The sequence below is a fragment of the Lepus europaeus genome, chromosome 3 (genome assembly GCF_033115175.1).
Source record: "Lepus europaeus isolate LE1 chromosome 3, mLepTim1.pri, whole genome shotgun sequence".
Lineage (NCBI taxonomy): Eukaryota > Metazoa > Chordata > Mammalia > Lagomorpha > Leporidae > Lepus > Lepus europaeus.
Window position 1 is genome coordinate 3619536 of NC_084829.1, and position 51398 is coordinate 3670933.

The 51398-nt window shown below is 52.4% G+C and overlaps 1 protein-coding gene across 2 annotated transcripts; it reads left to right on the forward strand.

Annotated features, from left to right (window-relative positions):
- Positions 1–1003: 1003 nt before the first annotated feature.
- On the forward strand, positions 1004–46657 carry RIPK1 (receptor interacting serine/threonine kinase 1). Of its 2 annotated transcripts, XM_062183972.1 has the most exons (11): positions 1004–1093; positions 14788–15007; positions 16018–16174; positions 18596–18733; positions 21364–21592; positions 23281–23430; positions 32456–32532; positions 37882–37972; positions 39250–39819; positions 42846–42995; positions 44681–46657. In XM_062183972.1, the coding sequence occupies exons 2-11, from the start codon at positions 14856–14858 to the stop codon at positions 44965–44967; spliced, it is 2001 nt and encodes a 666-aa protein (XP_062039956.1). In that variant the 5' UTR covers positions 1004–1093; positions 14788–14855; the 3' UTR covers positions 44968–46657. The 2 variants fall into 2 exon arrangements, with proteins under 2 accessions (XP_062039956.1, XP_062039965.1); XM_062183981.1 differs by lacking the exons at positions 1004–1093; positions 14788–15007 and adding an exon at positions 15022–15278.
- Positions 46658–51398: the final 4741 nt, after the last annotated feature.

Consider the following 51398-nt stretch of genomic DNA (forward strand, 5'->3'; position numbering starts at 1 on the left):
TGCAGCGCGCGTGCAAACGCCTGTCCCGGGCGTCCTCTGATCCTCCGCTCAGGTTCCTGATGCGCACACGCCGTACACATCTTCCCACAGGCGCAGTCGTGTGCAGGGAACCAACCGTGCACCTCGCTTCAGCGGGCACTGACAGCAGGTGCTTCCCCCTGGCGCGGGCCAGGGCGGAACCAGCACGCTTCCTCCGGGCCGCGCCGCACGCCCACTCCCCACGCAGGCTCCCCGCGGGCCCGGGCTCTCGTGTCCCGCGATCTCGGGCTCCCCGCGGGCCTCGGCGCAGCGCGCACGTCCACTCCCCACGCAGGCTCCCCGCGGGCCCGGGCTCTCGTGTCCCGCGGTCTCGGGCTCCCCGCGGGCCTCGGCGCAGCGCGCACGCCCACTCCCCACGCAGGCTCCCCGCGGTCTCCGGCTCCGCGGGCCCCGGCGCGGCGCGCACGTCCACTCCCCACGCAGGCTCCCCGCGGGCCCGGGCTCTCGTGTCCCGCGATCTCGGGCTCCCCGCGGGCCTCGGCGCAGCGCGCACGTCCACTCCCCACGCAGGCTCCCCGCGGGCCCGGGCTCTCGTGTCCCGCGATCTCGGGCTCCCCGGCTCCGCGGGCCCCGGCGCGGCGCGCACGCCCACTCCCCACGCAGGCTCCCCGCGGCCCCGGGCTCTCGTGTCCCGCGGTGTCCGGCTCCGCGGGCCCCGGCGCGGCGCGCACGCCCACTCCCCACGCAGGCTCCCCGCGGCCCCGGGCTCTCGTGTCCCGCGGTCTCCGGCTCCGCGGGCCCCGGCGCGGCGCGCACGCCCACTCCCCACGCAGGCTCCCCGTGGGCCCGGGCTCTCGTGTCCCGCGGTCTCCGGCTCCGCGGGCCCCGGCGCGGCGCGCACGCCCACTCCCCACGCAGGCTCCCCGCGGCCCCGCGCACGCCCTCCTCCGCCCGACGGGGCAGGGGGCGGGGGCAGCCGCAGTCCACGCCCTCCCGCGGGCTCGGTCACTCGGCGCGCGGACGGCTCGGCCACCGGACCGGCCTCCCGGAGCGCGGCAGCGGAGCGCGGCCGGACGCGGCGGCGGACGGGCCCGCGGCCACGGAGCCGGGAGCGGTGAGCGGGCGCGCGCGGGGCGCGGGGCGCGGGCGGGCCGGGCCGCGGCGGCCACTGCGCACCGGCGGAGCGCTGCCCCGCGTCCCCCGCGTCGGGCTCGGACGCCCTCGCCCCGCTCGGGGCGGCGGCGGCAGGGGCGGCAGGGGCGGCAGGGGCGGCGGCGCCTCGCTAACTCGCCCCCCGCCGCTTCTCCCCTCCCGGGCCTCGGGAGTTCGCCGCGAAAACGAAAGTGAAGAACTCGGGGCCGCGTCTGCCGCGGCGCCGGCGGGGTGCCCGGGAGGGGCGGGGCTTCCGGGCGTGGGCGTGGCCGCAGACCCGGAAGTCCGTGGGACCGCGCTGTCCGCGCTGGGCGTTCCCGCCGGCTCCGGCCTGGGATGGTGGAGACGCTGCTGCGCGTCCTCACAGGGCTGTGGCGCGGTCCCTGGCCTTTCTGTGAGAGCGTCTTTAGGTTTTTTAATGGATTTGTTTGTTTATTTGAAAGCTAGAGTTAGAGGGCGTCATGCAGTGCTCCACTCTCAGGTGGCCACAACCGCCAGGGCTGGGCCAGGCCGAAGCCAGGAGCTCCGTCAGGGTCCGCCCGCGGGAGCAGGGGCCCGGGCGCTGGGCCGTCCTCCGCTGCTTCTCCAGGGGACCTGGGCACTGGGCCGTCCTCCCCTGCTTCTCTAGGGTCCAGGCACTGGGCCGTCCTCCCCTGCTTCCCCGGGGCCTGTGCACTGGGCCGTCCTCTGCTGCTTCTTCCCTAGGGGACCTGGGCACTGGGCCGTCCTCTGCTGCTTCCCTAGGGGACCTGGGCCGTCCTCCACTGCTTCTCTAGGGTCCGGGGCGCTGGGCCGTCCTCCCCTGCTTCCCTAGGGGACCTGGGCCGTCCTCCCCTGCTTCCCTAGGGGACCTGGGCCGTCCTCCCCTGCTTCCCAGGGTCCTGGGCACTGGGCCGTCCTCTGCTGCTTCTCTAGGGTCCGGGCACTGGGCCGTCCTCCCCTGCTTCCCTAGGGTCCGGGCGCTGGGCCGTCCTCCACTGCTTCTCTAGGGTCCGGGCACTGGGCCGTCCTCCCCTGCTTCCCTAGGGGACCTGGGCCGTCCTCTGCTGCTTCCCTAGGGGACCTGGGCCGTCCTCCCCTGCTTCCCAGGGTCCTGGGCACTGGGCCGTCCTCCCCTGCTTCTCTAGGGTCCGGGCACTGGGCCGTCCTCCCCTGCTTCCCTAGGGGACCTGGGCCGTCCTCCCCTGCTTCCCAGGGTCCTGGGCACTGGGCCGTCCTCCCCTGCTTCTCTAGGGGACCTGGGCACTGGGCCGTCCTCCCCTGCTTCCCCAGGGGCCCTGCTGCTGGGCCGTCCTCCCCTGCTTCCCCAGGGGCCCGGCCGCTGGGCCGTCCTCCACTGCTTCCCCAGGGGCCCAGGCGCTGGGCCATCCTCCACTGCTTCTCCAGGGTCCGGGCGCTGGGCCGTCCTCCCCTGCTTCCCCAGGCTCGTTAGCAGGGAGCTGGATGGGAAGTGGAGCAGCTGGAACACAGGCTGGCACCCTCAGGGAGGCTGGTGCTGCAGGGGTCCGCCCCGGGCCTTTTACTTGTGTGCTTGGGGTCCCAGCGGGTTTAAGGATGATCAGCAGCGTGCCCCTGTGATCTCCGAGCGAGCTGGCAGCCGGGCAGGGGGTGGCCCGCAGCCGCAGCCCCGGAAGGGAAGCGTGCCCGCTGCAGCTTCCTGGGTGTCGGTGGTAACTGCTTTCCTGGAAGTGCCGCGGGCTCCTCGGGTTCGGAAGCCCACAAACTGCGCCCCACTCCCAGGGTTTGAGGAAGCCTCCTGAGGATGGGTGGGGGAGGCGCGTGTGGTTCTGGGGCTCCTCGCTCCCCCGGGGCTCTTGTTTATCTCAGACACAGCTGAGGGTGCCGGCTTCAGCTGAGGGTGCAGAACTCCTTTGCTGATTGTTCTGACTCACTCTTGACGCAATCGAGGCGGGTGAACTTGGAGTGGCTTTGTACTCATTTGCATTTTGTGACCACCAGGAACTTGTGGTTAATTATAGATGTGGGGGACCAGTGCTGTGGCTCAGGGGGTTCAAGCCGCCTTCTGCAATGCCGGCATCCCATACCGACACCGGTTCAAGTCCCGACTTCTCCACTTCCAATCCAGCTCCCAGCTAATGGCCTGGGAAAGCAGCAGAGGATGGCCCAGTGCTTAGGTCCCTGCCGCTCACATGGGAGATCCAGGCAGAGCTCGTGGCTCCTGGTTTTGGGGCTGGGCCAGGCCGTTGTTGCCATTTGGGGAGTGAACCAGAGGATGGAAGATTTCTCTCTAACTCTCTAACTCTGCCTTTCAAATAAATTAATTAATTTTAAAAAGTAGAATGCTGCAGCTTTTTTTTTTTTTTTATCTGACAGAGTTATAGACAGAGAGAAAGGTCTTCCTTCCATTGGTTCACCCCCAAAATGACCGCTACGGCCGGAGCTGCGCCAATCCGAAGCCAGGAGCCAGGTGCTTCCTCCTGGTCTCCCATTCGGGTGCAGGGGCCCAAGCACTTGGGCCATCCTCCAGTGCCCTCTCGGGCCACAGCAGAGAGTTGGACTGGAGGAGGAGCAACCGGGACAGAATCTGGTGCCCTGACCGGGGTGCTGGGATTAGCCAAGTGAGCCACAGTGCCGGCCCCGCTGCAGCTTTTCTATACACAGAAAATTTATCATTAATGTTAAACCAGTAATAGTGATTAGCTTTTAATTTTCCTCTATATGTAATATTTTGAGCCTCAGAGATATATGTTCAGGATTGTGAGTATTAAGAAAAATTCCTGAAATATTAATATCAACTTCAAAATTGGACAGGCTACTACTATTTGGTGCTTTTTTGAAAAAAGGATTTTATTTTATTTATTTGAGAGAGTCACAGAGGGAGAAACAGAAAAGTCTTCCATCCTCGGGTTCATCCCCCAAATGGCCACAATGGCCGGAGCTGGGCCATTCTGAAGCCAGGAGCTTCTTCCAGGTCTCCCACATGGGTCCAGGGACTCAAGCACTTGGGCCATCTTCTGCTGCTCTCCCAGGCCACAGCAGAGAGCTGGATCGGAAGAGGAGCAGCCGTTTGTGATGCTGGTGCAGTGAGCTGAGGCCTAGCCTACTGTACCACAGCGCCGGCCCCTGTAGGGTGCTTATTAACCCATAATGTGTTAATACCACCAATGTGATCTGGGAATTTGAAGCAAAATGTATAATTTCTCATGATGGGTTGAATATTACATTGTCAGAAATGATTGGCCATGCTAATCTATAGAATATTGATCTTTTTAAAGATTTATTTATTTGAAAGGTGGAGAGGGTGAGAGATCAGTATCCTGCTGGTTCACTTCCCGGATACCCACCATGGCCTTGGGATGGGCCAGATAAAAGCCAGGAGCCTGGAACAACATCTGGGTCTCCCAGGTGGGTGGCAGGTGCTTAGGCAACTGAGCCATCGCCTGCTGTCTTCCCATTATTATTATTGTCTAGAGGACCTCTAGAATAACTCACGCGAGGTCGTCCCATCTGTACCCAGTGAGGATTCCCCACATTTGTGGCAGTACTCGGGCACCCCAAGCTCTCAGGGAAGCTGCTAGACCCCATGCCACCCACATGTTTGCTGTTAATGTCGAATTGTACACAAAATTCAGGCCCTGGATTCCAACACCTGTAAAAAGGCTTCTGCTAACCAAAGGTCGAGGATATGCTTGTGTCTTTCCAGAGAATGCAGAACAGCCCATTTGGATACCAGCCAGAAACATCAGGGCGCATCAATAATGCGTCTAGAGGCGCATTAGCAGGGAGCTGAATTGGGAGTGGAGCAGCCAGGCCTGGAATCAGCACTTTGATATGGGCTGCCAGTGATAGAGGTGGTGGCGTAACCGCTACACCACAACGTTGGCCCCAGAATATTGATTTTGAACCATATTTTTGTGTATGTTTTCAAAATTTTGGCTATATGTGTTGCAGCTGATTTCTCAACAATGTTGCAGTGGATTCGTTTCTGAGAGGAGAAGTGTGGTGGGGGCAAGAGGCGCGGAGTCACCACACAGACCCCGGGAGTCAGGTGAAAGCGGGCCTGAGGCAAGCAGCCCGCAGACTCGTTTATTTCAGTTGGTACAGCAGCTTATATAGCCAAGACCAGCCAATCCAGTCAAGGGGCGGTCTATGCCCCACCAATCACAGCCTGTTGCCAGGCAGTTTCCAAAGCCATCCAATCACAGCCTGTTGCCAAGCAGGCTCCGTTTGCCATGTGGGTTTCAAAGTCATCCAGTCACAGCCTGTTGCCAGGCAGGCTCTGTTGCCAGGTGGTTTCAGAGCCATTCCTGAGTAACTGACACTCGCTTGCCAGCAGCCATCTTGGCATGGCCTTCTCATTCCACCACATGTATGTACTCCATGTTTCTGACTGTAGCATACTCACTGAATATAGGTGAGCAAAGCAGTAGGATTGGGTCTTTATATTTATTTTTCTAAAGATGAATTATTCTTTGCTTATCTAAGGAAATACTCCATGGTGGGGACTGACACTGGAAGTTGGAGTAAAAGGCAAAAGTTAGTTTCCAGGATTTGCCCCTTTTAAGTGGCTCATTCCATTCCAAATCTGAGTTTCTTCATTCTGTGCATTGAGGTGATGATAGTAGAATTCACATGGCAGAGTTAGGATACGCTGATATAAATGATAATGCTTGATTAAGTTCTGTTGCGGTGTTGCTTCTCGTTGGTCCTTTGCTCTTCTTTGCCAGAGCTCTTGTTTCTCTGGGCAAAGCATCAAGAATCTTGGAGCAGTGCTGTGGTCACGTTAGATTCCTGACCGAAACCAGAGTTCTGTCAGCAAGGAAGAGGGGATCTAGCAGTCAGCGTTTGATTACTACAGTGAAACCCAAGACAGGCTGTGAGGAAGAGTGCAGACCGGTGCCGCCTCACACGGGGCACAGAACAAACGGGAGGCAGGGTACAGATTTGCAGCCAGACCAAATTTATTCAGGGAAAACAAATCTGCAGAGGTGGGTGACCAACTGCTGGCATGCACAGAGTGGACACAGCCATTCCACATTCCGTCTCACAACCTCCTGTCTTTACCCCCCACCCCCCACCCCGCATTCTTCCCCAGGTTTGGAAAGACCTGTGTGGAGGACTTCACCCCTGCCTGCTGCCCCCTACCCCCAGCCACTGGAGTCTGGGCCCTGTGCCACGTGTTCAGTCTGTGTACATGGCGGCAGTGGGTCCCCCACCTCTGGGCCCTGTGCCTGTGTTAAGTCTGTGTGCATGGCGGCAGTGGGTCCCCCACCTCTGGGCCCTGTGCCTGTGTTCTGTGTACATGGCGGCAGTGGATCCCCCACCTCTGGGCCCTGTGCCTGTGTTCAGTCTGTGTACATGGCGGCAGTGGGTCCCCCACCTCTGGGCCCTGTGCCTGCGTTCTGTCTGTGTACATGGCGGCAGTGGGTCCCCACCTCTGGGCCCTGTGCCTGTGTTCTGTGTGCATGGCGGCAGTGGGTCCCCCACCTCTGGGCCCTGTGCCTGTGTTCTGTGTACATGGCGGCAGTGGGTCCCCCACCTCTGGGCCCTGTGCCTGTGTTCAGTCTGTGTGCATGGCAGCAGTGGGTCCCCCACCTCTGGGCCCTGTGCCTGTGTTCTGTGTACATGGCGGCAGTGGGTCCCCCACCTCTGGGCCCTGTGCCTGTGTTCAGTCTGTGTACATGGCGGCAGTGGGTCCCCCACCTCTGGGCCCTGTGCCTGTGTTCTGTCTGTGTACATGGCGGCAGTGGGTCCCCCACCTCTGGGCCCTGTGCCTGTGTTCTGTGTGCATGGCGGCAGTGGGTACCCACCTCTGGGCCCTGTGCCTGTGTTCTGTCTGTGTACATGGCGGCAGTGGGTCCCCCACCTCTGGGCCCTGTGCCTGTGTTCTGTCTGTGTACATGGCGGCAGTGGGTCCCCCACCTCTGGGCCCTGTGCCTGTGTTCTGTGTACATGGCAGCAGTGGGTCCTCCACCTCTGGGCCCTGTGCCTGTGTTCTGTGTGCATGGCGGCAGTGAGTCCCCCACCTCTGGGCCCTGTGCCTGTGTTCTGTCTGTGTACATGGCGGCAGTGGGTCCCCCACCTCTGGGCCCTGTGTTCAGTCTGTGTACATGGCGGCAGTGGGTCCCCCACCTCTGGGCCCTGTGCCTGTTGTGTTCTGTGTGCATGGCGGCAGTGGGTCCCCCACCTCTGGGCCCTGTGCCTGTGTTCTGTGTGCATGGCGGCAGTGGGTCCCCCACCTCTGGGCCCTGTGCCTGCGTTCTGTCTGTGTACATGGCGGCAGTGGGTCCCCCACCTCTGGGCCCTGTGCCTGTGTTCAGTCTGTGTACATGGCGGCAGTGGGTCCCCCACCTCTGGGCCCTGTGCCTGTGTTCTGTGTGCATGGCGGCAGTGGGTCCCCCACCTCTGGGCCCTGTGCCTGTGTTCTGTGTACATGGCGGCAGTGGGTCCCCCACCTCTGGGCCCTGTGCCTGTGTTCAGTCTGTGTGCATGGCGGCAGTGGGTCCCCCACCTCTGGGCCCTGTGCCTGTGTTCTGTGTACATGGCGGCAGTGGGTCCTCCACCTCTGGGCCCTGTGCCTGTGTTCTGTGTGCATGGCGGCAGTGGGTCCCCCACCTCTGGGCCCTGTGCCTGTGTTCTGTGTACATGGCAGCAGTGGGTCCCCCACCTCTGGGCCCTGTGCCTGTGTCCAGTCTGTGTACATGGCGGCAGTGGGTCCCCCACCTCTGGGCCCTGTGCCTGTGTTCTGTCTGTGTCCAGGCTGGCAGTCGCTGACCTCTGCAAGTTTACCTCTCTGAATACAGTCGGCCTGGCTGTGAGTTTGTGTTTTCTCTCCTCGCTGGTCTGCGCCCCGTTTCCTCACACTCGGCGCCCTGCGTGTGGGGGCACCCGCCTGCACTCACACTCGGTGCGCTGCGTGTGGGGGTGCCCGTCTGCGCTCACGCTTGGCGCCCTGCGTGTGGGGGCGCCCGTCTGCACCCTTTTCCTTACACCAGCTGCTTATGAAGGAAAGATGGCTTATTTTGGCTCATGGTTTTGGAGGTTCACTGACCAAGACTGGGCAGGCCCCATTGGTGTGTGTGTGTGTGTGTGTGTGTGATCTTCAGTGATGGCGTTCTTGCTGGCAGACCTGAGTGTGCATAGAACATCACCTGTCTTATGAAGCCATGAGGATTTAATCATTAGGATTGCTCAACCCTAGGAAACCAATCCAGTTGCACCACCTTCAAAACCCCAACTGAATTAAGTTTCTACCCTCTTAATTCTGTGAACAAAAGACTTTGGGGGACCAGAGTTTTATCACACGGGCCTTTGGTGTGATAAGTAGCAGCAGTGAGGTAGGAAGCCAGTGTTTTCTATCACACTTCTGTTATGTATGGTCACCAGAAAAAAGTGTGGGGGGGGATTATTTAAATATTAAAATGAACCCTACCACTGAGGGGCCAATATGAATATTTTGATGTATAGCCTACCTGCTGTACGTCTGTGGATGGCAGGGACTCGGGCACCTTCCCAGGCACGTTAGCAGGGAGCTGGATTGGAAGCAGAGTAGCCAGGACTTGAATAGGTGCTCAGAATGGGAAAGCCACAACGCCACCCCTAGACTTTCTCATCAAGTTCAAAATAACTTTTGTCAGTGAGGACATTTACCATTTAGTCCATCCCTCAAGACCTGAAAGTCCTAGGAGTGTACAGGTCAGTGTGGGCTTTTGTCTATGATTTATTTATTTATTTTAGATTTTATTTATTTGAGAGGTAGAGTTACAGACAGTGAGAGGGAGAGACAGAGAGAAAGGTTTTCACTTCCCAAATGGCCCCAAGAGCTGAAAGCTGGGCTGATCTGAAGCCAGGAGCCAGGAGCTTCTTCCGGGTCTCCCACACGGGTGCAGGGGCCTAAGCACTTGGACCATTGTCTGCTGCTGTCCCAGGCCATTACAGAGAGCTGGATTGGAAGAGCAGACCCCAGACTAGAACCAGCGCCCATAGGGGGTGCCTGTGCCTCAGGCAGAGGCTTAGCCCACTGTGCCACAGTGCGGGGCCCCTTATGTCCATTATTAACAGAAGAAAACTGAGTGCCCTTTCAAGGCAATTTCAAGATTAGGAAGCAAAAAGAAGTCAGTTGAATTAAATCAGTGCCAGGTGGGTGCCTAATGATTTTCCTCGAAGCCTTGGGGAATCGCCCTTGGGTGCGAGAGGAAGGAGCAGGAGCAGGACTCTGGCGAGGCCTCCCCGGGGTTCTTCTGCGGAAGCTCTGGAGATCGCTCAGCCCCTGCCGGTCCCCGGATGCTCGCGTTCTTTGATGGGCAGATGCCTCCAGCAGCCCTGAGCACTGTTGCCGCGCATTTTGCTCTTGCCTGTCCCTTTTACTTCGGCTGGGCCGCTGATTCATCCTGGTAGCCGATGCCTAGCCCATGCTTTAGTCTCAGGATCGTACTGATCAAGCCACTTTCGTGTCCTGTTAGGATTCTTGGAAGGATATTTCAGGCTCTCTCTCTCTCTCTCTCTCTTTTTTTTAATTTAAGATTTATTTATTTATTTGAAAGGCAGAGTTCCACACAGAGAGGGAGAGACAGATCTTCCATCCTCTGGTTCACTCCTCCAAATGGCTGCCATGGCCAGGCCTGGGCCAGACCGAAGCCAGGAGCTTCTTCTAGGTCTCCCCTGTAGGTACAGGGGCCCAGGTACTTGGGCTGTCTCCCACTTTTCCCCAGCTGCACCCACAGGGAGCTGGATCGGAAGTGGAACAGCTGGGACTCGAATGGGTGCCCGTAGGGGATGCCAGCGCCGCAGGCAGCAGCTTAACCCGCTATGCTGCAATGCCGGCCCCGCTTCTGGCTCTGACCCCCCTTGTTTAAAATTTCCATGGAAAGCCCTGCTCTTGTCTGCCGCTGGTCTGGATACAGCAGTTTCGGCTCCCACAGAGCAGGCTTGCTCCATTTTAATTTTCGGTCCTGAGTGTGTAAGTTGGGCCAGTGAGATTGGTATTAGCTGTTGCCCCTGCTGTTCTCACAGGTCATCTTCCATCAGAGTGTGAAGGAGACTGATGTTTTTCCCTGTACGTTCACGTGGATGATCTGCTGTGGCAGGCCTACTGTTCACGCATCGTGTCCCTTCCTAAAGCGTGTCGTCCGTGTTGGGGCGTTGCCCATGAACCTGTGGTGAAGCACCCACCGTTGCACCGTTCTTCCACCCACGCTTCGTCATAAATCTGATGTTTGTTCTTGCTGGCAGAATGCATGTTGCTCTGGTTGAATTTTGCAAACGCCTGTTGATCTTAGCGCCTCAGACTAGGTCCTTCTCACACATGTGATAGCGAGCAGCCAGGGCTTTCTGGTACCAAAAATTTTGAAATCCATGCATGTGTTTTTTTCATAATACATATTTCTGTGAACCCTCTGAAGATCTCTAGTCTCTCTCTCTCTGTGTGTGTGTGTGTGTACACAGATACACTGTTACAGATCTTTTGAAAATTTACTTGCATAGTTATCTAACATTCTAGGGAATGTCTTATAATCCATTTAACATGTGCTTTATTTTTGCACTGTTAGGTAATCCTTTTTAACTTTTTATTAGTTTTTTTGTTTGTTTTTTTACTATTTGTGCAGTAGAAAGAGAGGGAGAGAGAGATGATGCTCTCCCATTCACTGGTTTCCTCCTCAGCTGTCTGGAGAGCCAGGGCTGGGTGAGGCTGAAGCTGAGGGGCAGAACTCAATCCAGGTCTCCCACATGGCGCCAGACCCAACTGCTTGAGCCGTCTCTGCCGCCTCCCGGGATTTGCCTTGGCAGGAAGCTGGTATTGGGGCCCATGGCCGGGACTCAGAGTCAGACACTCCAGTCTGGGGACAGATGCCCACTCCAAAATAGTCCTTTTTTTTTTTTTTTTTTTGACAGGCAGAGTGGACAGTGAGAGAGCGAGACAGAGAGAAAGGTCTTCCTTTGCCGTTGGTTCACCCTCCAGTGGCTGCCGCGGCTGGCGCACTGCGGCCGGCGCACCGCGCTGATCTGAAGCCAGGAGCCAGGTGCTTCTCCTGGTCTCCCATGGGGTGCAGGGCCCAAGCACTTGGGCCATCCTCCACTGCCTTCCCGGGCCACAGCAGAGAGCTGGCCTGGAAGAGGGGCAACCGGGACAGGATCTGTGCCCCAACCGGGACTAGAACCCGGTGTGCCAGCGCCGCAAGGCGGAGGATTAGCCTAGTGAGCTGCTGCGCTGGCCCAAAATAGTCCTTTTTAAAAGTCACCCATCTCATGGTGCGCTGCCGTCTGTGAGCTTCGGGTAGGCACCGAGGACCCTGCCTGCCGTCTGTGACGTCTGTGACGCTGTCTGCCTTCCTGAGCACCACAGAACTCATTCTCAGACACTAGCAGTCTTAACTCTTTCAGGGGAGAAGTCCGGGGGCTGTGCAAACGGGAAGACTTAGGATGGCTTCCCCTAGGAGCGATATCCCGCTGAGACCCAGAGGATGGGCGGCTTCTAGCCAGGCAAGAAGTTGGGAGAAGAATGTGGCTGACCTGACCGAGGCGGCAGAGGGGGGTAGAACACACTAGCCCCGAGGTGGGGGATGGCCACGCGGGTCTGCTTGCCTCTGTGGATGCACAGTAAGTGCCCACCAGGCCCCACACAGATCCGTCTCTCCTGTGCCCGCCATCTCCATCCCCCACCCCACGTCCCTGTCACAAAGACAGTGGAGACCTGCAGGGCACTCGGATCCGGCATGGGTAAATGCGGGCGGCCAGCCTGGTAGAGCCGGCGGCTTCCTTCTCACAGCCTCTGCAGCCCTGGGAGCAGAGTTACCATTTCCCTCTGCAGAGGGGAAAAGGAGGCGTTAGTAACTTCCTCCAGGTCACGGGGCTGAGCTAAAGTTCACACTCAGCAAGCAGATGGTGCCATCTGCGCTCCCGCAGTCTCACCTATGGCAGGCGGCACCCGCTCACCCTCAGCCCCGTCCCCCGCCCCTCCCGGAGATGTGCTTCTGTCTGGGTGCTCCCTCTTGTTGGCCGCTGTCTCGCCTGGTGGGGAACGTGGCCCCCGGAGCCAGTCTGAGAAGCCGACGCCTGGGCCTGGTCTGGGTAGACAGGGCCGCCCGCAGCCTCTGTGTGTTGAGGGCTGCAGGCCACTGGACAAGACGGGGAGGGAGTGGTGGGTGGCCGAGAGCATTCCCAGGGTACTTAGACACTGTACCCTCCAGCAGCTTGTTAGGAAATCCATTCAAGAAGTTGCCGAGTGAGCACTCTTCACGGGGAACTCTGCCCCCTCTCTGTGGTTCTACCCTGCTTGGTGCAGCACCTGGAGTGAGCACTCTTCACGGGGAACTCTGCCCCCTCTCTGTGTGGTTCTACCCTGCTTGGTGCAGCACCTGGAGTGAGCACTCTTCACGGGGAACTCTGCCCCCTCTCTGTGTGGTTCTACCCTGCTTGGTGCAGCACCTGGAGTGAGCACTCTTCACGGGGAACTCCGCGCTCTCTCAGTGTGGTTCGACCCTGTTTGGTGCAGACCTGGCTGTCCCCCAGGCTGGGTGGTATCTTGTTTTTTTGGGGGGATATATTTCAGAGTAAACAGCACATACCAGTGCACATCCCCCTACCTCACCATGCTTAGACCTGACGAGGTTTCAAAATACTTACAGACTTCTCTTCTGATTGTAAGTTTTACGCAGTTCTTAAAGAGGACCCATGTCCCTTGGAGCCCGTGTCACATTGGTTCCCAGAGACCCTACCTGTCATCCTGTGGACACCAAAACACAGGGATTCTCAAGTCTCAAGTCTCTATAAACTTTGCCTTCAACCTAAAACTCCTCCCATATACTTAAAGTGATCTCTGCATGGCTTACAATACCTAGTACAATGTCGATGCTGTGTGCATAGCTGTTGTACTCTGTTAGTTGGGGAATACTGACAAGAAGAGGAGCCTGTGTGTGTCTCGTACAGGTGTATTTTGTTCCAAATACTTCCTTTTTTAAATGATGTATTTATTTGAAAGGCAGAGTGACAGAGAGGAACAAACAGAGAAAGAGATCTTCATCCACTGGTTCACTCCCTAAATGGCTGCAATGGCCAGGGTTAGGAGCCAGGAGCTCCATCCTGGTTTCCCACATGGGTGCAGAGGCCCAAGCACCCAAGCACTCAGCCCATCTTCTGCTGCTTTCCCAGGTGCATTAACAGGAAGCTGAAGTGGAGCAGCCGGGACTCGAACCGGTGCCCATATGGGATGCCAGTGTCAGCCAGCAGCTTTACCTGCTATGCCACAGCACTGGCCCCCTTTCAGATATTCTCAAGCCACGATGGCATGGATGCAGAACCAACGGGAATGGGGACACAGCTGTGCCCTTGCTCACTGTTGGCAGATGTGAATGCCTGTGCACCCCCAACCCGGGTGGGCACAATAGAGCGTTACCATCATCCCGGAAAGCTCCCTCATGCCCCCTCCCGCTCAGTCCTCACCCTGTTCCCGGGCAACCAGTGTTCTCTTTACAGCGGGCCACGTTGGCCTGTTCTAGAGCTTTAAATACGTGGCGCTACACAGCACGTATTGTTTATGGACGGTTTCTTTCACTGAGCATCATGCGACCGCGCGTCATCACGCCGTGTGCCGCATCGCTAGTTCAGTTCCTGTCTATTGCCGAGTAAGGGTTCTGTTGCGTGAACGGAGCGTGGGGCTGTCGTGAATGAAGCTGTGGTGGGCACTGTGTAGTCTTCTTGTGCGTTTCCAGTTTTCTCGGGATTGGAACTGCTGGGTCACGGCCAGCTGGGCGCTCAGTTTTATACGAAGCCGCCAGACCCTTTCCCACCGTGTTGCACTGTTTTACTCTCCTGCCACCAGTGTGTAAGAATTCCAGTGGCTTCCAGTTCTGTCTGCAGGGTCTGCTCATAGTACACTAGGAAATGTTTTTCTTGTGTGTTCTACCCTCTGGGGAAGGAAGGTCATGTTAGATTAAGTTTCATTTTTGGGAATCCCGAGTGGCCAGGTGTTTAGTTTTATAAACCTGAAGTTTCCAGCGGCCTGCAGCCACCTTCTACATGAGAAAGTTCTTGGTTTGGAGAATCCTGGCCATGCCCTTAAGTCGAAAAGCCCAGGCGTGTGTGAAGACAGGCTCTAAGTGGTGAATTCACACAGAGACATTTTGTAAATAGCCCATGCCTCGTCCGAGACAGTTACACTCTGGCCTGTGCTGTCCTGAAGGGTGGCGCTGAGGGTGCCACGTTCCGTGGCAGTCTGTTAGGGTGCTATGTTCCGTGGCAGTCTGTTCCAGCCCTCTTTTCTTGCATGCCCTGACCTTAGCTCTTGTCCCTGGGGACAAGACCTCAACTCTGTCCTGTCCCTGTCTGGGTGGCCAGGTTGGCAGTGCCCTGCAAGGGCACAACATGGGGGCCTCTGCATTTATCCAGTGCCTGCTTCTTTTCCGTCCCTGGAGCTCTGTCCTTTCCACGGAGCGCAGCCACTCCTCAGAACACGTTTGTATTCCGGTCTCCAGTGTATAGGTCCTGTGTGGCGGGGAGGTTTAGAGGGTTCCCTAGTGTCCCCTGTTGGCAGAAATGAAAAGCTGGGGACATAAACATCCCTAGTCTCCCGGATTCTTAGAAATAGAAGCCGCTCCTCTCGGAGGCTAATAACGCAAAGGCCAGCACGCCGGCGGGAGTGTGTCGGACTACTGAGTAACGATGTTTTTGCCCTGAGACCCCTCTCTGTTTTCCTTACAGGACGCAGCCTGGGAACGGGGGGCGTGGTGGATCTGGGGGCGTTCTGAGTCTGCACACTGCAAGCAGACATGTCTTTGGATGACATTAAAATGAAGTCCAGTGACTTCCTGGAGAAGGCGGATCTGGACAGCGGCGGCTTCGGGGAGGTGTCTCTGTGCTTCCACAGACTCCATGGATTAGTGATCCTGAAGAGGGTGTACACAGGGCCCAAGCGTGCCGAGTGAGTTGGGAGCAGGGCTGGGTGGGACCCTGCTGCGCCCATGAGTGGCCAGGTTTCAGGACGAGGCAGACCCTGGTGGGAGTCTCGGGTCATGGACCTGTGACAAGGAAATGAGAACTCTTAGGTTGTTATCGTCATGGGTGAGGACTCGGGCTGCTCAGACAGAAGCTCACAGCCGATAAATAATGGACGATCCAGGAGGTGATGAGAAATGGGAGGAATTCCTGAAGATACTCACTTGCTTCACCTTTTTGGTGCAAACCAACCCTAGGTATGAAAACAGACGGTTCCTTCATGAGAGGTTCCGGTAGCCTTCTCTTTCAAGTAATCAGGGGAGAGTTTTCCCTCGCACTCTCCTTGTTACAATGGGTATGTGAGAGGCCATGTTTCTTTTTATTTTTAAAGATTCATTTATTTATTTGAAAGGCAGAGTTACACAGAGAGAGAGGCAGAGGCAGAAAGAGAGAGAGAGAGGTCTTCCATCTGCTGGTTCATTTCCCAATTGGCTGCAACAGCCAGAGCTGCACCTATCCGAAGCCAGGAGCCAGGAGCTAGGAGCTTCCTCCAGGTCTCTCATGTGGGTGCAGGGCCTCAAGCACTTGGGCTCTTACACTGCTTTCCCAGGCCACAGCAGACAGCTGGATCGGAAGTGGAGCAGCCAGGACTCGAACTGGCGCCCATATGGGATGCCAGTACTGCAAGCGGTGGCTTTACCTGCTAGCCACAGCGCCAAGGCCATGTTTCTTACTGTTCTGTCTTGTGTATTCTTTTCTTCATGCAACATCACTGTCATTTGTGCACCTGTCATTCATTCAGTTACATATCCTGAGCACCCACTGCCAGTCCCTGTTAAGGTGCAATATAAAGGTGCCTCCTAGTGTGTTCTGAGCCAGGGAGCCATCAGTACAGACCCAAGCGTGACAGAAGTGCGGCAGATGGGATGTGTTGGAGGTGCGCGCCGAGCTTCTTGGGCTTTGTCCTCCTGAGCCTGGTGCCTTCCCTGCCTGCAGGTACAACGAGTCTCTGCTCGAGGAGGGGAAGATGATGCACAGACTGAAGCACAGCCGGGTGGTGGAGCTCCTGGGCATCATCATGGAAGAGGGGAACTACTCCCTGGTGATGGAGTACATGGAGAAGGGCAACCTGATGCACGTGCTCAAAGCCGAGGTACAGGCCACCGGTCACCAGCCCCCAGCGCGGTGCTGCCCTGTGGCCGTTTGCTTGCAGCGCACTGCTATAACGTAATCCCTTCGTGAGTTGCTTAATAGTTTGGATTTGTTTAAAAAATATGTATTTATTTTATTTGAAAGAGTGACAGAAGAGAGGGAGAAACAGAGAAAGAGAAAGAGCTCTTGTATCCACTGGCTCACTCCCCTAAATGGCCACAGTGGCCAGGGCCGGGCAGGCTGAAGCCAGGAACCAGGAACTCCATCCTGGTCTCCCACGTGGGTGGCAGGGGCCCAAGCACTTGGGCTGTCTTCTGCTGCCTTCCCAGGCAAATTAGCAGGGAGCTGGGTCAGAAGCCGAGTAGTTGGGACTTGACTGATGCTGTGACACAGGATGCCAGCCTGGGCATTCAGGTTGTAGCTTAACCCACTGCAGCAGAGTGCTGGCCCTGTTTGGATTTTTTGAAGTCAGTCCCTTGTTAGATTTTCTTTGCCTATCCCAGCCCAGGGAGTAGTTTCTCCATCCTCTCAGTCCCTCTGGCAGCCTCTGTGTCACTCACCTGGAAGGTCCTCTGTGCCTTTTTACCACACCTGTCAGCCTGTGTCTGATCCAGTTCCCAGGTGGGCTCTGTCTTAATGAAGCGTATCATCTAATGTGGGTATATGCATGATACATCACAGTTAAAGCTGGCTTGGGTTGTGAAAGCATGCACACCATAAATGAGGGTGACAAATGTCGATTGATTAGGCATGTGTACTATATGTGACTGCAAGAGAAGATGGGAGATTGAAGATTACCTTTTGAAACAATTCAAGAAACTTTTATAGACCATTAGCAGCAATAACACTGTATAAGATTTAAAACAGGAAAATAAAAAGGGTTTACCTAAACCAAATAGTTTTTCAAAAAAAAATTTTTAGAGATTTATTTCTATGTCAGAGTTACACAGAGAGAGAGGAGAGGCACAGAGAGGGGTGGGGGAGAGGTCTTCCATCTGCTGGTTCACTCCCCAATTGGCTGCAGTGGCTGGAGCTGGGCTGATTCAAAGCCAGGAGCTTTTTCTGGGTCTTTCCATGTGGGTACAGGGGCCCAAGCACTTGGGCCATCTTCCACTGCTTTCCAAGTCCATTAGCAGAGAGCTGGATCAGAAGAGGAGCAGCTGGGATATCAGCTCGTACCCATATGGGATGCTGGCTCCACAGGCAGAGGCTTAACCTACTACACCACAGCACTGGCCCCAGCCCCCCAATTTTTTTTAAAGATTTATTTATTTATTTGAAAGGCAGAGTTCCAGAGAGGCAGAGAGAGAGAGAGAGAGAGAGAGAGAGATCTTCCATCCACTGGTTCACTCCCCAAATGGCCACAATGGCCAGAGCTGGATCGATCCAAAGCCAGGAGCCTGGAGCTTCCTCCAGGTCTTCCACATATGGGTGCAGGGGCCCAAGCACTTGGGCCACCTTCCATTGCTTTCCCAGGCACATTAGCAGGGAGCTGGATTGGAAGTGAAGCAGCCGGGACTTGAACTGGCGCCCATATGGGATGCCAGCACTGCAGATGGAGGCTTTACCCGCTACGCCACAGCACAGGCCCTGGCCCCAAATTTTTTATGCACAGAAATAAACATATCTTTTAATTCTATTTTCCATGAACTTTCTTATTTAATTATTTTATTTTATTTTTTATTTTTTTGAAAGGCAGAGAGACAGAGAGAAGGCTCCCATCCACTGGTTCATCCCCCAGTGCTCACACCAGCAAACTGGGCCAGCTTGATGCCTGGCCCAGTCCAGGCCTCCTGTGTGGGTGGCAGGGACCCAACCACTTAAGCCATCAGCTGCTGCCTCCCAGGGTGTGCATTAGCAGGGATCTGGAGCTGGGACTTGAGCCCAGGCATCCCGATAGGGGGTGCAGCCATTCCAAGTCACATTTGACTCTTGTTCCAAACGCCTGCCACTCCGTGAGGTTTGAGGTGTCCTGTAGTCTGCTGTGGGAGCATCCTAGGCTTGCACAGACGAGAAAGGCTTCCAGTGTGGACGACACATCGAGACTTTAATAGTATATTTTTTAAAAAAAGATACATATTTTTTAAAATGTTGAGGGGCAGAAAGAGATGGATGGATAGAGCTCCCTTCCACTAGTTCATACCCCTGTTGTTCACCCAGGACTGAAGTCAGTAGCCGGGACCTCAACCCAGGTGTCCCACATGGGTGACAGAGACCCAGCTGCTTCAGCTGTCAGCTGCTGCCTCGCAGGGTCTGCATTAACAAGAAGCTGGAATTGGGGGTTGGGAATGGAACCCGGGGATTAGGACGCGGGGTGCTAACCCCAGGTGCCCACCTCAGATCCTGCCACTCTTCAACGTAACAGCTGCACTGGCCTGTTGGTGACTTCTCCGCTTCACAGATGTAACGTCCCCCGTTTTAGATCAGTATCCCGCTTTCTGTAAAAGGAAGGATCATCGCAGAGACCATCGAAGGGATGTGCTACCTGCACGGAGAAGGTGTGATACACAAGGACCTGAAGCCCGAGAACATCCTCGTCGATAACGACTTCCACATTAAGGTAGCCGGAACCTGCAGGCTTCTAGAAGGTCCCGGAATCTGAGCCTTAGTCCCTACCATGAATCCGTTCTCGTACATGGCAGATAAAGGAAGACCTAGCCTGCGTGCACGTGTGGTGGTGGTGGTGGCGCTGCCGAAAGGCTCCGCTACGAGTTGAAAGGAAAGACAGGGTTGATGGGCTTGGGTGGTAACTGTGAGAGTGGAACCGGTGTCTTCGGAGAGAAGTGGAATTGGTTGGGATGGGGAGGAACCACTTTGCTGGCGTTTGCTCTCCTGCTCTGTCAGACTCTCGATGGAAACTTGTCAGGCTTGTCTTGCTGACCCTAGAGTGGGCCATTTCCCCCATCGTTCCCCCGGGAAGTCTGTGTGGCTAGGACTCTTCTCTGGAAGCACAGAGGGTGTGGAGGCATGCTTGGAAAATCTTCAGCATTCAGATCTGGCCTAGGGTCAGATCAGTAGCAAGTTGGGCATTTTGGCATCAAGAAACCTCTGCTTTGAAATTTAGCTGATTTATAGTTTTTGTTTGTTTAATGGCATCTGCACTTTGAAAAAAATCAGTATCCTTTTAAAAACTCTTTTCCCATTGTGGTAGAGCAAAAAAGGAGCCTTGCCTTTGGCCATTCAAGGCTTTGGAATCCCAGCGCAGGAATCGAGGGACGTGGCCTAGGGAGGAACTCGGGACCTGTGCCTGCGGGTCTCCCTCTCCATCAGAAGATGCTGCTTCTAACGCTTCGCTGTAGCTTGGACACATTTTTATTCCTGTTTCTTTAATATGATAGCTCTTTATGAGCTTATTTCTCATATTTCTGGGTTCACATCTCTGAATTTTAATTTTTTATAGTTCTTAAATTGATTTCAAAGGCAGACCTTTCCCATCTTTTGGTTCACTCCCAGATGCCCTCAACAGCCGGGGCTGGGCCAGTCCAAAGCCCGGAGCCAGGAGCGCAAGCCAGGTTTCCCGTTGGTGGCAGGGGCCCAGGCACTTGAGCCATTACTTGCTTTCTCCCAGGCACATTAGCAGGAAGCTGGAATGGAAGGCGGAGCTGGGACTCAAACCCAGACACTGGTACAGGATGCTGGCACCCCCAAGTGGCATCTTCATTGCTGTACCACAGCCTTCCCTCAAATATGTGTGACTTTTATTAACTTGTTTTTAAGATTTATTTATTTATCAATTTGAAAGGCAGAGTTCCAGAGAGAGAATGACCCACTCGCCAAATGGCCACAATGGCCAGGGCTGGGCCCTACAGAAGCCAAGAGCCTGGAGCTACATGCAGGTCTCCCCCGTGGGTGGCAGGAGCCCAGGTACTTGGGGCATCTTCCAGTGTTTCCCGTGCATTGGCAGGGAGCTGGATTGGAAGTAGAGCGGCTAGGACTTGAACCAGCACACATAGGGATGCTAGTGGCAGCGGCCGAACCCACAGCACCGGTGCTGGCCCCAGTGTGTGACTTTTAGGCAGTCACGTGGGCTCCCAGAGGCAGAAGTGGAACTGTCCCCTCACTGTGCTGCTCTGTCACGCTGCCCTGCCACCTCCCTCTCTGCTCCGTGTCTGACCTTGTGTTTTTCTCTCTGTCTTTTCATCCGTTTTCTCCTCCTCCCCATCCCATCTTAGGTTCAGGCTACCAGCTCAAAACCAGCAGCGCCACAGTGCGTCCTTGGGATCCTTGGAAACTCGCACCCATGGGCCTCTGGACGCCATGTGGGGAAGTAGAAGGTGTGGCATCCAGTTACCGTCTGCAGAGAACATACCGTCTCCCCTCCCCCAGTGTCAGCCGCAGGGAGTCACGGAGCAGATGCAGAGCCCATACGGAGTTAGAACACGTGTGTCCGGGGCAGCTTCTGCTTTCTCCCTCCCTTTGTTGCGTCAGACCTGACATACCAGACTCTCACATGAGTATTTCTTTATGGAGAGGAAGACACACACACACACACACACAGTGTTTCCATCCACTGCTTCATTCCCCAGATGGCCAAGACAGCCCAGGCTGGGCCAGGCCCAGGCCAAGAGCCAGGAGTTTCACCTGGGTCTCCCATGTGGGTGGCAGGGACCCAGGCACTTGGCTCATCTGCCGCTCCCTCCCCAGGCACATTCACAGGGAGCTGGAGCAGCAGAGACTCAAACCGGTAACCGGTGCTCGTGTGGGATGCCGGCATTGTGGGCGGCAGCTTAACTCACATGTGCATCTCTCTCTTTTTTTTTTTTTTTTTTATCACCCCCTCAAATAGCCGCTACGGCTGGCGCGCTGTGCCGATCTGAAGCCAGGAGCCAGGCGCCTCCTCCCGGTCTCCCATGCGGGTGCAGGGCCCAAGCACTTGGGCCACCCACACTGTCCTCCCAGGCCACAGCAGAGAGCTGGATTGGAAGAGGAGCAACCGGGACAGAATCCGGCCCCCCAACCGGGACTAGAACCTGGGGTGCCGGCGCTGCAGGCGGAAGATTAGCCAAGTGAGCCGTGGCGCCAGCCCCATGAGCATTTCCTGAGGGAGATTTCCCACGTGGCTGAGGGAACATAAAGTTTGTCCTTGAGTCTGTTCAGAAGTAGCTGTCTTAAACCTGCCCAGTGCACCCATCAAATCTGATTGGCATGTGGCCTTCCCAGAATAATCCCTGGGTCTGACCTCACTCGCAGATCGCCGACCTCGGAGTTGCTTCCTTTAAGACGTGGAGCAAACTGACTAAAGAGGAACACAATGAGCAGAGGAAAGTGAACCGCACCTCCAAGAAAAGTGGCGGCACCCTGTACTACATGGCCCCCGAGCACCTGAATGACATCAACGCGAAGCCCACGGAGAAGTCGGACGTGTACAGCTTTGCCATCGTACTCTGGGCAATATTTGCCAATAAGGAGCCATACGAAAGTAAGAAGCTGGTGCAGGGGGGAGTTGCTGTTAGGAATCAAAATTGAAATCCACCAGGAGTTCTGTTGAGTGCCAGCTCGATCCGTGAGACTGTAGGTTCTCTGAGAGTAGGGCCTCACCTGAGCTATTTACGGCTGTTTCCTCAGCGTCTGTACACACGGTGCCTGGAACCTACCAGGTGCCCAGTACATGTTTGTGGATTGGATGAGTCGCTCCGCTGCAGGTTACCATGACAGAGGTCGTAGGACGAACAGGAGCCTCGCACATGCACCGAGCTTGGGAGGTGCCGGATAATTCCAGGGTCTTCCTGGTGGCAAAGCGTGGCTTGTTAGTGCTTATGAGAACTTGGCTTTCACACGGTGAATGCTTCGTGCTTTCACTTGCTCCTGCATTGAAGAATTTCTTTTTTCAGGACCCACTGTGGGTGACATTGGGAACATGAAGACAGGTCATGGTTTGTGCAGGCGGAGAGGGGCACAGGTAGCCGTCCTTGCGTTTGCGAAGTGTGTAAAGTAATGGACGCCTCCCTGCACACCCTTCTCGGGAGGGTCACAAGTCCTGTGGTGTAGGTGTCATCTCTTCCACCAGTTCCTCTGGACTCTCTGGCCCCGGCCTGTTAGAGCCATCGCATGTACCAGAGGAGCCCCGAAGCAGCTCTCCTCCAGACAGATGCGTTAATTTATAATGCTGTCCTTGCAGCCCACGCAGCTGTGTTCCTCTGTAGTAAACACGCCGCCATCTGTCTGCCGCAGCCTTCCCAGACTCAGCCCTGCCGCTTGTCCCCACATCCCCCCAGACCTCAAAGCACGATTACAGATCTCTCGTCCCAGCACTTCTCTCTGACCCCACGGCCTCTGTTTAGCTCAAGCCCTCCTTATTTCTGCTACCGTGTCCTTGTGTAGTCGGCCATCGGCCATTCATGTGGCAGCCAACCACATAGTCCTCCCAGACAGCAGATGCGACCGCTTAACTCCCCTGCTTTAAAAACCTGCTGAGCCTCTGCAGGCCTTCGGGGTTGGGTTCAAGTTCCTCGGTGTGGACCACAAGCCCCTTTAGGATCTGGCCTCTCTCTGCCCTGTCCCGTACCCTCTCGCCCCGTTGTCAGTGTGCACCATCACTCTGGTGGAGGAACTTCTGAGGTTCATCCTGATTTCTAACCTCCCATCCACTCCTATCCTGTTTCCCTGGCCTGGAAGCCTCCTCCCCGAATCTCCCTGCCCCCTTCTCTACCTGGGTAACTCCTGCTTATTTTTCTGGACCCAAGAACGCCTTCTCGACCTTCCATTCTAGTCATGGTCGCATTACCAGACCTGAAAGGCCCCCATCACTCTGTGTTTTAAGTCACTCATTACACAGCTCCGTAGAGGCCAGGCCTGTGCCACATTTGCCTTTGACTTACAGTCTGGGAGAACGTCAGTGGCTTTGCCCGCGTAATCACGTTGTTCTGCCAGCAGGCAGCTTTGCTGTGAATTTTGTCTTCGTTTGTGGGACTAAAACGTTGTTCGATCATCTCCCCGATGAACGGTGTCAGCTCTTTGTCACAGCCATTCCACTCTTTGGAATGAGGCACGCACACCACACGCACCCCTAGGCAGCGAGACGTCAGCAGTGTTGTCCTCCCTGTGTCCCCTTGCCCCTTCCCTGCCTGTGAGAGGGGCACCCCCTGAAAGAGCGTCTCTGCCTTCCAGATGCCATCTGTGAGCAGCAGCTGATTCTGTGCATAAAGTCCGGCAACCGGCCCGACGTGGATGACATCGCCGAGGACTGCCCTGGGGAGGTCGTCAGCCTCATGGAGCTCTGCTGGGAGGCCGACCCGAGAGCGCGGCCCACGTTCCCTGGTGAGCACGGCCTTGGGGCTGTGGGACACGTCCACATCCCTGTGTGATGGTTCCCCAGGAGGACCTGGGAGACTGGGTCTGAGTCTTCAGGAAACCAAGTCCCACCTGGGTCTCTTGTCCAGCTGATTGCCTCACTCTCAAACACTGAGCTCATGGGAAAATAGCGTTTCTCTCAGAAGCATGAGGGCATAGAAGGCCTGTTGTGCTCGTTCTCTCTCTCTCTCTCTCTCTCCTTTTTGTAATTAACTATTTTTTATTGTGTTAACATGTATACATTACAAAATGTACCATCTTAACCATTTTAACTATGTGTGGATACTTCAAAAAGTTCCTGGGAAATGGAATTTAAAATTCAGTTAGGGGTGAGCATTTAGCCTAGTGGTTAAGACACTCGTACTGATAACTTGGGTTCAGTGTCTGCTCCGGCTTCTGACTCCAGCTCCCTGCTCATGCAGACCCTGGGAGGTGGTGGTGCTGGCTCTCGTGATTGGGCCCCTGCCACCCACGTGGGAGACCGGGAGTGGGTTCCTGGCCCAGCCCTAGATTTGCAGGCATTTGGGGAGGGAACCAGCAGATGGAAGCTCCTCTGTCTATTTCTCTCTCCATCTCTGCCTCTCAAATAGACTTTATTTTTAAGATAAGTTTATTTTGGTGCAAAAAGCTTTTTAAAAAATTTATTCATCTACATCTGAGAGGCAGAGTTACAGAGACAGGGAGAGACAAAGACAGAAAAATCTTCCATCTGCGGGTTTACTCCCATATGACCACAATGGTCAGGGCTGAGCCAGGTGGAAGCCAGGGGCCTGGAACTCCATCAGGGTCTCCCACATAGCTGCAGGAACCCAAGCACTTGGGCCATCTTTCACTGCTTTCCCAGGCATGTTAGCAGGGGGCTGGTTTGGCAGTGGAGCAGCCAGGACTTGAACCCGTGCCAATATGGGTTGCTGGCATCACAGGACGCAGCTTAACCTGCTGTGCCACAGCACTGTCCCTCCCCAAATTTTGAAATCTCTGCACACTTTTTTCATAATATGCGGTTTCCATCAGCCTTCTGAAGACTGCTTGTACAGTTCAGTGGTGCTAAGTACAGCGGCACTGTTGGTGAAGTCGTCACCACCGGCCAACTCCATAGCTTTCTCGTCTTCCCAAACCAAAACTCCGTACCCATTAACACTCACTCCCCCAGTCACCTCTGTTTTACTTTCTGTCTAGGAGTTTGATTACGCTACCCATCCAAGTGGGTACTGTCCTCCGTATCTGGCTTACTTCACGTAGCATAACGTGCCCTGTGTCAGAATTTCATTTCTTTCTATTGAGCAGTAGTCCGTGTGGGTGTGTACCGCGTGGTACATCAGTCCTGGGTTGCCTCAGCTGGTCTTCTGCTTCCTGGCTTCTTTGACTTCTTTCCCTTCTCCTTGTTAGCTGGCATATGCAGAGGAGTGGTCTGTCCTGCAGGCTGGCCTAGGTTGCTGTGAGGTAGGGCACAGGAAGGAAGTGGGCCGGGTGAGGAGAAGCGTGTGCTCGGAGGCGCGCGGCAGCCTGTAGAGCGTTCTGCCATCCTGTGTCTGCTGTGAGAGCCCTGTGCCCCAGGCCCATCGCGGGGTCTCAGGGCGCTCTGGCCGAGCTGTCCATTCGGGTGCCAGTCAGCCTTCCTGTTTGCCTGGCTTGGTGTCTTCCCTTCTCAGTCCTCCTTCACTTGCTGAGATTAAAGTTCCTGTTGGGGGTGGGGAGCCTTTGTTGCGTGGACTAAGACGCTGCGTCCCACACAAGAATGCCTGGCTCCCGTCCTAGCTACTCTGCTTCTGGTCCAGCCTCCCTCTGCTGCACGGCCCGGGAAGCAGACGACGGCGCACGTCCTTGGGTCCCTGCCGACCACGTGGACACCTGGACTGAGTCCCAGGCGCTGGCTTCCACCAGGCCTCGCCTGGCTGCTGTAGGTATTTGGAGATCATGACCCAACAGGCCGACGATCTCTGTTCCCTCTGCCTGACAAATAAAGTGAGAGAAAAGTGTTCTTTTGAGATGACTCTGCATTCCTGTGCAGTTACGAGAAATAATACAAACTATTCCTCTAAAGGAAATCTCTTACAAGACCGCAGTCCAGCATCGCGGCAGGATGCTGGCGCTGGTACAGTCAGATGCAGCGCAGCTCCTTCACCAGGATGGCCCCTTGGGTTGCTTTTTGTAGCCATACACATTTCCTCCATGCCCTCACCTCCTTCCCTCCATCAACCACCAGTTTATTCTCCACCTTTATAATTTTTTCATTTCAAGAATGTTACATCAATGGAGCCCCCCTGCCTGTCCCCTTTCGGGGTTGGCTGTTTTCCACTGAGCGTAATTCTCCGGAGGGTCCTCCACGTCGTCACGCGCGTCAAGATTTCACGCCTCTAATTGCTGAGTGGTATTCCGTGGTGTGGCTGTACCTCAGTTTACCTGTACCCCCCCAGAAGACTTGTTTCCAGTTCTTGCTACTGGAGCTAAAACTACTATAAATATACATGTCTGTGTTTTATGTGAAAATGTCTTCAAATCTCCGGAATAAATACCCAGGGGTGAAACAAACAGCTAACTCATGTGGTGGTTACACGTGTCTGGTGGGTGTTTTTGTTTTTTGTTTTTTTTTTTTTAGAAACTGCCAATCCATTATCCAGAGTGGCTGTATCTTTTCTTTTTATAAGACTTATAAGATTTTATTTATTAATTTGAGAGGTACAGTTACAGTGAGAGGGACAGATAGAAAGGTCTTCCATCCACTGGTTCACTCCCCAAATGCCTTCAACAGCCAGAACTGTGCTGATCCGGAGCCAGGAGCCAGGACCCACTTCTGGGTCTCCCACGTGGGTGCAGGGACCCAAGGACTTGGGCCATCTTCTACTGCTTTCCTCGGCAATAGCAGAGAGCTGGATCTGAACAGGAGCATCTGGGACTAGAACTGGCGCCCATATGGGATGCTGGCGCTGCAGGCAGAGGATTAACCTAGTGCACCACAGTGCTGGTCCTCGCCGGTGTCACTTTATATTCCCACCAGCAGTGTGTGAGTGATCCAGTTCCTCTGCACCTTGTCAGCTTTTGGTGTTGTCACTGTTTTTCAGTATGCAACTCTCAGATAGATTAGTGGGGGGTGGGGGGTGGGGGTGGGGTGGTAGAGAAATAGAGTTGGTAAACAATTATAAGTAGTATTGTACGTTTAATTTAGGTGCCCGTGTGTTCATTGCTAGTATTTAGAAATAAAGTTGATTTTGCCACGTTAATCTTGTATCCTGCAACCTTGCTGAACTCTCATTTTAGTTCTAGGAGGGATTTTTTTCTGACATTTTTAAAGGGATTTTCATGTCATCTCCAAATAGGGACAACAGGCTAATGTTGGTGCTTGTGGATGTATCCTGGAGATTGGATACAGAGGAAGTGAAGACTGCAATGACTTTAACTGTGGTGATTGTGTGAATTTTAAAGTTTTTACTTATTTGAAAGGCAGAGTTACAGAGAGAGAGAGAGAGAGAGAGAGATCTTCCCTCACTGGTTTACTCTCCAAATGACCACAGCAGCCAAGGCTGGACAAGACCAAAGTCAAGGTCTAGGAGTTTCTTCTGGGTCTCCCACATGGATGCAAGGGCCCAGGGACTTGGACCATCTTCTACTGCTTTCCCAGGCCATTAGCAGGGAGCTGGATGAGAAAAAGAACAGCTGGGACTCTAACTGTTATCCATACGAGCTGCTGGCGCTGCAGGCAGCAGCTTTACCCACTACGCCATATGCTGCTGGCCCCGACTGTGTGAATTTTTTTTTAAGATTTACTTATGTATTTGAAAGGCAAAATTAGAGAGAGAGAGAGAGAGAGAAGTTGATCTTCCGATTGCTGGTTCATTCCCCAAGTGGCTGCAATAGTGGACCTGGCTGAGGCCAGGACCAGGAGCTTCTTCTGGGTCTCCCACATGGGTGCAGGGGCCCAGGGACTTGGACCATCTTTTGCTGCTTTCCCAGGTGTGTTAGCAAGCAGCAGGATCAGAATTAGAGCAGCCAGGACTTGAATTGTCGTCCATATGGGATGCTGGCTTCGCAGGCAGTGACTTTACCTGCTACGTCACAGTGCCAGCCCTGACTGTGTGATTATCACAACCAGATAATACAAGAAGAAAACTTACATGCCACAATCCTCATGAATGTATAATATAGTTTTTCTTTTTCTTTTTTTTTTAAAGATGTATCTATTTATTTGAAAGGCATAGTTAACAGAGAGGTAGAGGCAGAGAGAGCTTCCGTCTGCTGGTTCAGTCCCCAAATGCCTGCAGCAGCTGGAGTTGGGCCCATCTGATGTCAGGATCCAGGATCTTCTGGGTCTCCCACGTGGGTGCAGGGGCCCAAGCACTTGGGCCATCTTCCACTGCTTTCCCAGGTCATAGCAGAGAGCTGGATCGGAAGTGGAGCAGCCAGGTCTCAAACTGGCACCCATATGGGATGGTGGCGCTGCAGGCGGCAGCTTTATCCACCATGCCACAGCCCCAGCCCCAATAACTCTTAGTAAATATTGGCAAATACTCATTTCTTCCTTTGTGATGTATATTTATTTCTTCCTACATGTCGGGGTCCACCGCATGGCCTGAATTCTGCTTGGCCAGGTTGTGTCAGCAGCGGCAAAGGTCATTTGACATGATGCGGAAGCAGCTGAGGAAATGCTGTGGGCTCCGTGAACTGCAAGTGGGACGCTCACCCCAGTTAGTAACTCAGACCCCCCCACCTGGGACTGTTCTCGAAAGCCCAGCTCCCATGTAAACAACACACTCCCCATTGCTCCTTGTTCCACTGTGCTTAAACTCCCTCATCAGGAAATCCTGTGTTCATGAAACTGGACATTTTTATGATTAATGAATCACGTCACTGTAGATAACAGGTATTTGGAGTAGCCAGACATCTGGGTCTCTGCCTTTGCCTCCGCCTGGCCGTGGACAGTGTCCCCCTGGTTGCCCAGCGTGGGGACTCTTCAGTCTGAGTCTGCTTCCTCCTTCTACGTGACCTCCTCTCTTGGGTTAACCGACACCCCGCCGTGCTGGACGCAGCACCTCTGAACACTTATTCTTCCTTTTGGATACGCATTTCTCTGATACATGCCTTCCGTTGCCTTTCCTTGTTTTATCTGCTGGCGAGAACTTCCAGTGCTGTCTGGAATAAGGGCAGCGAGGGCAGACACTCTCACCTCGTTCTCCACCTTAGAGGGAAGGCGTTCATTATTTTTTTCACCGTTGTGTGTGATGTTAGCTGTAGGTGTCTCTCCCCTACTTTTCTCTCCTAAAAGTAGATTTTTTTTTATCACCACAAGAAATTCATCAAACATGGTCCTGTTTTTCTGCAGTTTGTGTCACTAAGCAGTTTTTGGTATTCCTTAGGATCCTTTGTTTGCATAGTGATAGCCTCTTTCATTCTTGGTATTAGCAATTTGTGTCTTTTTTTTTCTGTATCAGTCCTTATGAACAGGTTTGTCAGTTTTGCTGATCTTTCAAACAACTAGTTTTTTCCATTGATTTTCTCTACTTTTTCTGTCTTCTAATCTTTGATTTCTGCTCTTAGCAGCATTGCCTTCCTTCTGCTTACTTTGTGTTTTGCTGTTCATTTTCTGGATTCTTCAGGAGGGAACTTACATTATTGTTGGAGAACTTTCCTCTCTCTTGCTCTCTTTTTTTGTTGTTTTGTTTTCTTAAATTTTAATTTATTTGAGAGGCAAAGAGAGAGATACAGAGAGAGAGAGACAGAAGCAGAGAAAGATAGCAGCACAGAGAGAGCTCCCTTCCGCTGGTTCACTCCCCAGGTGCCCACATGGCCGGGACTCCGAGCAGGAACTCTGTCTAGGTCTGCTCTGTGGGTAGCAGGAACCCAGCTGTTTGAGCCATCATCAGTCCTCCTAGGGTCTGCATTAGCAGGAAACTGGAGTCGGACACTGGAGTCGGGTATCAAATCCGGGTACTCCAATGTGGATGTGGGCATCTTAAGGCTAAATACCTCCCAGCTTTCCTGTTTTCTGATGTGTGCCTTTATCGCCGTGAATTTCTTTCTCAGCGCTACTTTGGTTGTGTCTCACAGTTTTAGATCTGTTATATTTTGATTTTCATTTGCATTGATGGATTTTTTTTAAATTTAATTTTATTTATTTTAGAAGGATAGAGGAGAGGGGGCTGAAACAGACCAAAGCCAAGAGCTGGGAACCCAATCCAGGCCTCCCACATGGGTGGTAGGGACCCAGCTGCATTGCAGGTTACACATTATCTGTAGGAAGCTGGAATCCGGAGTGGGGCCAGGACTCAAACCCAGGAACTTCAGTATGGAATGTGGCTACTCCAAGCGGCATCATGACTGCTAGGCCAAGCAGCCATATCTATCTCAGTACATGTTTTTTTCATTTCCCTTGAGATTTTTCTCTTTGATCCTTGTATTGTTTACAAGCATGTTGTTTCATTTTCAAAAGTTTGGAAATTTTCCTGTTACCTTATTGTTACTAACTTTCTGGCTTGATTCTACTGTGATCAGAAAACATGTTTTGTATGTTTCAAGTCTTTGAAATGTGTTGGGATTTGTTTTAAGGCTCAGGATATGGTCTGTCATGTTACACGTGTTATGTCATGTTACATGTTATATCATGTTACATGTTATGGCATGTTATGTCATGTTACACTGGCACTTGCGGAGAATATCTGGTTATGCTGCCCAGGTCACTTAGACTGTTCACTAACTCTTGGTTGCAACCTGTTTTTGGTTGATGGTATTGTTGAGTTCTTCTGTATCTAGAAATTCTCTCTTAACTGTCTAGCTCTTTTGATTGTTGAGAGAGGGGTACCCACGTCTCCGACTTTAACTGTGAATTTGTCTGTTTCTGCAGTTGGTTCTATCATCTCTTGCTTTCATGTTTTGCATCTCTGTTGTTTGGTGCCTACACATTTAGGATTGCCATGTCTTCTTGATGGATTGATCCTTCAGGGTATAGATATCCCTTTCTGTCTCTAGGAATTTTCTTTGCTCTTAGTCTATGTTATTGAATACAGTCACTCTGCCTTCCTTTGATTAATGATTACATAGTTCATCTCTTCCCATCCATTTGCTGTAAGATGCCTGTGCTACCACAAGTGCGGTGAGTTTGTTGTAACAACATGTAGTTGGATCATGTTTTTATTTTTTTTTTAAGATTTATTTATGTATTTGATAGAGTTAGAGAGAAAAGAGAAGAGAGAATCTTCCATCTGCTGGTTCACTGCCCAGATGGCCAAAACAGACAGGGCTATGCCAGGAGCCTGGAGCTTTGTCTTGGTCTCCCATGTGAGTCCAGGGGTCCAAGCACTAGGCCATCTCCCACTGCTTTTCCCAGGTCTTTGGCAGGGAGCTGAATCAGAAGTGGAGCAGTTGCGACGTGAACCAGCACCCATTTGGATGCCAGTGTCACAGGCAGCAGCTTTACCTGCTATGCCACAGCGCTGGGCCCCAGATCATCTTTTTAAAATCTCTTCTGCCAGTTCCTTTCTTTTAATTGATGCATTTAGACCATGTACAGTTAATGTAATTATTGGGCTATTGGGACCTGAGTCTCATTTTATTGTCTTCTGTTTCTTCTCTTTTGATTTTCCTTTCTGTTTTCTTTTCCCTGCATCCCTGTGAGCTCACGAACATTTCTATAGTTCTTTTTTGTACTCGTCTGAAGCCAGGTCTCCCACGTGGGCTGCAGGAACCCAACTACGTGAGCCATCATCTGCCGCCTCCCAGGGTGCACATTTTCCATGAAGCTGGAATTGAAAGCGCAGTTTAGAATTGAGCTCAGACACTCCAGCATGGTTTATGGGTGTGCCAAGTGCCCACCGTGTATAATTTTTTCAAACTGACATTCTGAGTATCCCACTTCGTATGCATGGTTTATCACAGTCTACTGATGTTGGCACGTTACTAGTTTGAGTGAAGTATAGACGCCCACCTCCGTTTAGCTCTTAGGTGTTGGTGCCCCAGAGAGTCCTCCTGCATAAGAAGAAACATTTGCTTGTCCATTTAGCACCGTTCCAACTTGGCGTCAGCTGCCATGGCTCGGAACACTTAGGAGGGTGAGAGTTTATTATGTTTACCCATGTGTCTTGTTCATGATTCCATTTCTGATACCAAATGTGTCACCAGCTGGGTGTCAGTTCTGACACTGAATACCCAGTGTTGTCATAGATTTCGCGGGTTTAAGGGCTCAGTCCCATAGGCCTGTCCCTACTTTGACGCCAGCTGCAAACAGGGTAGTGAGGCCGCTCGCTCGCGGGCCCAGCTCCCTGAAAGTCAGGTGTGCTCCTGCGGCTCCTTAGCGACGCTCGGAGGATTGAGGAAACATTTTACCTGTGTTTACCTGCTTCCTAGGGGTCTTCAAAAATTTGATGGAAAATGTATATGACAAAACTGTATGGGTTTAAAAAATGTTTGCAACAAAATAAACGTTTCTTTTAATTCCATTTTTCCATGAACTTTTTGAAGTATACCCTCATCTCATAATGGATACAATACAAAACAGCCAAGCAGAAGAGATTCGTAAAGCAGCAGGTGGGGAGGGAAGCTTGGCAGGTGGGCCACGCTCAGCGTCCCTGACCCAGCAGTGCCACTTTGATTCCTGGGCCTGGAAGCTGCCTTTTCCCTTTCAAGCTAATGGCTCTAACCTTTTGCACAACAGCTTTCATTTGCATGTCCCACCCTGTTATGAGGTTTTGATGCCAGAGGGACAGACACGTGGAGTTCACCCATCCTTGTTCACTGGGGGGTGAACCACATCAGCTAGGACTTAGTGGCTTGGCCAGCAGGACCGCACACTGGGGGGCGGAGCCCTTGGTCCCAGTGGGGTCCTATCCCTTATTCTGTCTGCGTGGTGCTCGGTCTTGTTAGTTTCTTCATCATCGGAGTCAGTGATGTGAGGGTTAATCATTTATTTTACCCCTTGGCGCACAGGTAAGTAATTCAAAGACAGTATTTAAATTTTATTTTAGAAATATTTAAGACATTTAAAGTACTATTTTTTTTCATGTAGATATTGAAGAAAAATTTAGACCTTTTTATTCAAGTCATTATGAGGAATACGTAGAAGAGGATGTGAAGAGTTTAAAGGTAGGTACCATGGCAGAAGCTGAGCACGTTAGCATCTATCACAACACACGTTACCAACCGTGAGAAGCGAAGCGGTGCAATTTGCTACTGAGATTTTGGGATGAAGCCACTCGGCAGACCAGACCCGTCCCTGCAGCAGAGACGATGTGGGTAGCAACGTGAAACAAAAGTGCAGTGTCCCTGGAAAAGAGTGGAAGGTACAGGGAGCGGAGCGGTCATCCTGAGGAATTCCCGAGAGAGCGAGAGACAACAGAACTGTATCTGCCAAGACGTATTAGGAAATGTTAACCTACAACCCAGTGCTAGGGAGACGGCCTGGAGGAGGGTGGGAGTGACAGCAGAGGCACCTGGGACGCTGACAGGAGTTGGCATGTGGAAACCCCACGGTGCACGATTCCGTCTATAGGAGTTGGCTGCCAACCCCTCTCCCCTGTGTGCAGCAGTAGGCGGCAGTGCCATCTGCCTCGGGCTGAAGCTGTGAGTTTGGGGTCAGAGGTCAGGGAGCTGTGTCAAAACCCAGTTACCAACTGAGGGGAACAGAGACCTCCCCCACAGATACACTCAGGAATCAGTCTACTGCGGAACTTCCAGCTGCATCCCCCCATGGTCATGAGAAAGATACCACAGTACATAAAACAGGCAAGCAAACAGACTTTAAAATACAACAACAGAGAGGCAAGAATTGCCAGGCTTTTGAGGAATGTGCAGACTATAAAAGAGGTGTTGGACCTCTCAGTTGTAGAGATGCCCACTTGCTCGAGAGGACGCCCAAAAATCCAGACTCCAGACCAGTTGATGCAAAAAGCATGAGGTATTTATTGTACGTTTGCGCAAACGGGCCCCCACCTAAGGCGGTGAGGAGCCCTGAGCGGCAGTTTCACACAGGTTATATAGTCAACAAATTAGCATATGGGATTGGCCGGTTCGGAGGGACAATTAGCATACCGGAGAATGCTGAGGAGAGTGCTGAGGGAACCAGCTGAGGAGAATGCTGAGGAGAGTGCTGAGGGAACCAGCTGAGGAGAGTGCTGAGGAGAGTGCTGAGGAGAGTGCTGAGGAGAGTGCTGAGGGAACCAGCTGAGGAGAGTGCTGAGGAGAGTGCTGAGGGAACCAGCTGAGGAGAGTGCTGAGGAGAGTGCTGAGGAGAGTGCTGAGGGAACCAGCTGAGGAGAGTGCTGAGGAGAGTGCTGAGGGAACCAGCTGAAGAGAATGCTGAGGAGAGTACTGAGGGAACCAGCTGAAGAGAATGCTGAGGAGAGTACTGAGACTCTTCAAAGGGGGAGTGGCAGCTCTGCTCTGGGCATGCCTAGAGGTTCTCTAAAGGGGATAGACTTTTCCTTCCCAGAGAACGTGCCCGCTGGACCCTGGGGAACATCTAACCTCTTAAGAAGCCCCTGATATCTGTCCAGGCCTAGTTTCTTGTCCCTCTCCCCCATAAGGGTCCTTCAGAGGCATATCCAGTGCAAACTGAGAAAGCAGCCAAAGTGGCATCAGCCATGAAGCATTGTCTCAGAGACTCAGTATTTAAATGATAAAAGGTCCGATTGACCAGAAGATACAACAGCTTTAAATATGAATGTACCCATGGTCCCATGGCCTTAACGTGAAAAAAGCAAAAAATGACAGAACTCCGATAAATGCATAAATCCACAGGCTTTGATACAAGCATCTCTAACTGATAGAACAGAGACAAATCAGGAAAGATGTAGAATATTTGAAGAACAAGATGAGCAAAAAACAAAGGCTAATAAAGTTGACCAAATTTAAGAAAAGAGGCAAGATTGAAATGATGACTAAGGAGATATTACAGTAGACCCTACACACATCAGATGCTATAGAGAGACAGTTATTAACAACCTTTTGATAATTAATTTTAAAATTTAGTTAAAATGGACAAATTTCTAGGAAAAAAGTATAACATAGCAGAACTGACTGAAATATAGAAAGGTGAGTATGAATATGTCACCATTGACCAAGGTTGATGGGAGGTGGGCGTGGCCTAGCAGGAAGCTTGTCCTACTTTGGCATCCCCGGGTTGGATGACTCAGCTCCCTGCCCCTGCAGACCCTGGGAGGCAGTGGTGATGGCTCGAGTGACTGTCTTCCGGCCACCCGTGTGGGAGGCCTGCAGTGAGTTCCTGACCTGGGTTTTGGCCTCAGCCAGGGAACGTTGTGGGCATGTGGGGAGTGAATCAGCAGACATCGGCAGGAGCGAGTGTGCACCCACCCTCTAAAACAAACAAACAAAAAGCGGAAAAGCCCACAGCTTTTAAAGAGGTTGCATCGTGATCAAGTCTACCTACAACCATAGAAAGCCCACGGCCACGCGGCTTCATCAGTGATCTCTACCAATACTCAGTGAGGAAATGATCGCAATCTTCACACATTTCCAGAAAATCGAGAGAGCTCTTTCAGACTCATCTCATGCCGGCATAAACGTGATTCCCAAATCTGAAAAAGAAGGTATAAGTACGAGAAAGGAAAATTACAGGCCAATCTCCCTTAATAGTATAGAAATAAAAATCTTACATAAAATGTAAATAGATTGAGTTCATCAGTGGACAGAAAAACAGTTGGACTTACTCCGAGAAACCAAAGTTAGTTCAGGAAAGTCTGCCATTCTAATGAATTATCTTACTAAAAGGGAAAAAAATGCCTCTTTTTCATGGATGTAGAAAAATCAGTTGTTAAAATGCAGTATGTATTCATAATTAAAAATACTAGCAACTCAGGAAAGGGAGAAGTTCCTTGCCTGGTAATAAGGTATCTGACATAATCACAACAAATACTGTTCTTATTAATAAAATATTAACAGCTTTTGTTAGAGATACTGTGTGAGGCTAGAATGCTGTCTCCACCATTTCTAACTGATAGAACTGTAGTAGAGGCCCTAACTTCTGCCACAGAGCAAGAGAAAGAAGAGGGTTGCAAAGGAGGGACCAGGGTTGTCATTATGGATAAATGATGGGATACCTACATATAACATTCAAAAGAATCTTTTTGAATCCATAATAGGATTTTTTTGGTTATAAAATCAGTACAGGAAAAAATAATTTATGTTTTACCCACCACAAATAGTTACCAAACGAACTTTTCAGAAAGAAAAAAAAGAAATTGCACTCTTATCTGTACCATACCAAAAAACTCCAGGCCGATGACTGACATAAATGGGAAAGACAAAAGAATACAGCTATTGGAAAATATCATAGGAAGAATTTCTCCTGCTCTAAGGCTAGAAATTCTTCAGCAAGATACAAAAGCATTAACTGTAAGAGCAAAAACTGATAGATGTGATGAAAGAACTTACTCCTTGAATAAGAACCCATTATGGGATGACCAGCCACAGGGGCGGGGGGCTGCGGCACACGTGGAACTGACAAGACTCCAGTGATATCTAGAGAAATCTTACAAATCCCAGGGAAGAGGATCGGGAGTCCCACTGAAACGTGGATGACCTATCTGAACCTGCACCTCCGTTTGGGTCTGGTAGTTGGCAAGTGTACAGTGCAGTGGTATTAAGTGATTTAAATTATTGTGCAGCCATCACCACTATCCACTTCCAGAATTTAAAAAAAAAAAAAATCATTCCAACAGAAACTCTTAAACAGTGACTCCCATTCCTCCCTCTCCTGCCCATGGCATCTGCTCTGTCTTCTGTACCTGAATTTGCCTCTTCTGGGAAGTGCATGGAGATCAGATGATAGAATATTTTTCCGTTGGGTCTGGCATATTTCACTTAGCCTAGTGTTCTCAAGATGTTTGCGTTTGGTAGCACTATCAGAATTTCTTCCCTTTTACGGTGGACCGACATTCCGCTGTAGCGCTACACCTCATTTTGTTTACCCACGTACCTGCTGATGGATGCTCAGGTCGACTGTTGTGAAGAACAGTGTCGTGAATGTGGCTGTACGAGTACCTGTTGACATCCCGGCTTGGAACGCTGGAGGACAGTCCTAGCAGTGGAATTACTAGCTAAGAAGATAATTCTGTGTTACCTTTTAAGGAGCTGTCTAGCTGTTTCCCACAGTAGCTGCATTGTTCTACATTCCCCGGCATAATGAACCAGAACTCCATTGCTCCCCATCCTTGCCAACACTTGTTACTGCCTGCTTTTTGTTTTATCAGAGCCATCTCTGATGGTGGCTTTGATCTGCCACCATTACTATCAGAGCCATCTCGTGGTGGCCTGGATTTGCATTTCCCCATTGACTTAGCGAATGTTGACTATCCTTTCCTGTGCTTACCGGACATTTGAAAATCTGGATGAATGCCGGGTCTTTAGCACGTGTGTTTTTGGGTTGTGTTTTGTTACTGAATTGCAGCAGTTTATCTGTTGTGGATGTCTGTCCCTTACTGGTTATGTTGGATTTACAAATGCTTTCCGACCCTGAGGGACATCTCCGTACTTTCTCAATTTTGATGTGGTACAGTGATGTGGTACAGTTTATCTTTACTTTTCTTGCCCGTGATTTTTGTGTCATTCCCAAGAAATCACCCCCAAGACCAATGCCATGCTTTTCTGCTATGTTTTCTGCCAAGAGTTTTATAATTTTAGCACTTAAATTTATATTTTTGATCCATTTTGAGTACTTTTTGTATATGATATAATTAAGGGTTCAAGTTCATTCTTTTATATGTGTATATCTGGTTTCCCCCTTGAGTAATCCTGGCGAAACTGTCAAAAGTCAGTTGGCCGGCACCGCGGCTCACTAGGCTAATCCTCTGCCTGCGGCGCTGGCACCCGAGTTCTAGTCCCGGTCGGGGCACTGGATTCTGTCCCGGTTGCTCCTCTTCCAGGCCAGCTCTGTGCTGTGGCCCGGGAGTGCAGTGGAAGATGGCCCAGGTCTTTGGTTCCTGCACCCGTGTGGGAGACCAGGAGGAAGCACCTGGCTCCTGGCTTCGGATTGGCACAGCACACCAGCTGTAGCAGCCATTTTTGGGGGTGTGAACCAACGGAAGGAAGACCTTTCTCTCTGTCTCTCTGTCTCACTGTCCACTCTGCCTGTCAAAAAAAAAAAAAAAAGTCAGTTGACCATAGATGGGAAGACTGATTTCTGGGTTCTGTTCTGTTCCATCGGTCTACCTGTCAGTCTTTATGCCATATTGTTTTGTACCATATTGTTCTGATTACCATGACTTTAGAGTGAGTTTTGAAATCAGGAAGGATGAGTCTTCCTCCTACTTTGTTCCTCTTTTTCAGGATTGTTTTGGCTGTTTGGCAGAAGCACCAATTTAAAAAAAAATCCTACTTGTATGATCTGTATGAAATTTCCACTTCTGAAAAGATTCATTCTCCTCACAGTGATTTTCTGGTACTGAATGTTTCCTGGTGTGGTGCTTCTATCCACAGAGACAGTACCCAGAGCAAAGTGCGGTTGTGAAGAGAATGCAGTCTCTCCAGCTGGACTGTGTGCCCGCGCCTCCGAGCAGGTCCAACTCAGGTGAGCTGCATGAGCTCAGAGGTCTCTTCCTCCATGCACTGGCTCTTTCCTCTCCGGAACACTGTACAAGAACACTCCAAAAAGTGCATGGGAAATTGAGTTAAGAGATAAGTTTACTTTGGTACCGACAAGTCTGAAATCAATGCATAGTTGTTTTCTTCATCTTTTAAAAATGTTGTTGTTTTTTTTTTTTTGTTTTTTTGTTTTTTTGTTTTTTTTTTACAGGCAGAGTGGATAGAGAGAGAGAGACAGAAAGAAAGGTCTTCCTTTTTGCCGTTGGTTCACCCTCCAATGGCCGCTGCGGCTGGCGCATCGCGCTGATCCGAAGCCAGGAGCCAGGTGCTTCTCCTGGTCTCCCATGGGGTGCAGGGCCCAAGCACTTGGGCCATCCTCCACTGCACTCCCTGGCCACAGCAGAGAGCTGGCCTGGAAGAGGGGCTACTGGGACAGAATCCGGCGCCCCAACTGGGACTAGAACCCGGTGTGCCGGCACCGCAAGGTGGAGGATTAGCCTGTTAAGCCATGGCGCCAGCCGTTAAAAATGTTTTCTTAATACTTTGTTTCTTTTAATATTTCCCATGAGCTTTTTGAAGAGCCTTCATGTGGGAAACAGAAGAAACTCTGCCTTAAAGGGATCCATAATGTATTCAAGAATCAAGTGAAATAAATTTGAAATAGGAAGTAATTACTATTCTCACTAAAATGACCAGAGCTTCCTGAACAGGAGAGGCATAATACGTCTGCTAGGGAGAAAGTGACAGGAGAGGAGAAAGGGACAAGAGGTCAGAGGTGACTCGATCCAGGGCAGAACCGGCAGATTTTCATTATCATTTGCATCATGACAAAAGGGAAGCCGCTTGTTAGCTGTCGGACCTGGGGCAAGTTACTTACCCACTCCTGTGCCTCAGCCATCAGAGCGCGGTAAAGGCTTCTACTTTCATAGGGCTTCTAAGGAGTGGAAGCATTCGTAGAAGTGCTTAGGACAGAGCTACAGCTGTGTTTTCTACCCGGCATCCCTGTAAGGAGACAGCCGCCTCCCTGCTCAAGCCAGCTTCTGTCTTCCCTGGTCCCTGTAAGACTCACTTTCCTGTTGCTTGTTCCCGCGCTCCCTCGCTGTTGGCCAGAGACCGTGTGATCTGTGGAACTTGGAGGAGGAGGACCCTCTGTGTGCCTTGTTCTTGCCTCTTGCTTGTTTTCAGCTTCGTGACCCTGTTCAGGTTGTACTTTATTTTTCACGTTTTCTGAAGCCCATTACAATGTGGATCGTTCCCTCCCAGCCACAGAACAGCCCAGCTCCCTGCACAGTTCCCAGGGATTCATGACGGGTCCTGTGGAGGTGTCCTTTTTCTCTGCCTGCCCTGAGATCTCGCAAGAAGAGAATGAGCCCAGCCTGCAGAGTAAGCTCCAGGAGGAAGCCAACTACCATCTTTACGGCAGCCGCATGGACAAGCAGATGAGACAGCCGCCCAGGCAGAGTGTGGCTTACAGCAGAGAGGAGGAGAGGAGACGGAGGGTTTCCTATGACCCTTTTGCTCAGCAGACACCCTATGAAAATGTCCAGAAAACAGGAATAAAAGTCCACAGTTACCCTGGTACAACCAGTCACAGCAATGCAGCGCACCAACCAACAGGACTAACCAGCCAACCCCAACCGCCATATTGGAACAATGGAGTCTACAGTCTGCATGGTTTTGGAACAAGGCCTTTGGAGCCGGGAACAGCAGGTCAAACAGTTTGGTATGGGCCCAGTCTAAGCCCGATGTCAAGTCTGTATAAAACTCCAGTGCCTGAGACCAACCTTCTAGGAAACACACCCACCATCCCATTCAGCTCCTTGTCGCCAGCAGGTAAATGCATCTCTCGTGGTCCCCATCTCACCCTCTGTTGCTGACAGTGAGTGCCCTGTAGCAGCATGATGGACGTAACAAGCAGGACGGTGACATGGGGCGAGGTGCGAAGTGAGCCTGGCCACCGCGGAGTGGTCGTGGGAATAGTGCAGTCTGGGCCCAGGATCCATCACAGGCGCCCTCACGTTGTTACAGGTCCTGGTGACTTCTTCCATTCTAACCTGCACCACCTGGTGGCCATGTTACACCCAATCTCCAATAAATGGGAAGATACCTGCTTACACGCTAATCTCACTCACTGTTTTCTAAGAAGTATGAGGGTAGCTCATGTTCACAAAGTTCATAGAAAATGGACTTAAAAGATAAGTTTGTTTTGGTGCAAAAACCTTGGAAATCCATGCACAGTTTGTTCCATGAATTCTCTAAAGATTCCTCTTGGACATCTTTATTTCTTCTCATAGATAGCCCAAACACTGCCATTTGTGATGAAAGATTTTCTTTCCATCCCCATATCATTATCCCATGAAGTACAAGTTCATTGATAGTAGCTACTGACAGTCTCTAGTAGAAAGAATTTAATATCCAGCGCCAGTGTCAGAGAATCCCAACACTACCTTAACTGCTGATTGGCATCTGTCAATCATATCCATACAGTGTCCTGGAAGTCTTGAAATTAGCAGTAGAGGAAGTTTTGGGAACTACAGAACTTTGTTACACTTTGTTTCAGAAGGCAGAGTTCTCCCAAAGCTGCTTATGAGAACGTTCTGGATTTTCCCCATAGGTTTTGTTAAAAGACGCATGGAATCGGGCATCAAGTGAGATCTACATTACACACAATCAAATAAGTGAAATGTCGTTTAAAAAAAATTTTTTTTAAATATTTTTGGAAAGGCAGAGTTAGAGTTAGAGAGCTCTTCTATCTGCTGGTTCACTTCCCAAATTGTTGCAACGGCCAGGATTGGGACAGGCCAAAACTAGGAGCCAGGAACTCCTTTGGGGTCTGCCAGTTGAGTGGCAGGGTCCCAATACCTGCGCCATCTTCTGCTGCTTTCCCAGGTACATTAGCAGGGAGCTGGCTTGGAAGTGAAGCTGTCAGGATTCGAACTAGTGCTTGTATGACGTGGCAGTGGTGCAAGTGGTGGCTTAACCCCCTGCACCACAATGCTGACCCATGAAATACCCTTCTGTTTCATTTGTGTTTTTCAATAAAACTTCCCATTAGTGCTACTATATCATTTTATTCATTTTTAAAAAGTTTTTTAAAAAAAGATTTATTTTTTTGAAAGGCAGAGTTACAGAGAGAAAGGGAGAGACAGTGAGATCTCCATCTGCTGGTTCACTCCCCCAAATGGCTGGGAAGCCAGGACGGGAACTGGTGCTCATATGGGCCGCCAGTGCTGCAGGCAGCAGCTTAACTGGCTATGCCACAACGCTGGCCCCTTAGAAAGATTTTAAAATGTAGTTAGGGGCCAGGGCTGTGGCTCAGTGGGTTAAAGCCCAGGTGCAGCGCCAGCATCCCATATGGGCGCCAATTTGAGTCCTGGTTGCTCCACTTCCAATCCAGCTCTCTGCTGTGGCCTGGGAAAGCAGTGGAAGATGGCCTGAGTCTTTGGGCCTCTGTACCCACATGGGAGACCCAGCAGAAGCTCCTGGTTCCTGGCTTCGGATCAGCTCACCTCTGGCAATTGTGGTCATTTGGGGAGTGAACCAGTGAATGGAAGATCTCTCTCTGGCTCTACCTCTCTCTGTAACTCTGTCAAATAAAATAAATCTTTAAAAGAATGAATCTGACAGAGCTCCCATCTGCTGGTTCACTCCCCAAAGTGGAGCCAGGAGCCAGGAACTCCATCCAGGTGTCCCGGTTGCTGCTCCTGCCGGGGTCTGCGCCAGCAGGAGGCTGCAGCAGGGGCCAGACCTGGAGTCAGGGATTGAACCTGAGTACTCCTGCCTGGGTGTGCGTGTCCTAACTACGTGGCCAGTGCCCTCCCCGCAGCTTCCAAGGCTTGTCCCACCTTGTGCCAGGCAGTTGTCTGGGGCCTGGAAAGATACAGCAGTGGGAAGAGAGCCTGAATCCCTTCCCTGTGGAGTTTAAATCCTGGTGGGTGAAAGGCAGGTCATCAGCCAGTATTTGACTTTCATTTTGCTCTGACCTCTGTAAGAGTAACCCAGTCACACTAGTTCGGGCCAGAAATCTGTTTTCGCTCTTCCTCTGGTGCCTGCTCTGCCAGCAGCAGGTGTCCAGGGATCCAGCCCCTTAGGGGATCTGAGGTGCTCCAGTGGAAGAGGAGAGTGAGCCGTAAGAAATAATGGAATGATCTGCGCTCCTGCCCCGAAAGACGACCCTGCAAAGCCCCGAGTTAATAAATGAACACGTTGAGTTTCTCTTCGCAAATGTAACGGGATTCTTTTATTCGCTTTTGTTATCAAATAGTCCTGACCCTACACTGATTAGAAATAATTTTCTTTGCATTATAAGGAGGCCATGTCTGAATCAGGGAGCCCAGAAAGAAAAGAAACAGTTCATCATGTCAGTGAAGTAGGGCCCGAGTCCCTTCCTTTTACTAAGTGTGCTGCCTTCAGTAAGAATTGAAGAGGAAAGCTCGCTGAACTCTGAGGGTGGACACCTGCTGTCCGCGCAGTCCTCTGCTGGTGGACCCATGGATGGTCTCCATCTCCAGGCTGCTGTGAGCATGGATGTAAAGATACTTCTTTACAATCCCACTTTCAGAAATGGAATTGCGGGATCGCACAGGAGTTTTAAAGTTTCTGACGAACCCTCTGCATTCTCTGTGCACAAGGGTTTTGTTCTCTGCATATTCTTGTTAACACTTGGTATTTTCTGTTTTTTCTTTTCCTTTTTTGTAAGTACCATCCTCGTGGGTGTGAGGTGGATTAGTCGCATTTTTAAAGACAGGCATAGGTGATGAAGTTCAACATCCGTGAAGGGAAGCCCTGCCCCCTTACGGTGTCATGTTGTAACTCTTGCTTGTGATTTAAATGTCCCTCTCCTGTGTGTTTCTGTTCAGAAGAGGCTATGAAATGCAGCATATACAACAGCAGTGGCATTCAGCTTGGAGCCTGTAACTACATGGAGATCGGCGGGATGAGCTCATCACCACTAGAATGTTCGTGCACACACTTACAGGAGCCAGCTTCTAAGTACCAAGCCATCTTCGGTAAGAGTCCCTTACGCGTCCAGCAACTGTGAGCCCTCTCACCTGTTCAGAGGGATGTAGTGCAATCTGAAAATTGCCCCGATGACTCTCCTGAAAGTTACCCCGTTTTCTCTGTAAAAGCCACAGATTCAGTCCTTTGTCGTGTATTTTTTTGTAATATGGGAAGGATCACAGTATCTGATTCATGGCTTTGTTGTGAAAATGAAATGAGTGGATGTGTAAAAGAGCTTAGAGCTCCTAGCACGCAGCAATTCTATAGAAGTGTTAAACTTTCATCATCAAAGGAGGTTCTACGAGATAAACACTGCTCTCACTAGCACTTCTGTAATAAAAACCAGAGGGCTGTCTGCTGTAGGGCTCTGCTATGCAGACCCACAGCATTAGTCCTAAAACCGTCTGGGGAAAGCGGTCGTGAGTCTAGAATAATTTAGAACACAGGTTTTTGACTGACCCTGGGATTGGCGGATTCTGTCCATGAACAGCCGGATAGTAAGTAGGCTGGGTTTTGTGGGCCCTGAGGTCTCTTTTGGAACTACTCAGCTCTGTCGTGTAATGCCAAAGCTTCCATACACTGCTTCGCGTGTACATGAGTGAGCATGCCTAAGTGCCAATAAAACTTTATTTACCAAAAACCAGGCAGGAGGTGAGATTGGACCCACAGGTAATAGTTTACCGACCGTTGCTCAAAGCCATTTAAAGGACAGCTTTTAAAATACCTAGAATAGAGGTTCTTAACTTTTGAGTAGCCAAGGGTGTCTGAGAATCTGATGAAACCCAGAATCCCTCTCCTAAAAGATACTGACAAACTTTGACAAATGTTATCTTGGTCCATAGACTACTGACATCTAGTGGTAGCGATGGGAGCTGCATTATGGTGGGCAAGGAAGAATGAGTTGAGTGGGGGAAATGAGTTGTCTTTTTCTCCTATTCAGCTTTTTGAGTTTGGATGAAAGTCAAGGAATATAAATGTTTTTGTTTCCTCTTATTAATCATTTTATGCAGGGTTAAGGGGAAGGGTCCAGTAAGCACGGAGAAGAGGGAATAGCAGTTGGAAGGGGAGGCAAAGGATGGATCTAAAATAGACATGGAAGCATTTAGACTCCTTATCCCTTGAAAGACAAGGGAAGGCACTGAACAAGACTCACGCTTTTTGGTTCACATTTGATGGTCAGGTTCATTCTTGATGGCCTCGATTTCCACGACTGCATAGGAGGAAATTGTGGGGTGAAGTGTGGCAGGGGAGGGCAGAGGCTCAAAAGGTTAGTGGCCTTGTCTCTGGCCAGATGTAAATGGAAAACGTGCAAAAGGAACAAAGGTGGTGCTTTTCTCCTTTACATCCAAGAGGTTCTAATACAAACAGGGCTGCTGACTAGGACTGTAGGGAGCACCCAACCTAGTGAGCATGTGGTGGTTTTGACCACAAAGCCGTCAGCGGTAGTTCAGGGATGCACCTGCCAAGAGGAAGTGAGTGCCCTATCCCAGTTCACTCCAGGACTCCCAGGCCGGCAGCACGCCGGTTTCATCCAGTGAGTCACCACATCATTGAGTTCTCTTTTTCACCCTCTCCAGCAGCTCTATGACTAAGGAATCCCCTTATCCGCCTCCCAGGTTTCTGTAGCTGTGTGGGAGCCAGAATGCATGAAAGGGGCCTAGCTTGATGCTGTCTTCCCTCTTCTATTCGGCAGATGACACCACGAGTCTGACGGACAAACACCTGAGCCCCGTCAGGGACAACCTGGGAAAACACTGGAAAAACTGTGCCCGGAAGCTGGGCCTCACCGAATCGCAGATCGACGAGATTGACCATGACTATGAGCGAGACGGACTAAAGGAAAAGGTGTACCAGATGCTCCAGAAGTGGCTGATGCGGGAAGGCACCAAGGGGGCCACGGTGGGGAAGCTGGCCCGTGCGCTCCACCAGTGTTCCAGAAAGGATCTCCTCACCTGTCTGATACACCTCAGCCAGAAGTAACCCTGGGGCGGGCGGAGGTCCTGGCAGCGGGAGGCAGACGCCTCACTCAGCGAGGAGCCCATTGCTAAGAGCTGCCCAGCGCGTGCAGAATTCTGTTCGCACTGGGACGGGTTCCGTATCGACATGAAATCATTTCCCGCACTTTGGAGCTGCAGAATGGGAAGAGAAATCCTGGCAAGTGGGTTCCGGAAAGCAGGAAGACCTCTTCATGGCCCAGAACCAATCAGAAGCACAGCCCGGTTGGCTTTTGAAAGGGAGGAGAGAGAGACTTGAGGGAGATCGCTTTCCATTATGCTAATCATTCTGTTTCCTGGAGTTTTGTTTGAGCAAGAAAAAAACAAAAAATCCAGAGCTCTCTTCTTCTCCACACAGGCTTCTGTTAAAACCCAGGAACAGCGGGGCTCTAAGTCCTGCTCAGTAGGCACTTCTGAATCGCAGCCACAGGTCATCTCCGACGGCAGTCTGTTAACGGCACTGTCGAGCACTCTGTCGGTCACTGCAGGCCTTATGAATTGCACGCAGTCTCCTCTCCATTATATGCACATACACGTTAGCTGACTTTATACCCAGTTAATGGGTAAATGAACCGAGGGTGTCCTGTGGAATGCTACGGGGCAGGGGAAGTCGGGCTGGGCGGGGAAATCATCAGAGCTCCCTTGGCAGGTGTTGCAAGAAACTGCTAACTGTGACCACTGCAGAAATCCTTAGTTTTTTCAGTTCTTCTCGTATTTCTGCACAGCCTGGGTCCCTTGAGGAGAGAGTGGGTATTTGAGGAGCAGTGATCTCTGCCCCCCAGGTAGGACTGGGGCTTGGGGACTGGTCACTGGTGAGCCGCCGCCTCGGTTTACCGCAGTGTGCTGTGGAGGTGCTTTCTCTGTGTGCTATGACGTAGACAAGGGACAGCTGCAGAGGCTGCTCACTGTGCCCCTGGCACTCGGCCTTTCCGAGCCCACTGGAAACCGGGAGGCAATGCAGGAGCCACAGACGGAAGGTGCCCAGGGCCCCCGGACAGCGGGAATGCCATTGACCTCGCTCTCCTGGGAAGGAGGGGGAAGGGAACAGGGGTGGTCTTTCCAGCTGTCAGAACGGATGCTGGGGTTTTGGGTTAACGTGTCGGTTCTGATTCTGAATCCCCTCCAGCTCCAGCAGACACAGCCGGCCAGCCACACCTCCCACCCCCAGGAGGAGGCTGCAAAGCAAGGTTTCTCCCTCAGCACCCTTGGCATCTTGATCTGGATAGTTCTTTGCCGTGGGGCTGTCCTGTGGCTTGCAGGATACTTGGCAGCATCCTTGGCTTCCACCCACCAGGTGCCCTGAGTGCCGGTTTTCCCCTCTTCTCCCCTGAGGTGTGGCACCCATCTCCAGATGTGGCTTCGTGTTCCTCGGAGGGGCACAACCGCCTCCGTGGAGAACAGTGCTGTACATCGGAGCTCAGTCTCCTGTCCACACACAGATCCGGGCTCACCACCCAGCTGCCACTCAGCATTAGGCCCGCAGAGGGCAAAGAGAACTGAAGGAAGAAAGTGCCCTAACTTCCCCAGCGGGGCCTGGATGTTTTCCCTTTAAAAACGAATTCCCTGTACCTTCACTCTAATGGTGTTCTCAAGTCTCCACATTCAGAGATCAGTGTTAAGAGAGAAAAATGACAGATTTTAATGGACCTTCTAGAATAAAATGCTATACCTCTGAAGTCGTACACTGACATACGTGTGACAGTTTGGAAGTCCCCACTGTTGGTTCATTGCTCAGGCCGGCATTCCTGTGTACACTCCTGCTGTAGCCTGAGTAGCACTTGGTCCCTAAGTGCACGCAGACATTTAAAGCTTAAGTCAGGATAATGTCACTGAGGTGGAGGCCTCTTCCAGCGATGTTTGAAGGCAGGCCTGGAGGGAGGGCCCGAGTCACTAAGGTGCCGTGGGCAGCTCCTTCCTCAGACGTTGGTTACACAGCCTGGGTTGGTCCCAGACGCCCTCTCTCTGCATCTTGGTGCCCCTTGTGATCGGCATACTCAGCTCCTGCCACTGGTCAGCCCCAACAGAGGCAGAAATAGTGGAGTCACCTGACCTTGGACGTGAACCTCCAAAACCGGGAGCTGAACGTACTTTGTCTGTAAAGTTAGTTGCTCAGGTGTTTCATTGTAGCCACAAAAACCTAAGCACACACTCCCCTTCCACCCTGCTGCTCTAAGAGCAGAGGCTGATGGCACCCAGGGGAAGCCTCCAGACAGATGAACAGGCCGACAATACTGCTGTCCTTCACTGGTTCCAGAAAAGATACACGGCGAGGTTATCCGTGGTTAATGAGAACCTGCCTGGCAGCTTTCCCACTTGCTGCTGTGGACATATTCTTTGCTTTGAGTCTAGCATCCAAATCAAGGGCTTCAGGAAGTGAAAAGTGGCTCTTCCTTAGACAGCGTTTCTTATAGTGTTTTGATGTAATATCTATTTACAAAGAAAGTTTTTCTTACTGTTTACATTTTCACGGTTTTAGAAGCAGGTGATTATCATGGAATCAGTGAAGGGCTGGCCTTCTGCAGTGAGCTCCACAGGACGCAGTAACCCAGGACCAACGTTCTGAAGTTCTGAATTCAAATTCCCCTCGGCTGCTCTTCAGCGGTGTGGCCTAGGGCCTGTTTCCTCAGGCGGCGATGGCAGCAGCACACGAGGTGGGTGGAAAGACGAAGGGGGTGCATCCTACGAAGCTGGCACAAGAATGGCAGTACATTGTGCCACAGTGTGCGTGAAGGAAGCTCTCAAGTACATGCTTAATAAACCGTGAGACCAAGCACTTGAAAGCTCAGTGCTGCCATCTTTGCTTGACAGTAGGATGGCTGGGTTTGAGATTGTACACTTGTTGGGGCCGGTGCTGTGGCGCAGCAGGTTACCACACCGGCATCCCATATGGGCACTGGTTAGAGACTCGGCTGTTCCACTTCCTGTCCAGCTCTCTGCTGTGGCCTGGGAAAGCAGTAGAAGATGGCCCCGGTCCTTGGGCCCCTGCACCCAAGTGGGAGAGCCAGAAGAAGCTCCTGGCTCCTGATCGGCGCAGCTCTGGCCGTTGCAGCCAGCTGGGGAGTGAACCATCATATGGAAGACCTCTCTGTGTCTGCCTCTCCTCTCTCTGTGTAACTCTTTCAAGTAAAATAAATAAATCTTTTAAAATAAAAAACTGCACACTTGTTTTAAAGTTTATTTATTGGAAAGGCAGAGCGACAGGGACAGAGAGCGATCTTCCTGCTGGTTCACTCCCCGGATGCCGCCACTGCCAGGGCTGAGCCTCAATGAAGCCAAAAGCCAGGAACTCCATCCTGATGGCCCGCGTGAACGGTAGGGGCCCAAGCACTTGGGCCATCTGCTGCTGCCTTCCCAGGCACAGTAGCAGGGAGCTGGGCTAGACTCGTAGTAGCTAGGCCTTGAACTGCCGCTCCCATGTGGGAATGTCCCAAGCTGTGGCTTAACTTGCTGCATCACAACACCTGCCCCCAGACAACTGTTATTTTTTTCATCTTCATCTCAGAAGAATTCCCAGCCAACATTTCAGGAAAAAATAAGGAATACTGACTCTGCTAAAGATCGCAGGAGGTCATGTGATATCAGAGTGAACTCAGATACTGTGCATTGCTATGCAGGAACTGATGGGGGTAGACTTACGTCGAAAGTAGACTATAAGCATTTTTTGCATATCCTGTAGTTAGACCAACCTTGTGTTTGCTGCCCAAGAAGCTGCAGTTGGCCAGCGAGGACACTGCAGGCGCTGGAACATTCTGTAGCTGTAACACTTGGAAGTATTGTTCCTATGGAGCTATCCCACGAGGAGGCTCTCTGGAGGACAAATAACAGCACGAGTGAACGCTGAAACTGGGAAGAATCCAAGCCAAAGCTACAGCTTTGTCTGCCACTGTGTCCAGTTACGGAAGGCAGAACGGCAGCCAGTTAAAGGGGTAGCTTTTTCCCCCCACTTAACTCTGAGAGCTTGTTTGGAGGTTCTGGCAGGGGAGCGCAGCTACCTTGACCCTTGACCGAAGACCGGTCCTCCTCTAGTGGGGAAGGTCGCAGCTTCGGGAGGGACATGGAGCGGTGAGGGAGGAAGGGGACACCCGCCTAGCCAGCCAGCTCAGCCGAATCAGCCCTGGCGATCAATCGGGTGACAGATGTCGCAGCCAGCTCGCCCTCACATCCGTCCACCTAACTTTGAGTTGCAGAAGTTTATGTGACTTTCACCTTCTCAGCCATTTTTAACTGTACCGTCCAGTGGCATTAACTACGATCTCGGAGTTGCACAACCATCACCACCATCCACCCACGAACTCTTTATTTTGCAAATCTAGAAGTCTGCATCCAGCAAACTGCCACCCTCCATCCCCTCACCCCACGAGGGTGCATACCCCATCCTCTTCTCCTCCCGTACCTGGGGTCGCAGTATCGGTCCCCTCGCCCGAGTGTGCACACCCCATCCTCTTCTCCTGTCTGTGGGGTCGCAGTATCGGTCCCCTCACCCCGAGTGTGCACACCCATCCTCTTCTCCTCCCGTACCTGGGGTCGCAGTATCGGTCCCCTCACCCCGAGTGTGCACACCCCATCTCTTCTCCTATCTGTGGGGTCGCAGTATCGGTCCCCTCACCCCGAGTGTGCACACCCATCCTCTTCTCCTCCCGTACCTGGGGTCGCAGTATCGGTCCCCTCACCCCGAGTGTGCACACCCATCCTCTTCTCCTCCCGTACCTGGGGTCGCAGTATCGGTCCCCTCACCCCGAGTGTGCACACCCATCCTGTTCTCCTCCCGTACCTGGGGTCGCAGTATCGGTCCCCTCGCCCGAGTGTGCACACCCATCCTGTTCTGTACCTGGGTCGCAGTATCGGTCCCCTCACCCCGAGTGTGCACACCCATCCTGTTCTGTACCTGGGGTCGCGGTATCGGTCCCCTCACCCGAGTGTGCACACCCATCCTGTTCTCCTCCCGTACCTGGGGTCGCGGTATCGGTCCCCTCACCCCGAGTGTGCACACCCATCCTGTTCTGTACCTGGGTCGCAGTATTGGTCCCCTCACCCGAGTGTGCACACCCATCCTGTTCTCCTCCCGTACCTGGGGTCGCAGTATCGGTGCCCTCACCCCGAGTGTGCACACCCATCCTGTTCTCCTCCCGTACCTGGGGTCGCAGTATCGGTGCCCTCACCCCGAGTGTGCACACCCATCCTGTTCTCCTCCCGTACCTGGGGTCGCAGTATCGGTCCCCTCACCCCGAGTGTGCACACCCATCCTGTTCTCCTCCTGTACCTGGGGTCGCGGTATCGGTCCCCTCACCCCGAGTGTGCACACCCCATCCTGTTCTCCTCCCGTACCTGGGGTCGCGGTATCGGTCCCCTCACCCGAGTGTGCACACCCATCCTGTTCTCCTCCCGTACCTGGGGTCGCGGTATCGGTCCCCTCACCCCGAGTGTGCACACCCCATCCTGTTCTGTACCTGGGTCGCAGTATCGGTGCCCTCACCCCGAGTGTGCACACCCATCCTGTTCTCCTCCCGTACCTGGGGTCGCGGTATCGGTCCCCTCACCCCGAGTGTGCACACCCATCCTGTTCTCCTCCCGTACCTGGGGTCGCAGTATCAGTCCCCTCACCCCGAGTGTGCACACCCATCCTCTTCTCCTCCCGTACCTGGGGTCGCAGTATCGGTCCCCTCATCCCGAGTGTGCACACCCATCCTGTTCTGTACCTGGGTCGCAGTATCGGTCCCCTCACCCCGAGTGTGCACACCCCATCTCTTCTCCTGTCTGTGGGGTCGCAGTATCGGTCCCCTCACCCCGAGTGTGCACACCCATCCTGTTCTCCTCCTGTACCTGGGGTCGCAGTATCGGTCCCCTCACCCCGAGTGTGCACACCCATCCTGTTCTCCTCCCGTACCTGGGCCGTGAACGGCTCCCTCACTGCAAGGCCCTAAGGGCCGTCCTGTGGCAGGTGTGCCACACACCCCCCCCCCCCGCCCCGCTCCGCACTCGCACTGCGCCCTTGCCTGTCAACGTTGTGACCGCACAGCGCTCTCAGGCCCCGGCTCACTCCCTCGGGTGTACCCCAGACGGGGAGCCGCCGGGTCCCACAGAACTCCACGCGTAACGTTAAAGTCACCTCCTGGCTCCCACAGCGGCCGCGCCGAGCCGCGCCGACACTGCTTCCGTTTAAACCGCCTGCAGCCACCCCGAACGAGCGAACGGAACCCAGAGCTTCCTCACCCCCAGCCGCCGCAGGGCCGCGGTCTCGCCTCCCCGGCCCGCCGTGCACGCCGCCACGGCCACGGCACCACGGCCACGGCGGAGCCCGGGACGGACAGGGGCGAGGAGCCCGTCTAGACGGGTTCGCGAGGGTTCCAAGGCGGCGGGACTGGGAGAGGCGTGGCGGGCTACACGCGTGGCGGCTCGCCGTCCCTGACGGAGGACCCG

Bases quoted from the DNA above. Each gene is read 5' to 3' on its own strand.
- RIPK1 (XM_062183972.1), top strand. From the start codon at position 14,856: ATGTCTTTGGATGACATTAAAATGAAGTCCAGTGACTTCCTGGAGAAG. The intron at 16,175-18,595 runs GTACAGGCCACC...CCCCCGTTTTAG, and splicing joins TGCACGTGCTCAAAGCCGAG to ATCAGTATCCCGCTTTCTGT. The intron at 32,533-37,881 runs GTAGGTACCATG...TTCTATCCACAG, and splicing joins AGGATGTGAAGAGTTTAAAG to AGACAGTACCCAGAGCAAAG.